The following is a 60,948-nucleotide window of genomic DNA, read 5'->3' on the forward strand; positions in this document are numbered from 1 at the left end:
ATTACTCGATTTTCATATTTTTACCCAAAACATAAGATTACATTATATCGAATTAAATCCGCAGTTCTGCCGCGATTTAAAGATTCAAATTTAAGAGGGCATAAAGTAAGAATAAGTGGCACATTAACCTGGTTTTAGTAGATCATTAACAAGAACTGTTATAAGTCGCTTTTCTATTGAGAGTAATGAGCGCTCAATATTATGATACATATAGGTACTTAAATACACTTAAGATAATTGTTTATCCTTTAAAGCCATACGGGTCGCCGAGCCACTTAACCTGTCTCGTAAAAACTAATGCAACTGTCGATAAAATACTAATGATGGTGATACCTGATATTGTTTAATATAAAAAGGTAGGTATGTGTGATGTGGCTCCGCGCAGCCTCGCGCGTCCTGCCGGCGCGGCGCGGGCGCAGCGATGTCGCCTTGCTGACTCGACCAAATAAGGGCAGGTCGTTGCCCCTTCTGGTGTTCTTTGTTTTCGTTGCAAGAAACAACACTCTTTCCCGCGTGCGTGTATGGAGCGATGAATAATGCGCGGCTTGTTGCTCTATCGATGTATGAAAGTAGACGTAAGTAATCGTATATACGCTCGAAGCACGCACTTTTTAAACTTATCTTCTAAACAAATTGCAGCTGTGGCTTTTAAGAAGTCAAATGAGTAAAGTAAAAAAGTAGTACATAAAATAATACCTACCTATCTTTTTATACATCCAGTCACTGTGCTCGCAATCGGTCTGGCCACTCTGGATATCAGTATCAGTCTATCAGTAGGTCTACTACCTACTTATATTTCTAAATTCTCTAAATGATAGGCAAATCTTGTTTATAAAATTAAATTTGTTATAAATCGAAAAACACTTAGGTAAGGATATCAAGTGTCGGGGTCGGCTGCCAGGTGTGCTGCGGGACAAAATCGTAGATCATCATCCGTATAGATCACCATCAAAACCAGTTATTATTTATTTTAAAATTGTAAATGACGCAAGTGTATGTCGCTGCTGTGCACAGGTGCGTGCGCGATACACGGTTGTCGCTGTTAGTTAACAACGAAGAACAGTCGACATCAAAGATATCTTTACACTTGTGCACCTTGTTCCTATGTAATAAGTCTAAAAATGTAAACATACCTATCTTTGACGTCCACTGTACCTAAGAGTACCTGGTTTTAGCATTATAAGTTGGGCAAAATGCAACAGAAATAAAGGCTTTGATCGCCGGTTGACGCCTTAGGTACCTAAGTACGCTGCTACGTACACCGTATAGCATCATGCATGTTCTATAGCAATATTGCCCACTTTAATGTGACATGTATATTGTATAGGTAACAGGGCTGTCAATCTAAAGATAATATACGTTATACCTTAGGAAAAATATTTATATAGGTACGATATTTCACTCTTTAATGAAAGTAATGATAGTGATTTATATATTATTATTCCAAAGTTTGGATACGAAAATGATTCTGAGGTACCTATACCTTCTGAAACACTGAGCACTGAGTTTTAAGTTTAAAGGGGTCATCGGACAAGGCGAACACGTAATGCGATGATATGTAAATATTCTATAAGTACATAACTTTAGTATTTTTAAATTTTCTAGCTCACACTATCCGTGGAAAGCGTGTGGAAAGCGTCTATTAAACGCTTATCTGCGGGACACTTTAATGTAGACTGTGCGTAGTTAGTATGTATGTATTTTATTTTCTTCTGAGCAATGTATCATCATCAAAGATGATCATTTACCTAAAAGAGAGGAACTAATCTCCAAACGATATTCGCAAGTCTTCAGAGATTTGCGGGGAAGCTAAACGGATTTGTTTTCCTATTGATACATTTTGTCTCGCGTATTGCTCCGCTACCTGTGCGTGGTAGAGCACGGTAACCACCGTGCTCTACCACACTGGTTAGATACAGATTACAGGTTTTAACAAACATATTTTTTAAATTATGAGATAACAGATTACGGACTTTAACAGTGGTGCCTCTTGGTGGATGCTCATTGCTTAGTTTTATAGTCGAGCTTTTAATTTCAGTTAAATAGCTTGTTAACTGTCACGCTTTGCTTAATTTTTCTTAATACATAAGTACGTACATTTTATTATTTTAAAGAGTTTTATATATTAGGATTTGTATGAGGTACAACTTATACGTTTCCTTTACACTAGGTATACCAAGGAAAGCTACCGGTATTGAACATAAGGCGGTATAGGTAGGTACTATTTACTTAGGTCATATTGAAAGTACTTACTATAATCTTAAAAAAACCGTAGTAAATAGATATGTAACATTTTATTTATTCATTCCTTTTCTTCTCTTTCTGACAATACGTATAAAGTTTCTCTACGATAGGGTCATCTGGAGAAACGGCCTATTTTTCCCGGCACTTTTTGTAAGAAATATTTGGGCCCTCATTATTTTGTATTGTCTTATGTTAAGCAGCCACTGCAGCCTATGGGCATTTGCAACTCCCGTGGAGTTACGTACACATGCGCGGTGCGTTGCCAAGTTGCCATTGCCAACCTTACAAGTAGGTATATCTACCAAGGAGATTCATCCTTGGGTGCACTGAAAACCTTACCATCAGGAACACGTTACTACATACCTAACTAGCTCAACGTAAGTAGCAGTGCTATTATTGCTGTGTGGAGGAGTAAGTTGGAGGTACTTACTTCCCGAGTTGAGTTCCTCCTTGCTCCAGATTTAGCGAGATGACATTTCGCTGTGCCCTATCTTTCTTTTAGATGTGATTCATATTTACATGTCTTGTTTTCACTAAATTTAAGTTGTACTTATATCATTGCCTTGCATACCATAGCAGTATAATTTTGGTATTTAAAGTAGTTGAGGTAAGGTTTTTTATTCCGCGCGCTTGCGTCGCAAGTTTCGCGGGGTGCTCTTGGTATCTCTTTTGTTCCCTTCTAATTGCCGTTTTTCCTGACTTTACATCCCCTCTCAAAAGTTACAAATCCATTTTTCATCACACTTGCTCGAAAAAGATCTTAATTCATGCAGGTGTACTCAAGGACAAAGTCCTATATTGTTCCCGCGGGAGTTATGAATTGTGTAAAAAAAAGCAATAACTGCCAAAGCAAAAAAGCTATAACTAGCTTTTTTTTTTTAATACGAACCAAGTAGTTACCTACCTATACCTAAATGAGTTTTACTTTTAAAACTGACTTTTATAATTTATTTTTATTGTTTGTGTTATAAAATATTTATTTTGAATACATAATTTAATAGTTGTTTAAAATATTATTACACAATTTTTAATCGTGGCTGAATGCCGGATATAGGTCTGTGCCTTCGATGCCTAACTTAATTGTCAATTAATGACAAATATGGCGGACGAAAGTTTGAAATGTCACCGTTTATTTTTCTTCGCAAGTGTGATGAAAAACATTGTATGTAACTCCGGGGTAAGAATAATGCAAACTCGAGTCTTTAATGCACTCCAGCCTGCATCTAAAGATCTCGTTTGCAAAATTTCACAATGTAGGTATTTTACTTGCTGCAACGCACACAGTTTGTACCTACCTACCTACTTTTATTAAATCTTACTTTTGTACCTACTCATTTCTATGTTATTTTCTTTGTTAGTGTAATAATAATTATTATTTTTTTCCTTTTCTTCTGTTATGATGATTGTGTGTAAATTTATATTGTGTGTCATTGCAGCTGTCAAATAAATGATTTATCTATCTATCTATCTATCTATCTTACTTTATTAGTGGAAAGGACTTTGGAACTTTGGACTTGATTGGAAGCTACAGCTAATTGCTTTGTGAAAAGGATGTCGTCACACGGAGCCCTCTTTGGAAGGTTAAGGACATTTTCCCAATTGGTTTCTCGTTTTTCAGGAGGTGTCGCTTATTTCACGTTCGTTCATAAGGTAATTTCAAGTTTATCCAGTGTAGAGACGCACGTCCGAACAAATGCAATTTTGAATTGTCAAAATAAAGATTCAAAACACAATAGAATGGAAAACCTCTTTATGTCTCTTATAGGTAGTTAGGTATGGTATGCCATCCCATCACTTACCACGTGGCAAGAAAAAAAGGATATGCATATGAAAGCTGACGGTGGGTACCCATTAATATCCTCCTGTCCTTTTCTATTTATTTTAGTTATTACGTAAGTTTTAGATTTTGAAGTAGATGTACGACGTACGACCGTACGTCTATGATCAAATTGATCAACGATCATCGTAGTGCCGGGACAGGTTGCCTTCCATTATTATACAAAAATAATTCCAAAGATGACTAATGAATGTGTTGATTATGCAAACGAACCCAGTGAGGACGTGCATCTGGTCGTCACCGGGGCCGGGTGCTCGGCGGCGGCTGCGGCCGTGAGTGCGCGGGCATGGACGGCCCGGCGACGCGCTCGGCGCCCTACCGTCTACCGGCCGCCTATCATTATTCCCCTCCAAACGATATTCCGACCTTTTTTCCGCTGCCGTTTCATACTTAAAACAACCCGGCTAAAACATACTAAAGTTATGCTGGAAAATAATTCACCAATGACAAGAAAATGACTGCAGTATTTCTCTCAATGTAGTCTCTGTACTTACGCGGTACCAGTTTGCGCAACTTGCGATCGGGATTCCATTTATATCTGTCCCTGTTTTCCTGTTACCAGTACTGGTCCCGAGAGCGTCGCACTGTCCTCGCCCCGCGCCTCTTCTTCCATCCTCCCTTGACTTGTGGTTCTTTTGCAGCTCTATACGTTATCTGTGTGGCTGTAAGATTATTAATTAATTCAGACAGGTTTTTGTTGTAAGCAGGGATGATTTCATATGGGAGCACAAGTTCCTGTTGAGAAACGGATCAACTAAATTATAATATAAACTTGTTTTGTACCGATAATTACTCCCTTAGATACTTAATAGTTAGAGAAGTATGCAATTCTAGTCATTTTGCGATTACATTATACAATTTTTTTAAAGTATAATTTTACTTAGTATTTATGTACCTAAGTAGATAACAATAACGTCTTACAACGGGAATGATAATTAAAATGCAATAGCTACTCGGTACCGTTAAAGAGCTTACGTAGACTATACCTACGTAAATGTATTATTACTGAAAATTGAAATGACTGAAGGCGTTGTAATCGGGAGTGGGTGGGAACGGCTGGACGTGCTGGGGACGCGCGGCGACGCAGCCTCCGCAGCGCGCGGGGTTCGCGGAAGCGCGGGCGGCGCTCGGCGACCGCTCGTCTGCCCGCGCTGCGCCTGCGACCGCGCGCACCTGCCCCGCGCAGCTATTTATAAACCAGACCGCACCTCGCTATAGAATAAGAACCGAAGCTGTGCATACCTCCGCCTCCGTGCACCTACTTTAATGCTTACCAGTCGCAAGAAATATAAGCTGCAGATGTACCTACTAAACGTGGCAGCGCGATAAACAGCGGTAGTATCAATTGTAGTTGCATCGTAACTATGCATTATTGGTTTGTTTGTTTACCACTGGGTAATTTACGCAATACTGCATTGTATTGGAATTTACCACTGTTTAGACAGGAATAATGTTAATGAGTTTAATGACGTAATTATTAATCCATTAACGTATATAGTACTTAATTATACATAGTTACATACATGTAATACATACCTGCTACGTTCACTTTACTTTCTACCTACTACAATCAAGGGCCAGACAAACAGTCTATGACCCGTTTTGGGATGTAGTACTCTTTTGTAAAAAGATTAAGTATACCTATCTCTATTATTAGTGCACCTAATATGTTAATTCTAATTTCATTGTGAGTAAGTAACCACCTAATGGAAGGCAAGCTATGTTTAGATAGATATTTTTTTAAACTAAACGAAGTAAAGTGTGTTATAAAAAGGAAAGTAAGTAGGTATTTTTTTAAACAGGAAGGAAACCTGGAAAGGCAAGACAGTTATCCGAACAGCGCCTAACTCACAGAAGTTGAATAAATATTATTTTAACGATCAGTGGAGTCGCTGTTTGCGCACTGCGTGTCTGACATGTTTACGTAACAGTGGTCGGACGGTAGGAGCAGTATGAAGCGGCACGGGCTCAGTCTAAGATGCCGTCTTCAGAAAACACTATTCAACACGAATATTTATCATGAATAAGTTAGTCGCGCTCATACACACCAGCGATCGTACGTCCTCAATAACATTTTTAGGGTTCCGTACCTCAAAAGGAAAAAACGAAACCCTTATAGAATCACTTTGAAGTCTGTCTATCCGTCTGTCCGTATGTCTGTCCAGACCCATTAGTATCTTGAGAAAATATTTAATCAAATTAAGAAAGATTGTACCTATGTATTGGGTACAAATGGAGAAATTAAAAAAAAAACAGATATTATCGTCGTCTAGTACCCAAAGCTTTATTGAGCTTACTGTGGGTTTAAGTCGATTTGTGTAAAATTGTCCTTTAATACCTACACCTACCTACCTATTACTTAAGAATATTATTATTGGCGATTAACTGATAAACCGGCCAAGTGCGAGTCGGACTCGCGCACGGAGGGTTCCGCACCATCAACAAATAGAGCAAAACAAGCAAAAAAACGGTCACCCATCCAAGTACTGACCCCGCCCGACGTTGCTTAACTTCGGTCAAAAATCACGTTTGTTGTATGGGAGCCCCACTTAAATCTTTATTTTATTCTGTTTTTAGTATTTGTTGTTATAGCGGCAACAGAAATACATCATCTGTGAAAATTTCAACTGTCTAGCTGTCACGGTTCGTGAGATACAGCCTGGTGACAGACGGACGGCGGAGTCTTAGTAATAGGGTCCCGTTTTTACCCTTTGGGTACGGAACCCTAATAACCTACTTAGAAAGCATTTCTAATTTATATTACTTAATCATTAGTTGTGTTGTGGGTTTATCAGTGTGTCAAAACTTCAAAAGTATCGAATGTTCGCAAGTTACGTTCCAAAAGAGTTTGATCAAGCCTATCAACTATCCATGTTTAAATTAAGATACCTAGGTATCTTATCAATGCACCTAAGGAGTTACAATGTGTTAGGGTTCTTTTTAACACGAATTTTTGTGTGGAGATACATGATAGTAATTATTATTGATAAAATCCTTGCTAAAAGGGCCACGTCCTTAGTTAAAGGTCATTTGAACCGATAATAGCATCGCGTAAAAACTGGGCAAGGTGAACAGAGGGCCTACCGCGAACCACGTTCGACGTGTTGCCTCCCTGTCACACTTACGTACGAATTTACAAGTGCGACAGAGAGGCAACACGTCGAACGTGGTTCGCGGTAGGCCCTCTGAACTGTTAGACAAAGGCGCATCGCACACTGGAGCACGCCAATTAGGCTGCTCGCGGATTGGAATGCCCCGCAGGCCGAGCCATGGTGCGGGTATAAAATGTTATAGACGCGGACTAGCTAGATGCGTGAGAGCGTTTAAGTCTAACTAAATGATAACAAACCGCCTTAAGCACACTGCACTCAAGATTTCAGTGATTGTCATGAAAGACTAGAAAATTACTATGTATATCTCATAATTGATTAAGTTCTCATATAATATAAGTATTAGGATTATTCTTGGATTTTAGATTACATATTAGATTAGGTTGTATGAAAGAGGAAGACATGCTGCGCCGACCCCAAGTAAATGGGACAAGGGCATTATTATTAAGGGCAGATTAGGTTGACATCCCCATAATTGTTAAATCGAAAATAACTCTGTCTGTTTTTCTATCTGTTTCACGCTTAAACGACTAAACCGATGTAGACTAAATTTGGTTAGAAGATAGTTTGAGTCCGGATTTGGGAAAGGATATAGGAAAATTAGTTTTCAGGAGATTACCCCTACTCGTAAATGAGGTGAAAAGGGGGGAGGAATTTACTATCAAGGTTAACCCCTCGTATGCTTAGACACGGATCCGCGCGTGGGAATTTTAATCTATTGTTGTAAATGTCAAGGTCACTTTTTCAATGATCAAATTTGACAGGCAGCACACGAGGGGTTAATTTACTTATTTTTTTACTCTACGAAGACGTAGGTAGTTAAACATATTATGTTAAATTTTCTTATTCATTGTTACTCGATTATAATCAGCACTCTATGCCTTTGTCGGGCTACGTTTAATTCGCACTTTCCACTGTCAAAATGTGCCGCTTCTATGCGTTACTAACTATGTATTTATTCTTATATCGGTAATTGCAGCGCGCGCGCCGCCTGAGGCTCCTCGGCCATTGCCGACGAAGCTTTTGCGCCTATGATTTATTTACATCCGGATTCTGTATAACTAAGCCAAAAGTTTATACTATAAACACCTTCTACGAATCTGCTAAAACTCGATTACTTTTGATATTTGCTGTACGTAAAAAAACACGCTTCCTACACGAAACGTATTTATAATGCACACATATAATCCTTTTACTCACCTTTAAGAGTGGATGTAAAAAGCTTGGGAAAAAAAACGGTAATTAGATGGTAACTAGTTATCTACCTAACAAAATAGATGGCGCGCCGTGCGCAACATATAGGGATATAGGGATACAGTGGAACCTCGCTACCTCGAACATCTATAAGACGTAATCTCGTTATTACGATTTTTTAGTGTTTTCCTTCAGATTCGCGCTATCAAGGTTCCACTGTATTAGGAATGTAGCGCAGAATAAAAAGGGTTTTAATTTAACGTCTTACCTCAATAACTCTGAAAAATTGAAGTCGCTCAGCTATATCGCTAGCGATTTTGATATTTGATGGCGACTGTAACTGTTTGTAGCGCCAACACTATTTCTAGGTCCAAGAGCAAGACATAGGAAATCACAAAACTAAACATATAATGATTTTACCTCCACGTCTTAAAAACATAAAAAAACAACGTGTATTTCGTCTATTTTTGTCATTCAACAATAGGTAGGTAGTTTAATTGGTGTAGCATGATGTAAAATAGTTTTATATTGCTAATTAAATAAATCGTTAAATATTGTAAAAAACTGGTTTCGGCGGTTTCGTGAGTTTTTTAAGCAAACGTTTAATGACCTTGCCTTCAATTAAAAATTAAATTAGGCCTTACAAGTTCATTATGAAATGACGTTCATTATGCTGATCGAAATTTGAACATCTCGATTTGATTCGATTTCGATTCAAACTTTGATGGTTTAATATTACCTAATACCTATCACAAAATCTGTAAAGAACTGCAACTGATAATATAAGTAAATACTAAAACATGGTGAATTCGTTTAGGTAAACTAATAAAATCGACATATAATAAAATATTATAGCTCAAGTTATTGTTAGATAATAAATAATAAAATTCCAGTACGAATAAAACCATATCTTTCCCATCACGGAACAATGGTGTTCCGGACCTTTGGGAGGCGTGCGTGGAACCGAAGCCAACACGTAGAGGCCCTTTTGACACTTTAATGAAATGTAAGGGGTACACGGAACGGATGCTGCCCTTGCCCGTGTCATAATGGAACGCACGCAGAGGCAGCACCCGCCAGGTTGCAAGGACTATTGAGAGTTGATGGTATCTAGAATGACCTAGGTTATTGGGTGAAAGCGATGGACTAAGTACTGAGCTATGGGATAAAAAACCGGACGCCTGCCTATTAATAAAACGGTATGCAATTTTAAAGATATTATTTATACTTCGTGACAAAATACAGACTATCTGCAACAAAATCCAAAGGTTATTTCCACGCAAGCATTTTCGCAAGATTTCAATTCAATTGTATAATTTGTTGATTCTAGTGGTATTTATGTATGCATGTATTCGTACATACATGCATTGTAATGGTTACGCTATCACGGAAACACCTTTTATACGAAGCACAATTTTATTACAGAGAAAATTACACGATATAGGTATTGGTAAGACAAGGATGTTTTGTAGACTGCTATAGCAACGTAACATTCAAATTGTTTTACAGTGACAAGGTTCTAAAACCGAATATAAAATTATGAATATAAAATAACACTGTATATAAAACCTCTTAGAGCCGAATACGTCACATGCATGCATAAATACCACTAACCAAACCGAGGCAGTTTGGATTATACACTATTATACAGATAACCAAATTTCACAGTTTTCTACTTGCAAATGAAGAGGCTCCGAGTGTATAATTATACTTCCCGCATACCGCATCGTACAGGTATACCAATGAATGACGTGGACAGATGAAACTGATGAAAGCTCTACTAATCATAATGTAGACACCACTGATAGATAGATATTAGGTGTGCCAATATACAGGGTGCTTCCTGTAACAGGAGCAATAAATTAAACTAAAGGCTGTACTCCTCAAACTAACCAACATTTGTTCAGCAACTTTAAAAAATTACGAATCCTTTAGACTTCCTCTTTTTCATACAAAATAAATATTGCTTTCAATGTACGTTGACATCAGTATGTTTGACGTTGCTTGTCACGCTTTAAACATAACAAAATTTGCAATACATTGCGTCTTAGAATAAACTTTAACGTGTAATAAAAATCAAAACATGAGTTATTTTCAAAAGTTGCTGAACAAATGTTGGTCAGTTTGAGGAGTACAGCCTACTGTTTAAATTATTGCTCCTGTTACAGGAAGCACCCTGTAGAATACTCTTTATTAGCACACCTCAGTAAAAATATACAAAACAAAAGAACAATTGATTAAACTGATACACACTGCACTGCACGATATATAGGTATAGGTACTTATATAGGATGCCTACGCAATTTGTAAACGATATTCTATTCATATCAACAACTAAATGCTTAAGAAAAAAAAGTGAAACACGACAAATACACCGACTTGACAGCATCTAAAATCAACCCCGTAGCTTCTAAAATTTGTCGAAAATACCCCTGAGTTTCCATTGTATATAAATGCCATTAGTACTCTAATGAGATGAGATAAGCATGTGAAATGGTTAAAATATTTTGATTGACCTAATATGTAATGGTAAACGATACATATAAAATTGTTGAATAAATTTTTTTAGCGTCATTGTTAGCATTTACATTTCAATTGAACTACGAGCTAGTCGGATCGCTTAATGAACGGTCAAAAGCTCTCAAGAATTCGTCGTCCTACATGTAAGGCCATAGAAGAGCTAGCATAGCGACAACAGCGCAGGTATTATTAGCCGTCCGCTACAACCGTGCGGTCGGCCTTCGGCGGCGCAGCACCGGCCACTTTCACTCCACCACGCACGTAAACACTGTTGACACAATGGATGTGGCACTACTACAACTCTTATGTAAATACGTCGTCAAGCATTGTTGTTCCGATGTACTAGTGCGCGTCGCTTCCGTACGAACCTGTTTATGTATGATTTGGCTGAAACAACAATCTTTCAAGCACGTGTGCTTAAGAAATCGGTGACCTACAACTTTGACATTTACCTATCAAAATTTTCTTAACAATATTACGGCGTTTGTATTTTTGCAGCAAGACCCTGTACCTTATCGTTAAGAATTAATTCAGTCCGCAACTGCTAAGTGCTTATCTGACACATGTGTGCTTGAGTTATTGTTATTGATATTCTACTGAAATCGATGAATATCGACGACAAGCATTTACATCATTGGTTTAACATGAGGTAGGTATAAAGGGTGTAACGAAAAAAAACTGTAATCTTCAAATGAAAAATTGATGCAATTGATAAGGATTTTTGGATTTTAGGATACTACTTTTAATTTAAATAATTATCAGTTTTATTATTATTCTATTTTCTGTAGGAGTGATAGGCAGCTTTTTCCTAACGCATTCAGTGACAGCTACTTACGGACCTGTTTTTCATATTTGCCTGCACCATCCCAACACATGCTGGATATGTCAAAGTTTTTTGGCTGTTTTATCCTTCTATTTTAATACACTCTTGATTTGAACCCATTAATAGTCGAGAGAACGGCACTGCAGAACGTATGGTGGTCATACTTTGCTCATCGTCTATTAAAAAATGTGACTTTTGTACGAAGGAAATTGTATGCTTTTTGACTTGGCCTAGAAAAAAATAACGCAAATTTTCGGTTACTTTAGCTATCCTAACTTTTGAACGAATCTAAATACTATGTATTTTGTTTATAGTTCGTTTCACTTTAGCCGAATATTTACCCCTATTTTTCACGATAAATATGACGGGCATGTGGGGGCGGACGCAAATTCTATTATTAACAATATTTCTGATGGGTCACTTGTTCCTAGAGGTCTGCCGCTTCGAGACCTCTGTTCAAGAGACAAATTACTAAATTAATAGTATGGTTATTATGAAATGCACGAATCTACGAGGTTATTTTAAGTGTATCGAAAGCAAGCATGGAGTATGTTGAAAATTTTCTTGCCATTTGGAACAGACCCAATTTCAGTGATCTCTCTTCTCTTCTATTCAGCGGTGTAACTTCGCATGGCGTAAAACCAGAATTATTTGCACTAAAATACTTAATCTAATAATAGGACTTTTAAATGCGATAAGAAAGCCGTCGTCATCATGCTTAGAAATAAAATTACAACCGTTTGAAATTTACAGTTATTTTTCGGCACAGACCTTAAATTGTTACAGATCTACCGAACGGATATTGGCTTACCTAGTTTGACAGGTTATTTGTTCTAGAATTAAGTTCTTATTGTATCCTTTACATTTGTAACAGAACAGATGATACCGAATGGGTATTAGTGTAGGTAATTTTATTGCTTTAAAATTTGTCTGCACTTGATTATCGATGCACTCTTAGTTAACCAACTAAATGCAAATAAAACATCAGATTTTAATAGGCACCTACCAAGCACCTACTGGTTTTTCCATTTTACTAATGATTTATTTACCGCGTTAACCGATATATAATGCGTCTTGTAAGCACTTGTTGTAATTTAGAAATCATTAAATAATAAGTTTTTACCATGCATTACAAAAAAATCTACATACTTGGAGTAAAGTCAAGTTTTAACGTCATACTGATACAAACTTAGCATAGATGGACTCTATAGAGTCCGGCGAGGACGAGTTCCGTGCAATTTCAAACTGAGACAGTTGGGTGGGTACTGGGTGCGCACCAAGCACGGGAGTGTGGGGACAAGCGTGCTGGCTACCCTACAATTACAAGCAAGGTGTAAAAAAATTCATTATTAGGTACTTTTTATAAGAATTACGTACCTATTTTTAATAGAATCGCGCTATTATAAGGTATCGCATAAGTAGTTTTTTTTGTATCATAAAATTAAATACATACATCAAATATAAATGAGTATTATATAGAAAATTTATACGGTAAAAAAATGAACCGTCTCAGCTGAGTTTGCACCTATTATAATACAACAAATTGAGGAGTGTTATTATTAACGTCATATTTTCATAGAAATTTGTCATGAATGATGACACTGCCACACTTTGTCATTGAAAATACCATGCAGAGTTATCGTGGTCCGAGTCTATGACGTATCTAGTTATTCTCTTCTATATACTCGATTATTGAAAAAAAATCGATCATCAGTTGGTTGTTTGTACATAGTTGTTATAAAATACCTGCGTAAACGAAAATTATTGACATGGACCAATTTTTACGGAATCTGTTCTTATTCACTCTCTTGATACTGAAGTGGAGCGATGACACGCGGGTCACCTACATTGCGATTACTTCAATTAACTACTTGTCAGTTCATTAGCAGCTTTACTTCCCAGCTCGCCTGTTTTTGGACGGACATCATAGGCTAAATCCTGACATGGGAAGCATATACAATATCTACAGGGCAACTATCTAGCGTATGAACCAGAGATACATGCATCCCCAAAATGAACCATAGCAAATTGGGCATTCTAATAAAATACACCAAATTAATTACCGTTACAGTGTTTTAAGAACGACGACTGGTCTGGCCTAGTGGACACTGCCTGTGAAGCCGCGGTCCTGGGTTTGAATCCCGGTAAGGGCATTTATTTGTGTGATGAGCACAGATATTTGTTTCTGAGTCTTGGGTGTTTTCTGTGTATTCATGTATTTGTATATTATATACAGGGTGCCATTTGAGTCGTGATCAGTAATATGTTTTTCTAACTCCATAAACAACGAGCAATTTAATGCCCCTACTCTTACTAAAATCAGACAAGATTTTTTATTTATTTTTTGTTTATTTTTTGTCATTTATTTTACTTTTATAAGTGGATTTAGGATATTACAACGGCTTATTAAGATATTTAAATTAGTAAATTGAATCGCCTCTTTGAATCTGAACTGTCATTGACATCAATTTTGTCATTGGTCCCAGTTAGAAATAAAATTTACTTAATTTTTCATTTGAAATATCTTACAAAGCTGTTTAAATACCACATTGCCACTTGTAAAAGTAAAATAAATGACAAAAAATAAAATAAAAAATCTTGTCTGATTTTAGTAAGAGTAGGGGCATTAAATTGCTCGTTGTTTATGGAGTTAGAAAAACATTACTGATCACGACTCAAATAGCACCCTTTATATGACACACGTAGGTTAGGCTAGGTTGGATTATAATCTACAACACAAGCGTTCTTGAGCTTACTTTGGGACTTAATCAATCTGACATTAGGACATTCTTACGTCCTATAATATTTATGGTAGGTATTGGTCACTTGTCACCATTGTTATAATAACCTTTACAGTACATATGGGGCTACTTTTCCGCACTAGTGCGTAAAGTAGCACTTTTCGTGCATATGTCGAAACTTTAAAGTGCCATATGTACTGTAAAACGTTGTTCGATACACGTGCGAATAGGTAATTCGCAACTCGTGTCGATTTAAAACACTCCCTTCGGTCGTGTTTTAATTTATCGCCACTCGTTTCGAATTTCCTCTTTTTCGCACTTGTATCGAAAATAACTATTTTCTTCGAAACGCCGCATATTTAGGTAAAAAACAACGACTTTGCTGATAACAGTGATACCATGAAGTTCATTTGTTCATGGATCTTGTTCAACATGGCAGAGGCTGCGTTGTATCGAAGACATTTAAGAACGCGACTCGTTCACGGATAGAACTCTCTCTTCGTCCACACGCGTGAAGCCATTACAAGTTCCATGCTAGGGTTATAATTGGCCACCTCAGGCATGCATAATTTCGTCATTATTGAAAGTATGACGACACCGTCGACTGACTGGTATGGGTAGAAATGACGAATACGAATAATTAAAGCGGATCGGCGTATAGGCCGCATGCCGAGTTAATTGACGAATAATTTAGACACTCATCTACCTGTAGTAGAAGGCCGACATATCATCGGTTGTCACACCACTAGCAACATGAGCGTACTCGAGGCGTGCGCGCATTTCGAAACCGGTGTTGCGCAATAAGGTCGGCGCCAAGGACGTGGGTTCGTTGCCAGAAATAAATTGTTGTTTAGGTATGCCTGTCTAGCGTACACTGGCGGCCGTTAACAACGTGTACGGTCCTCCGACCAACGCGGAAGAGCGCGCGAGTGCCGGCAGATATTCGCTTTGATTAATGAGTGGAATCGAGTATAAACTGAACTACATATATTTACTTAACAGCGATCTATTGTATTAATTTTATAGGACTGTCATTTATCAATTATTGCAAGTTATATACATACTCAGTACCTGTTTATAGGTCCACTTTATTCAGCGCTTTATCGTTATTTTTAGGGTTCCGTACCCAAATGGCAAAAAACGGAACCCTTATGGATTCGTCATGTCTGTCTGTCGGTCCGTATGTCACAGCCACTTTTTTCCGAAACTATAAGAACTATACTGTTGAAACTTGGTAAGTAGATGTATTCTGTGAACCGCATTAAGATTTTCACACAAAAATAGAGAAAAAAAACAATAAATTTTGGGAGTTCCCCATACTTAGAACTGAAACTCAAAAATTTTTTTCATCAAACCCATACGTGTGAGGTATCTTCTATAGGTCTTCAAAAATGATATTGGGGTTTCTAATATCATTTTTTTCTAAACTAAATAGTTTGCGCGAGAGACACTTTCAAAGTAGTAAAATAATATAAATGGCAATTAAAGTTTCGAAAAAAAAAGTACTGGAAATATTTGCTTGTGATATAATGATCAACTGGTAAAATATACGAGCATTGCAAAACGCTACATGAAAAATCGCTGCAAAAAAATACGAACAATGAAAGGACCCCGCAGCAAACATAGGGAATAAAAGCGGCCAAGTGCGAGTCGGACTCGCCCATGAAGGGTTCCGTATTTAGGCGATTTATGACGTATAAAAATAAAACTACTTACTAGATTTCGTTCAAACCAATTTTCGGTGGAAGTTTACATGGTAATGTACATCATATATTTTTTTTAGTTTTATCATTCTCTTATTTTAGAAGTTACAGGGGGGGGGACACACATTTTACCACTTTGGAAGTGTCTCTCGCGCAAACTATTCAGTTTAGAAAAAAATGATATTAGAAACCTCAATATCATTTTTGAAGACCTATCCATAGATACCCCACACGTATGGGTTTGATGAAAAAAAAATTTTTGAGTTTCAGTTCGAAGTATGGGGAACCCCAAAAATTTATTGTTTTTTTTCTATTTTTCTGTGAAAATCTTAATGCGGTTTACAGAATACATCTACTTACCAAGTTTCAACAGTATAGTTCTTATAGTTTCGGAGAAAAGTGGCTGTGACATACGGACGGACAGACAGACGGACAGACGGACAGACAGACAGACAGACATGACGAATCTATAAGGGTTCCGTTTTTTGCCATTTGGCTACGGAACCCTAAAAAGGGGTTTCAGTTAAATCTCACAAAATTTTAGTATGATGTTAATTTGGCTCTCCTGGTTATTATTTTGTATGGGCACAACTCTCTCAGAATTATACTTTCAGAAATAATCAATGTAATTGTTTTATACAAAATACCTATGTGTTTGTTAACCATTTTTACGTAATTCCTCCTCTTCTTTAATCAAAAATACACGGGCTTAAACAAGACTGACAGTTGGTGGCTGCACCTTATAACGTCAGTAACTGTCAGTGCGTGTCATAACAATATATCGATTTTAGAAAACATGTCGCGTAAATAGAAAATTATATACTTGATTATTTCTGAGAGAGTTGTGCCCATACAAAATAATAATCAGAAGAGCCAAATTAAGAGCCAACAGGAGCTAAGATTTAAATATTTTAGGTAAATATACCCGTCTCGCTAACGGAAGCGGCTCCTAAAACTAGTGCGATAAGGACAAGGCGTAAAATCCTGCGTAAAAATCTCAAAAATCGAGGTTTCGTACTCGACTGTTTCCTCCTCCAAAACTTAACCAAACGTAACCAAATTTGGAAATCTAAACGATTATGACATTATCTGTGTCGGACCGTTTTGCTTTTTTGACTAATTGGTGTCAGTTTTGAATAGCACGCCTCTCATTGCGGCATAGACAATTAGGCCATTTTTGAAGGGCTCTAGCGCCTTAAAAAACAAAAATATCAAAAAAAGCAAAACGGTCCGACACAGATATTGACAATATTAATCTGTGTTGAAAAAATCATTGCTCTAGCTTCAAAACTCACGGAGGAAACAGTCGAGTACGTTTGTATGGAGAAATGACCACTCCTGTTGGCTCTTAACATCATACTAAAATTTCATGAGATTTAACTGAAACCACTTTTTCCCTATGTTTGCTGCGGGGTCCTTTGCGATCGTGATAAAATGCGATTCGCTACTATGAAAGTGAAAGTGAAAATTGTCTAACAAATTATTTATTTATTGCTCACCTCTAGTATTTTTTCCATATAAATACTACTCGTACCCATACTCACCGCACACATCTGAAAATCATCCTATAATATAATGTATAAGTATTTTCAAAGGGTGGTATGTTACTCCAGTAGGCTTTGCACGAGAGCTTCGTGACAGTATCTCGCTCGTGACGTGAGCTCTACTCCACCTGAGTGAGTCTTTTTCTAAACTGTTTTTATGAATTATAAAGCACTGACTTCAAACATATCAGTTGCTAGCGCGTTCTTCTTCTTCTTTGTCGTCACACTCTTGTCAGAGTGGTCGTAGTCGTCATATCAGGGCCGGTGGCAAGCTCCACAAACCGTCGCCATTCTTCACGTACAATGCTAGCGCCTATGAAAGGGTATTTTAATTTATCCTTTATGAAGTCAGTTATTTTTAAATATGTAAAGGTTTTATTTTTCGATTTTTAGTAAGAAGATTTCGTTATTGGTGACGCAGCATTCTGCAGGATTCGTTCCTGCCAGGCCAAACAGTCACGTCACTATACATAGTTTCGCGCTTCCGGTACGTTTCAAGTTTCAAGGTCTGAGGGCCTAATAATCTGCCTTGTGAGTCATTTTTTTTCTAAGAGCAATCTTCTCTCTTTTTAGTGTTTCTTGCCCCTTTTTTAACCGACTTCCAAATCTCAAAGAAGGAGGTTATCAATTCGGTTGTATGTTTTTTTTTATTTTTTTATGTTTGTTACTCCATATCTCCGTCATTACTGGACCGATTTTGAAAATTCTTTTTTTGATTGTATGTATATGCATACAGATTGGTCCCGTTTTTGTCAAAACCCAGTTCTGATGATGGGATCCATGAGGAATCGAGGGAACTCCTCAAATCTTAAAGGCATACATATAGTGCTTTTTGTGTTTTTATCAACAAATCAAGCATATACATTCAGAAACGTGACATTTGATGAAGTGGAACTGCTGATGATGATCAGAACAGAACTCTTCAACGACGCATAGTTCACGTTTGGCGATTTGTCCTCTTCGTTATGTTTGTTAAGCAAGTTAAGTTTTTAAGCCACATTTTTGTCAAGCTCGAGTTCTGATGATGGGATCCATGAGGAATCGAGGGAACTCCTCAAATCTTAAAGGTGTGCGTATAGAGATTTTTGTATTTTCATCAGAAAATCAAGCATTTTTATTAAAAACTGTCGCATTTGATGAAGTGGAACTGCTGATGATATCAGAACAGAACTCTTCAACGACCCATAGTTCACGTTTGGCGATTTGTCCTCTTCGCTATGTTTGTTAAGCAAGTTTAGTTTTTAAGCCACATTTCTGTCAAGCTCGAGTTCTGATGATGAGATCCATAAGGAATCGAGGGAACTCCTCAAATCTTAAAGGCATACATATAGTGATTGTTGTGTTTTAATCAACAAATCAAGCATATACATTTAAAAAGTAACATTTGAGGAAGTGTAACTGCTGATGATAACCAGAACGAAACTCTTTAACGACGCATAGCTCGCGTTTGGCGATTTTTTCTTAGCGTTATGTTTGTTAAGCAAGTTAGGTTTTTAAGCCATATTTATGTCAAGCTCAAGTTCTGAACATGGGATCCATGAGAAATCGAGGGAACTCCTCAAATCTTAAAGGCACACGTATAGAATTTTCTGTATTTTCATCATAAAATAAAGCATTAACATTAAAAACTGTCGCATTTGATGAACTGGAACTGCTGATGATGATCAGAACAGAACTCTTCAACGACGCATAGTACATGTTTGGTGATTTCGAATTTTGACTTTGACTTGGACTGGGACCCGGACTCGGATCCAGATCCGGACTCGTACCCGGATCCGTTTCGGACCCGGACTCGGACCTGGACTCGGATTCGGACTCGGACCTGGACTAGACCCGGACTCGGACCCGGACTCGGACACAGACCCGGACCTTGACCCGGAAAACCACTATGATACCTAAACTAAATAAACCACTATGATTACCTACCATAAAATGTAGGTATAAAGTATGATGAGGCCAAACCCCTCCCGCTCAAACCCCCGTACACCGCACCGCATGCGCCGTTAAGTGGGTTAGGTTAGGTTTGAACTGCTATCCTCACAGAACCGAACAAAAGTGGGTTAGGTTAGGTTAGAACTGCGAGCCTTACAGAAACGAAATGCTTCCTTTTCTACATAGCGCACCATCTACAATAATCTTTCACCGGGCAGCATAGAAGTCGGGTTTTTTTTCTTAAAAATTATGTATAATGTTTTTCACATCCAGCAATCAAATGGTGGATTGCTTAGTTGGTCTTAACTCTCGTACCTTGAAATCCTCACAACGCTCCAATTTCTACTTTTCGAACGACTCGCTATCATGGTGATCATGGTTAAATTTTCGGATCTTTCGCTTATTTAGGTTAAACAACTAATGCCCCCTTGTAAAACAAAGGCTTATTATTAACCGGGCAACTAAAATATTAAACAGGAACTTTCATTGGGCATATAATAATATAATATAATTTGGCTGTGCATTAATATTTTAGCGGCAATAAATGTATATTAGCCTCAAATATAAGCATGATATTATTAAAAAAACTGGCAGCAAAATAAAGTCACCCAAAAAAATTATAGGGAACTTGAAGTGAAGCTAATATTGTAAGCGATCATAAAATTTGGTTGTCATCTAAGAGTTGTTCACACCTAAGTAATCATAATTGAGCATATCGTTTTAGCTAGGTAGTATTTTAACACGAAAGCAGTTAAACTTAATAAATATAGGTCACTTTTTCCACAAAACGCCACAAATTATATAATTTACCAATAGGTACGCAATGGTCAGTATACTTATAGTCGAAATTCCTAATCATGAAACACCTAATGGCCATTATACCATACCATCTTTCAATTTTGAATTACTCATTTCAATAGTTTACCACTGTATCCTGCCAGAGTCAACAGATGACGAGCGAAGCGAGGAGGCGCGTGTTAGGTTGACCGTGTAATGACTAAACAAAATATTTTATAACAACTATAATTTTGGTAATTAATAGATAGGCGTTTTCTTTTTAAAATGTGTTTCATAAATGATCTCCAATATAATAAATCAGTTGCCAAAGAAATACTTGGTACCTGCCTAAAAATAATCAAAAGCTATAACGGCATTAAAATACAACTCATATTGATATATTTTAAGGCTCCGTTTTTGTTGCCAAACTATTAATTTTAGTACCCATTTCTATTATTTTAAACTACCCAAATTCGATTAATTAGTTGACCGGTTAAATACGTGCCTAAAACAAATAACTATTGTCAAGCACCTGTTATTAGGGTTTTGTTGGTAATTCGTCGTTCAAATAAATATAAATAATAAGAATAAATTTATGGAGAATATACAGCAGCACACACACACGCACGCACACACACACACACACACACACGCACACACACACACACACACACACGCACCCTCCCACAATTTTTTCTTTCCTTTTTCTTTGAATTGCTTACTTTCTCTAACTATTACATTCATTACCTCTATTCTATTAGATTAGTCTTTAGTTCTTTACTAATTTCAATTCGGCCACCACGTGACAGGCATAGCCTAGTGTGGGGGCCACTGGACATTATGTATTATTAATAAGGTTTTTTCTTTCAAATAAATATTATTCTTATTCTATTCTTATTATCTTTCCTTGAAAATAGTTGTCATCAGAACTGGCCTTATGAACCAATTTTTTCATGTATGTATAAGTATATATTTATTAACCTTGCTACAATCTAAAATTAAAAACGTGTAGCTAGCCTTAAAATTTATAGTTTATGATGGTTCATTATTTTGTATGTAAGTATTTTGCACAGTGTAGTTTTTCCTGAGTCACCCGTTGACCACGAACGCATATAAAGGATTCGAAACGTCGGGATGTAGTATATTTAAATTCAATATAATCCGATTCAATAGTTTTATTTCCTAACTATCGCGGTAACCGAACACAAGTTTATGAAAAATTATAAAAAATTGAAATAACATTGTTTTTCTACTTCAAAACTTATAAATCACATGTATGAAAACAGATACTTAATTTTTTTATTTGTTTCATATGCCTACATATTAAAAACTTTTTAACCCTATGGTGTTAGATGTCGTTGGATTGATTGGTCTTTCAAAATGAATAGTAGTCACAAAGACATATTTTTTCACAAAGTCATTATTTTTCATACCTACTCTTTGAACTACACCTTTTAAAAATTTGGGGGGTATAGTTTAAAACTTTCAGAGCGACCGTTGATATTTAAAAAAAAGTGAATAGTTAGGGGTCATGCCCCCGCATTAAGAACAAGCAAGCTCGGCTGAATTTCACCACCCCATACAAACGGAGTTTCGTTCTCATTTTAAAACTACGTGTTGTATTGTAATCAAACTTTGCACATACAATTACATGAGGTATATCTATGCCTGTAATTAGTTTACATAGCTCCAGCTTATAAAACAAACGAAATAGAGCAAAAACTAGTTTTGTATGAAAAACTTGAATTCGCTGTAAAAAAAATTACTATGGTATCTGAAGCTACAAAAATATAATTACAGGCATAGCTTATTCAGCATACTTTATTGTATTGTAAGATTTGTAAGTACAAAGTTTCAGAGCAATTTAGCTTGTCGTTTTAAAACGAGAGCTTAACTACGTTTGTATGGAGAACCGAGCTTGCTGCGGACTCTTAAAAGCGACTCACAAAACACATCTCCAGTTAAAATTTCATGAATACGCCTTACAGTGACTTTATAGATTCTCGACGCAATTCAGCTACCTATTTCAGCTAATGTATGAAAGTTGCTACCTAACAATTAAGTATGCAAAACTAATATATAGTAAAATGAAACAAAAACCTGTTTAATTTGTGCATGCTTGGAATATTTGAGAAGAGGCGCGCGGTCGATGGCCGTGGCGGGCTGAGCCCGCGCTCATGCTTCACTCAATACAATGTCACAGTATAATTATTGAGCCGGACCCGCGTAATGGTGCTCTCATCCCACCTCTAATGGATACCACTCATGTTTAAAACGTAGGAGCATCCAACTTGAGAATGCAGTTATTATTCCAAACATTTAATAAAACAACTATCTAAATATGTAAATAAAAGTTGCTATAACAACAATAGCTTTCCATATTTATAATAAAAGTGTTTAGTTGTAAAATGTTTAACCATGTTAACCATTACAGTTTAACCATGTATAAACAATTAACTCCGAGTTAGTTGGCTAATCCTGGAACGCGCAAATGGCCCTTATTCCAGTTTACTTAACACATTCGCGATGGGGTGTTAAATCAGTGGTACACGATACCGTACTAAGTAAATCCATAACCCCGGATTACCTACTTTTTGAAACTATTGAATGCATGGAAGGGGAAGTAACGACCTTTCTCTTGAAGCAACCACGAAAGGAACAAAATTATTGTAAGCAATTATCCAGTATTGCTACAACCGTTCGCTAAACATCTTCATAAATTAAGATCCTCCGAGTTATTACCTATGTACTTACCTACAACCTTTTACCTGCAATTGGTTACGACTACCTTTAACAGCTGTGTTTTTTTTTCTCACTGGTAAAATATGAGAAAAATAATTTCCCTTAAGTATACATAAACGCTGCGGTATTAATAAATATATACCTCTTGTCATTTACTCGTAGGGTTAGTATAATTTTTAATACATAAACAATTTATTAGTTACTAGCGACCCGCCCCGGCTTCGCACGGGTTAACAAATTATACAAAAACCTTCCTCTTGAATCACTCTATCTATTTAAAAAAACCGCATCAAAATCCGTTGCGTAGTTTTAAAGTTCTAAGCATACAGACAGACAGACAGCGGGAAGCGACTTTGTTTTATACTATGTAGTGATGCTTTTACAACGCTTTTAACGTAGTTTATGCGTGTGGTTTTCCATCTTTATACACAACTCTTAGCCGACATTACTTAAATTTACTAAGCAAGTATCTACATGCAATCTATCAATTTTAATCGAAATGTTACATAAGTAGATAAGTTATTATCTACCCGTGAACCGCACGGTATAAAATTATCGATGCGCTTTGCTTGATTCGAAAGTTCCCTCCGATTCATTCGTAGCTTTTTGTGTCGAGCAAGGGAATGCGAGTCGTCAGACTTTGGTCTGGTCTGCAGGCCACAGCGCGGGGGGCCTGTTCCTCGGCCCTTTTGTTTTTATTCCCGTGCAAGAATGCAAAACAATTATAATTCCCTCAGGGATAAGTCGCCGCACTCCTTGGGAACCGAGCGCACGTAATCGCAAACGATTCTCGTATCTCATTGTATCTCATTCGGCTTGCGGTTTATAAAATGTTTCATTAATTGGACTGGCCTTACCGAGTTGAGTAGTTAGCTTAGGCTAGGTAGAATATTAGGGAAAAATATGCCACAGCGTTGACTGGTGTTAGTGCCGAAGTGGTGGTTGCTAGGCGTACCTATAGGGCGGCCGGGCGTGCAATGGCGGCGGCGGCGGCGGCTATTCACAGGCCGCACTCTGGCCAATCCATTTACGTTAATTACGCCGAGATGGGGATAAATCGGCGTCCAGCCGTCCACCGCCGAGTTACGAGCGAACCGACTATAAAATAAATTATACCCACTTCGTTCGCTTCCACTCAGTTTTTTGTTGCCTTCCACGGCGAATGAAAAAAAAAACAAAGGCAAAATCTTGAGAGGACGAAATACGAGGCAAAGACAATGCTTAAATTTATCTACTGATAATATAGACGTAGGGTGGCGGGCGCGGCAGACGCGCGGTTGCCGGGTGGCCGAATTATACGGCGGGCATTCCGGCCCGCGCGCGGCAAAAACATGATGTATAGCTGCCTCGTGACGAAATATTTCAAATTTGGAGACCTGCCACGCTCCAAATGGAATCCACTTTGAATATTATCTTTAAAATTCATTTAGGACGACTTTATAAGCTCCGGTTTCCCATAGATACATACCTATTTAAATTCTTTAGGTAAGTATAACTATCTTAGTAAATATGTTATATAGGTATGCTTAATACTCATGACCAACTTGATTTTATTGCGTGACAATTAGGTATATTGAGCGCTATGAAAGTCAAACTAGCCAAAATTCGACTATAGGGAATTAACTGCTGACAACTAAATTGAGGAACAGTCACAAAGAGCAAAGCGCTATAATAGTAAACTAACTATATGATTTGACCACATCACATTTTTTCGTTTTGGTGATGTTAAAGTCAGTGTGTCATAACTGAAAACAGTAGGTAGGTAGACTAGGTAACTGTTTATTTAATACCTATATGTAATTTAAGTCACGAGCCCTACTTCAGTGTTAACTGAAGGTTAGAAACTAGAAAGCCACTGCTTGATCTGTTGATCAAATATTCAATACTTACTATCTAAAAGCGGATTTCAGAGCCAAGGACTCCTGCCGCAATATTTTAATCGCGACTGCGGCGCTGAAAGATATAATGCAGACTAATTCGGAAGATAACACAAACATCACGTAGCCACGCCACGCCACGTCTTCTGCAAAATTACCTATTTAATATGAAATAGTACATTGCGCTATTTATATTCATACAATATTCTAGTTGCTCTATGTTGGATGTGTATGATTCTGAGGCATATTTTGTGAATACTTTTAATTATAAGTACATCTTAAAATAATGTTGGAATTTTTGTTTGCTCTGAGAAGGGTTATAATTTGTCCCATTTTTTTTGCGGACCGTAATGAATGTAAGGAAATATTTTATACTTACCTATATATTGGCAGAAATGTATGGGACAACCTGGAATTTTATCTTAAGCGACTCCATTGGCACGATTATTTATTAGGTCAAACTAAGCTAATCTAGCTTCTGAGATTATGATCGATGGTCAAGCTACGTCGCCTAAGACAAGAGTGCAGTGCAGACTTCACGGTCACTATTAACCCCCACTAAAAGTGTCATACCGTCAACTGACGGTTGATATCCCTAATACATATTTCCAATGTTTAGGGCTCATTTAGACGATGCGAGAAATCGCATGCGAGTTTTATTACATTGCGGGTTTTGATCGGTCGCTTGAATTGGACGTAACCAACAGTCCGCAATGTAACTAAAATGTGTACCTAATGTCGGATGCGAGTTCACGCGCCGTCTAAATCAGCCCTTAGACCGGCCTCTGTCTAGTAGACCGACGCTCTACCACGAACTGATGGGGTTTCAGAAATTTGCATTTGTATTTAGTACTGTCATTTTTGTCTGGTCACTACGTTATTCGTCAGATTTTGACCATTTCATTAAGATGAGTAAGCATAGAGAATGTATTAAAATAGCCAATAGATAATATACATACCATTTAATTAATTTGTATGAGAAACGTCAGAACCGTGTTTTAAAAAACTAAGTTATCTGGTTTCTTTGAGGTAATTTATTTGTTAACAAATGTACATAATTCTCTTGTCACCGTGTAGCACGGCTTAAACGTCTCAGAGGAGGTAAATTAATATATAGTTCCATGTATTTATATAATTACCTATACCTAACGCCGTTGTTAATTCTCGCTAATCATTTATGAATTAAAATGTACGGAAATATATTTCCTTTAGACTGGCCTGTTTAGAGCTAATTATTTATTATCCTTTTTAAACTGTAACAAATAAACATTGGGCTATTTATTGTAAGGTACGTGCAGTAAGGAAGGAAAAAACACATTAGGTACATATGTTGAATGTAATACATACTTCAACTTAATATTTGTACACTAGCTTTTCCCGCGATTTAACTCGCGTAAAAATGGAATGTGAAATTGTAAAGGACCTCCTTTACAATTTCACATTCCAATTTTACGCGAGTTAAATCGCGGGAAAAGCTAGTGTACAAATATTTAGTTGAAGTATGTATACTTGTTCAAGCAGATCTTGACAGTAAAATGTATGTAGGCGCGAAGGGATACCGTCCCATAGAAAATTTTAATTACGTGCCTTTTTTGCTGACAAGATTGGCTTGACCAGCTATATTACATTGGGTACATACATATGTCGCTTGCCACTGTCAAGTGAATGCAAACTTAGCAAGGATGGAATTTAGAACTTTGAGGTTTGTTAATACCGGGCCTATCTGAGCTGTAGACGACTGTATTAGCTACTAAACTTAACATTTTCCAGCTAAGTATTTATTTCAGCACGGAATACTCATAAAAGTCAATTCGAAATAGATATTGTTTTGAACAGCGGGCAAACATAAATACCTAAATCCAGAAAAATACAGATGTTTATTTACCAAGGAAAACCAAAATTTTACGAATGGGCACGTGTCCAGTAAGTTAAAAATCTTATATTCTGACATTTTTGACACCATTTATTTCTACCAAGCTGCAATTCTCTCATCGGGAAATAAATCGTTCCCAATACACAGTATACAACTATACACACTTCCGTCCTCTTTTGTCCCCCTTGGAGGGCGAATTTTTAAAAACGTTGATGGGGTGATTTCCGGGATAACAACTACCCTAGACTGCCCCGAACTAACCTTCCCGAGGTCTCGGGGCTAGAACTATAATGTCCATACTAAAATAGTATTAGTATGGATGTTCTGTGAGGTATCGTTGGATAGGTCTTCAGAAACCATTTTTCGATTAAGTGTACATTTTTGGAGATAATTCAGAAAGCCGAAAAAAATGTGTTTTCGTCCCTCTACCTTTTGAACCGTTGATCCAAAAAAAATGAATAAGTTTAAGTAAGCTTAAGAAAGACTAAACGATTTAGAGTACGATCGGCCTTTTTTCACTTTTTCTTAGTAAAGTGACGAAAGTGCTGCAGAGACACTCCCTGTTACTTGCTATGTTGTACCGACGATGTTATCAACTATGGTGACGGACGGGCAACTACGGAACCCTACACTGAGGATGGCCCGACATGCTTGCATTGCATGCATTCTTGGCCAGTAGAGAGAGTAGATATTACAAAAATGTTTACATTTATACTTATTTACGAGTATAATATACAGAATTATATAAATGCGAAAGTAACTCTGTCCATCACGCTGAAATCGCAGAACCGATTGAGATGAAATTTGATATGGAGATAGATTTAGGCCCGGTGAAGGACAAAGGGTAGTTTTTATCAATCGTCATCATCATTCTACGCAGACAAAGTCGTGGGCAAAAGCTAGCATTTTAATAATCCACTTGATCGCCTCTCCTCTTAATCACTGGAGAACAGATTTAAGAAGTGTAGACACAACTTGCATATCGCCAACAATGGCTTAACCGAAACCTACTAAACTCAATGAACCCATTTGTGATGACCTTGTCGTGACGTGACATCGCGTGACCTTAACTTTGTGCTCTCGATTCTTATTATGACGGCTGAATCCAAAACAGAAATTTCCGGCGGCAATTGGCTGAATCGTTAAAAATGAAAAAATATACATTGTAAGTTCTTATCTTAACTTTTTTCTGGCTTCATGGTACATATTAACTTTCTCATTTGCCCCCCAAAAATGTCCTCCATGTTTAGAATTCATTTGTTTACGTTACATGTCCATCTTTGGGTCATTAATTTACCTACATACATGTGTAACGAAATTTTAACTTAATTGGTCCAGTAGTTTCCGAGAAAATTGGCTGTGACGGACGGACAGACAAACGCACGAGTGAACCTATAAGGATAAGGGATCCGTTTTTCCTTTTGAGGTACGGAACCCTAAAAATAAGTAGATTTTTGTTTTCTTGTTTAGGTGCAGATAACGTAGAAACCTCTATACCTACCTATATAAGAAAAAACCGTCCAAAAAACTTAGAAATTCTTAATAAATCCAGAAGAAAGACATTACGTTACAAATATGTACTTACTTAAATACATAGAAAACATAACTCAGGAATAAATATTCAATAAAATAAATTAATTAAAAATTAAAAAACACGACTGCAGTTTAAAAGCGAACTGAAAAGCTAGAAATAATTTTTAGTTAAGTTAGGTACTCAACTTAATGAATGTAAAATAGAATATATAAGTGTTCAGTCAGGGTCGTAAACAGCAAACGGAAAAGTTTAGGCTCATTTAGGATCGTGACTGTACTTTGTATATTTTATTTCGATTGCAGTCGGGGACCTTGATATATTGAAATTTTCCCATTCACAGGTCCCCGACTGCATCGAAATAAAATATACAGGTACAGTCACGATCCTAAATGAGCCTAAACTTTTCCGTTTGCTGTTTACGACCCTGACTGAACACTTATATATTCTATTTTACATTCATTAAGTTGAGTACCTAACTTAACTAAAAATTATTTCTAGCTTTTCAGTTCGCTTTTAAACTGCAGTCGTGTTTTTTAATTTTTAATTAATTTATTTTATTTTATACATTTTAGTGACCATACAAACCAACCACATTTTTTATATGATTTAAGGCACTTAAGTTGCTTCAAAGAGCTTTCATCATATTGATATTTGATATGCTAGCATAAAACGTGCTTAAAAATCTAAATAGGTCGGACCCAAAAACCAGGCGTATTGAAAAGTGCTTTAATATCTCTGCAACTACATAATTATTTCCCATTAGTTGGCTTTCGGCCTTCGCAATTAAGATACATGAGGAAGCTGCAGAAAGCGTGCACCTTTCTTACGTTCCGGGCCTTCGGCCCTACACGAAGCTCGGCCTTCGGCCTTTGCAATTAAGAATCTTGGGGAAGCTAAAGAAAGCGTGCACCTTTCTTACGCTCTGGGCCTTCGGCCGTACGCGAAGGTCGGCCTTCGGCCTTCGCAATTAAGAAACTTGGAAAAGCTGCAGAAAGCGTGCACCTTTCTTACGTTCCGGGCCTTCGGCCCTACACGAAGCTCGGCCTTCGGCCTTTGCAATTAAGAATCTTGGGGAAGCTAAAGAAAGCGTGCACCTTTCTTACGCTCTGGGCCTTCGGCCGTACGCGAAGGTCGGCCTTCGGCCTTCGCAATTAAGAAACTTGGAAAAGCTGCAGAAAGCGTGCACCTTTCTTACGCTTCGGGCCTTCGGCCCTACGCGAAGCTCGGCCTTCGGCCTAAGTAATTAAGATACTTCGAGCTGCAAGAAACCGTGCACCTTTCTTACGCTCCGGGTCTTCGGCCCTACGCGAAGCTCGGCCTTCGGCCTTCGCAATTAAGATTCTTGGGGAAGCTGCAGAAAGCATGCATCTCTCTTACGCTCCGGGCCTTCGGCCCTACGCGAAGCTCCGCCTTCGGTATTTACAATTAAGAAACTTGGGGAAACTGCAAAAGCGTGCACCTTTCTTACGCTCCGGGCCTTCGGCCCTACGCGGAGCTCGGCCTTCGGCCTTCGCAATTAAGATACTTGGGGAATTTACAGGAAGCACGCACCTGCCTTAGGCTTCGGAGCGTCGACCCTATGCGGAGTTCAGCCTTCGGCTTTCGTTATTAAAATACTCGGGGAAATTGCAGGAAGAGCCTATCTGTCTTAAGCTACCAGTCTTTGCTTCTCGTAAAATATTGTTTCACAACAGTAGCACGTGTGCTCCGGGATTTGCAAAATTTGTCGTGCAAAATTAAAATCATCATCAAAGACATGCCTTCTACAGTCATGGTAATATTAGTGTCGCATACCTGAGAGACTTTCTTCACGAGAAGAATTAAGGTATCTCTTGTGCACGTGCTGACGCCGAGTACTCGCGACTTTGCGTCAACCTAGTGTCACGTGCAGTGGGAGACTCTATATAGCTCCCGGACAAGTGATGCGTGTTCACGCATCTGAGTAAGTCTTGCCTCGCGTGGAGCAGGAGACTCTATCTCCCTCATCATTGAAGCATACTCTCGCTTCTGTACCAAACGCTTATCACGAGATTTGGGAGACTCATGCTCACGCATTAATGAAGCGTGTAGGCTCATCTGAGTCAGCCTTGTAGAACGCGCAGACAAGGATTCCTCTTGTCGTCTTTGTGACATTTGTGAGCGATTTGTAGCTAAACATGCTTCTTTTTGGTTGTCTGTTTCACGCCTTACTACCTATTTTGGGCAGATTTTTTGGAAATACTCTGCTTTGGTTCGTTAGACAGTTGAGAATAATGTTTAGACATGCTTTCTCTCACGCTGTCTAGCCTATTTTTGCGAGAACGCGGCGATTCATTCATACGTGTATCGAAAGCTTTACGTGCCCTATGTTTTTTTCAAAAGAGCCATTTTCCATAGATAACTGTTACATTCTATTCAAAGTCTCAAGTTAAATCTTATAATAAACAACACAATATGTTTATTCAGAGTATGTATCTAGTCAATCGTTCAAACCGTTCCTTTCGTATTTGACACTTTCGCAATTGAAAATAACGTAAGCGCCACGTATGACGTTGTCGTATATAGCTGCAAAGAGAAATGTCATTAGCGCGATGTAGAACATTTCGTATTTTCTCTCCAACGATACAATTAAATATATAACTTATATATATCCGTATGATCGCCTTAAAAAATCCTTTCTTTTAATATCCCATTCAATAGATTTAGACAATTCATTTATCTCTGCGTTATACTTATATTTTGTAAAATCTTGTTCTACCAAATGAATAGTTTAAACCATATTTTGTGTACAGTTTTAGAATCGTCTTTCAAAATCCTTTATTTTAATACCCAACTCGATAGGTTTATAAGTTTTATTTTTGTTTCGGTTGCACAATTTGCAGTGCATAATCCGCCATATTGGTTTTGTGATGACGTCACATAGCCTATGTTACTCGGGATGACGTAAGGATTCCAATGATATCTCAAACACCTAAATCGGTTCAGGCACTTAGCTGTTACGGTGTAACAAAGAAACTTACATACCCACATACAAACATGAACCCTGAAAACAATACACTCTTTTTTTGGGGCAGTCGTGTAAAAACAGATACATGTTTTGCCCTGTTCATTTGGTCTCCTGCTTGGTAGGCAGGGTCACTAACTCACGATATACCGACTAAGCTAGGAGGCCGTATAATATGTACATAATATACCTATTCATTCATTTACATGTAAAAAAATAAACGATATCGTTTACCTTTTTAAATGTGGCCACACTTTGCTTTGACTTGTCAATGTCATGTCATACGTCAAAGGTGGAAAGTGAGGTTATGGAGATTGCAATGCCGCTTTAAATAATCGTCGTTATATTTGTTATTGAGAAAGGAGTGACTAAAGCAGGAATAAACTTTAAATGTCGTTTCTTTGTTTACAGGTCGGTATTTTTACATACACAAACCTTCCTCTTGAATTACTCTATTTATAAAAACAGCATCAAAATCCGTTGCGTAGTTTTAAAGACCTAAGCATACATACGGACAGACAAATAGCGGGAAGCGACTTTGTTTTATACTATGTAGTGATCATGTAATAAATGTTTTATGTTTTCATATTAGCCGAGTACAAATGTGGCCATATCCATTCATACATACCTAACACAAGTTGGGGTGAATGGATATGGCCACATTTGTACTCGGCTAATATGAAAACATACGTAAAACATTTATTACATGATCACTACATAGTATAAAACAAAGTCGCTTCTCGCTATCTGTCTGTCCGTATGTATGCTTAGGTCTTTAAAACTACGCAACGGATTTTGATGCTGTTTTTATAATTAGAGTAATTCAAGAGGAAGGTTTGTGTATAATTTGTTAACCCGTGCAAAGCCGCGGCGGGTCGCTAGTTAAATATGTATAAGTATTAAAGGATCAATGTACCTATCACTAGTAGGTACATAGTATAAAACAAAGTCGCTTCCCGTATGCTTAGATCTTTAAAACTACGCAACGGATTTTGATATTACTTACCTATGTAAGTATACCTATATATATATATATATATATATATATATATTGTCGTCTAGTACCCGCAACGCAAGCCTTTTTGAGCTTAATGTCGGCTAGGTCGATTTGTGTAAAGAGAAAGAAAGATGTTCTACTTCGACGTGAATGATTATTGATTAATTCATTACCTACCAAATATAGATGCAAAGGTACATAATTAAATGCAATGTTGTATAAAATTAATGTTTTATTACATCTTCATTTCAATAAAATAATAATTACACGTATATATACACAGATAGATATGTACAAATCGAGGCCACTACTACTATATGTACACTGGGTCCACGAGTATCACTAGGTCCGCACGGGGCCGGCGCCTTCGTCATCGGCAACCGCAACCCATCACCATCATGTCCTGATAATTTTTGAGCACCACATTGTTCTGTTCGTCCAAATATAGCATAGAGATGGACGAGAGCTGCGTCGGCACGCAGCACGCCTTCGGCACGGCGGCCGGGTTCACTGAGTTCACTAGAGTCTGCACGATGGCGTGGTTCGTGCCGTTCAAGTGGTCCGCCAGCGGGAATGGGCAATCACCCTGGCAATAGTACGCGTCGTAACCGTGCGGCGCGACGATCCAATTACTCCAGCCGACGTCGGCGAAGTCCACGAACAGCGGCCGCCGCTGGCAAATTTCGCGTGCCTCTTTGCGGCGGTGATGCGCTCTGTGGCCGCGTCTCGCAGCGCCGCGCTTGCTGCGCGTGAGTATAGTTTCACCGCGCTCGCGAGCGGCCCGGGCGCGCTCATCTTCGGTGTATAATAGCAACAGCGGCTGCAACCCGTGCCATTGCTCGACGCTTTCATCGGCTCGTCGCCGTACTCGCACGTGCGGCTGTCGCGCATCCGTGCCGTTATCATTCTGCTCGATAACACGCACTAACAGTCCATGATTCTCTGTCGGTTCGGTGAGCCAACGGCGCGCTGCGCCGACGGCATCGACCCGTACAACTTCGGCGCCAGGCCGCAGCGGCACAGAATCGAGAAGCCGCAGGATGGGTTCCGTGCGGCCGCGACGCCCAGGCCTGACTACGTCGTATAGTAGTAACCGTTGAGCGGTAGTCGCGCCGTCGGCGCGATGAAACGTGATGTCGGCACCGCGCGCCGCTTCGTCCGCGGGCACACCGGTCACGTTGAAGTACAGACGAAAGCGATGCTCGTGCGGAAACCGATCGTCGAGCCGCGTAGGCGTATGGTGGAAGGAACGGGCGGTATTGGCAGCGGTCGCGGGCAGCGCGCCGCGCTCGTCATAGAGCACCCGCAACGCTTTGGGTACTGGCGGCGCGGGCGCCGGCGGCGTGGGTTTGCGCGGCAGCCCCAGCAGCGCCAGCAGCTGTCGCTCGGCGGCGGCGCGTGTGGCTTCGTCCAGCGCGGCGCGTGGTGAGCTCGACTCGGCTGCGCACAGCGCGACCAGTGCGCACACCACAGCGCATGCGCACGCCCCACGCATAATTCTCCTCGACCCACCTGTAAAGAAAGAAACTCGTGCTGAGATACGTATGTATAAACTGTTGATGAAGATAGACAAGGTATCAGGGGTTTTTTTTTATTAAGAACCACATTCAACAGTCCAATAGATTTGTTATCATCTTGAGTAACCACAAAGGTGTAAACTCCGTATAACGTCACTCGATTCACTCCTTTTAACGTCGTCATTTGTTGGCTATAGTTGCTTTACTTTAATATTAATTTCGCTCTAGGTATATAACCAGTGATCGGAATTGGTAGTGCCATTTCACGGGACTTCGGTGCGTAAGCTTAGTATGGATATACCTTTTCACCCCGGGATTTCATATTACCTACCTCAATTAAAGACATGCCATGAAATATTTTTGTGAAAAAAACCGGCCTAGTGCGAGTCGGACACGCGTTCCAAGGGTTCCGTACATTAAGTCCGACTCACGCTGGACTGCACATTTCTAATAGGTTGTCCTGTCATCTATAGGTAAAGAACTATTTTGTGTATTTTTTTCAAAATTTTAGACCCAGTAGTATCGGAGATAAGGGGGGTTGTGGTCATTTTTTGCCTATTTTCTTGAATAACTACTAAACTATTAATTCTAAAATTATAAAAAAATACTATTACTTCTAAAAATAAGAGTCTTGGAATCCCGAGTCTTATCCATGTTAAGTACAATGTTTGAGGTCGTTCACCCCAAATGGCACTACCTATTCCGATCATTGTATATAACGATAACTCTCTAGAGCAGCGGTCGGCAACTTGCGGCCCGTGCACCTGTCACTTGCGGCCCGCGAGCATCCCTGGCTATTTTGTATGTATGGAGTTTTAACGAAAAATAATTGTATGTAACAAAAATATATTTTTATATGTTACAGTAAGTAACAAAATAATATTTATATAAATATAGTACGTTCATTTATTTTTAAGATTATTGTAATGTTAACCTAGGTATTGTATTTGTTGTTTGTATTGTATTTATTAATTTTGTTAGGTAGGTAGGTACATAATTATACTTTATTATTTTGTTATATATTCTCATAATACATATTAGTGCTCGCAGATATCGTTCAAAGGCCGCGCGCCCGCGGCTTTGGGTCTTTTTCGATTTATCAACGATAACAAAATTCTATTATTCAAAACTCCTGCTGGTGATTGTAGAAAAGGCTTATTCCGACAATTAATCGATGGGTTGGGGCAACGTTATCGTTAAGTAATATGCCTTGGCTAAACTTTATCACATCTAAATCACTACTCAGTATCCAGGGCACGTATAATATAAATATACCTATGATACTTGTAAAAAAATAACCATTGCTACTGATATGACTTACTTCTTAATGATTGCCGTCAATTAAATAATAATTTTCGGCAAATTATAAAGTAGTTGTCTGACACTCATTTTTTATATACGGGTTTGCAAATTATTTATAGCTTAAGGCAATTGTAAACATTAGAGTAATTATTGATTACCGAAACAATTAGTACCTAAATACCTGTTCAGAGTATTAGGTAGGTACGTGTATACCCTTTCGCAAATTTGATTCATCTCTTAATAACGTCATTAGGCTAATTGGTAACAGCAGTCTATTATTGTTTGCTTCCAATTAATACTATAGCTTCTGGGTGTTGTTAATTTCCAGAAGTCCCTAAACTGCATAAGTGCAACTACCAGTATAACCGAACCAGCATACTATTCAATAATAGTTGTTACTGGGTTGTGATAAGGTTGTTTAAAATTATCATTGTTAGAATATGTGATGCAGTTGCAACAAAGGACCAGTGTGGCTGACCGGTAGTGCGCTTATCTGTACATTTCTAACGAATACTTACCAATAGCACAGTGTTTAAGTAATTTATACTCGTACACTCGGTGAACTAATGTTGGTGTAAATCAGAACTAACTACAGTTACATCCAGAATTAATCAAAATGTTACAAATTTGAACAACCAATTAACCGCTAATCAATCAATCAATCAAACTTTTATTTATAAAATAGAAGTATTCTACATGTTTACTAACGAAAACAACTAACTTACGTCGCCAACAAATTTCGGTTTACTCTTTCTATTTGATTAGCTACATACCTAACCTTATTAACATTAGTAATACAATTGCAACTTTATTTAGTTTATGCACGCACCTAATTTTTTTATTAATAAGTAAAGTCTTTATTATTTAGTTAAGTGTAACATTTGTATATTTTTATTAAAGGAACGATTATACATTATAAAAATGGGTAGTAATAAGTTATTCAGCGTGAATAGATACCTACGTATAACCTTTAAAACATTGTATAAGGCTAGGCAAGGAGTTAAAATAGCAAATTCAATTTAAATTTAGAAGATTTAACATTCAAATACTGTACCTTAATACTAATGTATTCGTCAAAAACACTGAAATCCAGTACGCAGTTTATAAAACTTCACTAAACAATCAATCAGGTAGATTGTAGGCCGACAAGTACCTAACAATTGGCACTGTTCAAACTGTTCACAGCATTTCCACTGTCAATGATGCGGAGGTACCACTTGAATGTAACTCAATAACTTTTAAAATAAATATTTTAAATTAATTACGAAATATTAAACATAAAAATTTGTTTATCAATGAACCATACTATTAATAACTAGAAAGTGACTAGAAAAGACGAGTGTCTGTGGTTAGGTCCGTCCTAGTTCACGGCATCCCCAAAACTAGTCGCTCGGCAGCCTGACTTCTCAATATATACTTATGTAATGACAGTTGCATATATATATACCAACCCTATATTCAAATGGAGGGATACATGATTTCAGGTGTGTTTAGAAATAATGTCATTGCTCCTCTAATTTTTTAATTCCTTAGTGAAACATTACATATTAAAAAGCGGCCAAGTGCGAGTCGGACTCGCCCATGAAGGGTTCCGTATTTAGGCGATTTATGAGTTATGACGTATTAAAAAAAAACTACTTGCTAGATCTCGTTCAAACCAATTTTCGGTGGAAGTTTACATGGTAATGTACATCATATATTTTTTTTAGTTATATCATTCTCTTATTTTAGAAGTTAGGGGGGGGGGGGACACATTTTACCACTTTGGTAGTGTCTCTCGCGCAAACTATTCAGTTTAGAAAAAAATGATATTAGAAACCTCAATATCATTTTTGAAGACCTATCCATAGATACCCCACACGTATGGGTTTGATGAAAAAAAAAATTTTGAGTTTCAGTTCAAAGTATGGGGAACCCCAAAAATTTATTGTTTTTTTTCTATTTTTGTGTGAAAATCTTAATGCGGTTCACAGAATACATCTACTTACCAAGTTTCAACAGTATAGTTCTTATAGTTTCGGAGAAAAGTGGCTGTGACATACGGACGGACAGACAGACGGACAGACAGACAGACATGACGAATCTATAAGGGTTCCGTTTTTTGCCATTTGGCTACGGAACCCTAAAAAGTACCTATTTGTTAGGTAACTATAAAAAATCTTATCGTTGATTAAATGAATTGTGAAGTATACATACGTAGTATACTTGGTCAACCAGATCTTGTCAGTAGAAAAAGGCGGCAAATTTGAAAAATGTAGGCGCGTAAAGATATCGTCCTATAGAAAATTTGAATTTCGCGCCTTTTTTTACTGACAAGATTTGGTTGACCATCAATAGTTTAATAGATTTATACCTAGTAACAATTTATGTGACCACATTTGATGATTGATTAAATGATTATAAAATGTACTTCCAAAATATTTTTTTAAACTATCGTTTTTGACAACATGAAAAAATATCTAACAAAAAAATTAAAAACCGCGGTTTCTAATCGAGAACATTAGAAAATTGCAAGCCGAAAAGTTTCAAGTTACAAGTTTTTTAATTACTTAGTACCTAGGCATAGGAATATTGGTAAAATATAAAGTTATTCTTCTGGCCTAAAATACCTACCTGTAACCTACCTAACCTTATAAAAGTTATAAATCTTATAATAATTTTAAGTTATCTATAATACCAATACCTCTCGACATTTTTCTATAAACGAATTATTATGTACAGTCGGTACAAATTAACAAGGGGGCTATTTTTCAATTTTACTGTGCACTTTCCCAGTTCCAGAACATCCCAATTTTATTATTATATAAAAAAAAAATCAATTCACGGATCCTTAACAACAGTTTCTTAGCTGGTACATATAAAATTAAACATAGTTTTATGTAGTCTACGCTTGTTTACCTATATGTATATTACTTTTACTACAAGCAATCAATTTTTGAATATTTTGTCTTGTATAACATCTATATATTTTAGATAGCACAGGGTTTTATAAAAAAAAACAACGGGTTGCACTCCGGGAGTGCCGACAGAAGTGAAAACTCAATAGCTAGTCCAAAATGTCTGCAGCACTATGTATAATTGACCCATCCTCCTTTCTATTGAAAAACTTTAGTTCCGAAATTGCTGGTCAGTGAGCTTAAATTGCTGGTCAGTGAGCTTGTTTAAAATTCGAAATTCAAATTTGTAGCGTTAATTGTTTAAAATTCGAATAGAAATTGTAAAGTTACCTTGCAGACCTCGCATCTAAATATATTTTGTCATGATATTTTGAGTTTTATTCACCAGTACTAGAGTTCACTTTTATTAGCGATTATAGGTATTACCTATAAAGTTAGAATGTAACTGTGAGATCCTCGTATTTCAGCCCGTACAAGATTAGAGTCAGACCGAGAAAAGTCTGCAGCGGTTTTGATAGCCCACGCAGTGCAAGTGTCATTTTAAACGTCAAACTTCTATGAATTTATGACGTGTAAATAACACTTGCACTGCGTGAGCTATCAAAATCGCTGCAGACTTTTCTTGGTCTAACTCTAGAACCTTTTTCATGTAATGTCATTGAGTTTTTCTTTATTGATTTAAATGCCATCTAAATGAGTGGCCATCTTAACCTCGGTCACGTGATCGCCTTACGGTCACGTGATCGCCTTACGGTCACGTGATCGCCTTACGCTGTCTCGAGTTTATCATTTTTTCCCCACCTCAAAAAGTGCCCAGCGCCGCTAAAGAAGTTTTCAATTCAAAAATGTCTTAGAACTATGTATGTAATGACTGACATTAGATTGAGTAAGATATTAGGTAAATCTGGGCAAAATAAAATATAACTTGTAATCATAAATTATTAAGTAATTAAATTAAATATGGGCCGCATTGCTTCCAAAACAGATACAATTAAAGTAGGTACATTATATCTAAAGTGTAAACAGACTACTCTTTATTTTGATAATTACGTAGGTATTACTTAATTATTTTTTATGGGCATATTAGTCTGAAATAAACATTTCTAATAATACCTGTAATTTTTGTTTAATCTAACGCAATAATATACTGAGCATAAAACTTACCTATCAAGTAGTTTTTTATTACATGAATATAAAGATGATTCAGATTTATTAAGAATACCCGGGGTCCGTAATATTGTATTAAACCTACAAAATAACGCTTTGGAAATGGCTCAAGTAAAAGACATCAACGAGTGCGGCCGCGAGTTTGCGTCTCGCACGTTTCTTCTTTCCAATTTTTACGGCTCTCGTAAAACCAATACATGTTTAGTGTTCATAAAAGTCTTCAAACTACTTTACTGATATCGTTTTCGTGCTTATTATTTTAGCATTACGGCTTTTTCTATACGGTTGGAGACGGTATATATATATTTTTAATTTGACCATAATTTCGACATTGATTAATCTCCATAAGCGGTGATTTAGGGAAAGTGCTAGTAGCGAAAGTAATGAATTTAGTAAATTGACGAGTTAGCAGGTTGTAAGATGTAACGGAGACTTTTGTAAACATTAACGTATTTATATGATACCTACTTACACGCAAGGAAAATTTAGCGAACGGGTCGGCAGAATGAAGGTAGGTAGTCTACGCTAAAACGTTATCCAATAACAAGCAAGAACAGGTTGTTGCCGAATGCCTATTTATTTTGTTGCTATAATATTTTGATCGCTCGCGCAGGCGGCCGGGTCACGGAGTACGTATTTCGAAAATAATGCGGTCAGACCGCTCTCTCACTCACCCGAAAATTTTAACTCATCCAACGTCTCTTGGGATAAATCCGGAAAGTCACACACAGGGAGAGGCTTCACGAGCGTGGCACACGAGAGTAGGGCGGTTTATTGGCATGACTGATCGGTCGCGCGCGGTCGCGGGCGCGGAGGCGGCTGCGCGGCATGGCGTGTGCGCGGCGCGGGGCTCGCGGGCGTTGTGACGGCTCCAGACGCGCCGGCGTCAAGCCCCTCCGCGCGCCGGCCCCGCCCCGCACCCCGCCCGCCACTCCCACGCACCCTCTGATCCCTCCCGCTCCTGTCAACAACGCGACACCCCGACCCCCTGCCCCCTCACTATTTCAGACAGGAATCGTGATTTGGCGTAAAGGAGCAATTTCGTATCAGCCATATCACATATGCATGACATAAGGTACCCTTATCATTTGTGCTACATACAGTCAGATCGTAAATCATCGGGCGTACAGGTTGACTTTGAACTGCAGCATCGACTTATACTCGTATTTATGTTGATTCAATAAATGTGAATAAAACTTATCTACTGTAGGTATTTTTGTTTATTTAGTCCAATGCTACTGCATTGCAATATTTTACTAAATATTTATTAGTTTTATTACTTACTTCGTCCTCAACTAAAATTTATAAGGTTAACGCCACAAAAAAATGGACGAGGAACCATTTTTGGGTACCTACTAATATCAAAACTCCTCTAATATTGACAACATTTATTTCAGAGAGATGAGACTTAGAGATGTTTAAAAGTACCTATCTTAGGCCAATAAAATCCTTTCGACGCATAATGCCATAAACGCAAAACGCCATTCATACGCTAAACGCCAAAAACGCAATAGACCAAATTCTCTTAATGCCAAATACGTATAATACCAAATCTGTAGAAATACCAAATACGCCAAATGTCAAAACTATATAAAAGCTAAATACGCACAATGCCAAAAGCTAAATACGCATAATACCGAAACCTAAATACGCATAATGCCAAAAGCTAACCTATGACAAACACGTATATTGCCAGTATTTATATCCACACAATCTATTAAAAGTGAAATTGCTGTATCATCATAATGTTCTATATTTCACCTACCTGAGGCAAATAGATGAATTTATCCTAATTCTATTGTTTTCCCATGATGCAGAGATCGGCGTGATAAAAAGAATTTCTATCACGCCTTGGTAACAAATAACATATATTTTTTTTCATTTAACTATCGCAATATCCCGATACTATTTTAATAGCATAATTGTTAGGGATGCTCCCTGGCAACATGGCAATTTTTTTTAATATATGAGGATTTATTACAGTCGAGTTCATTAATATATAGTAGTAGTAGTAGTAGTAGTAGTACGATTTAGTGCCTGTTGCCTGAGCTTGCATAGCTTTCTGTTTGTGTAATTGTGATGCTGGTTTCGCGACATAGTACCGCAACGCCGCTAAACACAGTTTCATGCATATTTCGCGAGCTTTCTGGCCACTACTAGAAAAAAAGTATTGAGCAACAACTTACATTTTAGTGCAAAATTAGGAGTACCTACAAATTCTTCCTGTTAACATAATTAATTATGTTTTGCGTTTTTGGCATTATGGGGGATGTTTTTCTTCAATACTCGAAACGACAAAATGGCGTATTGCGTTTTTGGTATTATGCGTTTTTTGGCATAAAGCGTTTTTAGTATACAGCGTATTTGGCGTTATGCGTGTTTTTTTTTTTCAGTACGCGAAATGACAAAATGGCGTTTTGCGTTTTTGGCATTATGCGTCGAAAGGAATAAAATTAATAAAAAAAAAGCGTTTTGAGGAATTAATTCCCAGCAAGCTGGAAATCGTTTTAATACCTTCATTTGATCCTAAATGCGTGTAATCTGAGTTTGTGTATTCTCAGGAGGCGTGCAAATAATTGCAGTGGCATTACCAGCAACCAGCCATTTATTACTATTTTGACTCCGAATTCATATTAAGGTACCTTTCGGATCTGCAGATATCAATTTTCATTATGATTAGAGCAAATTTTCCGTCGGACGTACCGTTTTCGAGCTACAAGTAAAAAACTGAAAAAGAGCAAACATTTTTGCACGCTTCCTGGGATTGCGCAAACTCGGATTACGCGCATTTAGGACCAAATGGAGGTATTAGAACGATTTCCAGCTTGCTGGGAATTAATACTTCGCAAAAATCTAATTTACTTAAATGACAAGATATGCCGTTTCTGAGCTAAGTATGTTCTCCATAGTTAGGTAAGTAAGACACCAAAGTTTACATATGTTTACTATTTTGAAACCAATTGCAACAATACCTATGTACCTGCATATTTCATATTAAACGCATCATAATATAAGTAGGTAAAAACAGGACATTCACCACGATAAGCAGGGACGTACCTATATAAGGGGGGGATTAGGGGGTACGGTAAATTTGAGGAATTCCGTCTAACACTCGGCGGCCGTTGATGAATGTGTTCGCATAGAAGCAATGATATTATATAACCATAGATAGGTTATCCTAATACTTGAGGAGCACAAAAAATACTTCCATATTTATTTCTGTGCCTACGAAGAAATCTCTTATTTTTGATTTATTTTCTCATTCCATCCATCTTTGTCACACTCGTTGTTAAACATAAGGTCGTCTCTTTCTCTTTCGGTGTGCGGGAGCTCGTTAGCACGTGCACATTTCTCGCTTGTCCAGCAGCGACTAAAGGCAGCTTGTCCAATTTGTCACAAGTTACGCGCTTCAATATTGGAATGCCTATAACCTATCTTGAGTTATAAATCATTGCACAGAAGTAGATCCCACAGGAAGCTCTCGGCCGTGGGCGCGGGCCGGCTCGCAGACGAACACCGGACAACGCAAATGCGGGGTACGTGCAGTCATTCACCTTGATTTGTAGGCCAACAATGCCAACATAACAACACCAAGTTCCGAAAGTTAATTAAATATAACAATAACAACACCATCACTTAATGTGTAGTACTGTTACGTTGTTACGAGGACACACAATATGTACTGCCAAAAGGAGGTATCAGCCATCATCTAATGGGCGTTTTTTTTTGTTGTCCCCTACACTTTTTTTTTTCAAATTTGGGATTTTTTATGTTATTTCTACTCAGAATCTCGAGCTCTTTCTATCCTAATAGGAGAAAAAAAGTGTCCCAAAATTTCCATAAATTTTTCGATCTTTCCATTTCGCGACCGCCATACAAAGTCTATGAAAAATGGTGACGGAATGGAAATAAAAACCTTAGGACACAAAAAAGTGTAGGGAACAACAAAAAAAAGCGGCCAAGTGCGAGTCGGACTCGCCCATGAAGGGTTCCGTATTTAGGCGATATATGACGTATAAAAAAAACTACTTACTAGATCTCGTTCAAACCAATTTTAGGTGGAAGTTTACTTGGTAATGTACATTATATATTTTTTTTAGTTTTATCATTCTCTTATTTTAGAAGTTACAGGGGGGGGGGGGACACACATTTTACCACTTTGGAAGTGTCTCTCGCGCAAACTATTCAGTTTAGAAAAAAATGATATTAGAAACCTCAATATCATTTTTGAAGACCTATCCATACCTCACACGTATCGGTTTGATGAAAAAAAAATTTTTGAGTTTCAGTTCGAAGTATGGGGAACCCCAAAAATTTATTGTTTTTTTTTCTATTTTTGTGTGAAAATCTTAATGCGGTTCACAGAATACATCTACTTACCAAGTTTCAACAGTATAGTTCTTATAGTTTCGGAGAAAAGTGGCTGTGACATACGGACGGACAGACAGACGGACAGACGGACAGACGGACAGACGGACAGACAGACAGACAGACATGACGAATCTATAAGGGTTCCGTTTCTTGCCATTTGGCTACGGAACCCTAAAAACGCCCTAATAATTGTTAAAAAAATATCTACAATTCCCGTTCGAAAGTACCTGCCACAATCTAATTAAATATTTACATACATACATTTAGTGGTAACTAAATGAAAATGTATCCATTGTATCGGCAATAGGTACATCAGTATTGATTTAGCAATGAATGAGACTTTTGTATTAGACGGCGCCAGCATAGGCTAGGTTTCCCTGTTTCTAGTTTTGTTCTATGGGATTTGGTTTAAAGGGCATCATATACCAAAAAACCCGGCCAAGTGCGAGTGGGACTCGCGTCAAAAGTGTTCCGTACATTCCGTATTTTAAATTCATAAATAAATAAATTAATTAATTAATTAAGTCCGACTCACGCTTGACTGCACATTTCTAATAGGTTTTCCTGTCATCTATAGATAAAGAACTATTTTGTGTATTTTTTTTAATTTTAGACCCAGTAGTTTCGGAGATAAGGGGGGTCATTTTTTGCCTATTTTCTTGAATAACTGCTAAACTATTTATCCTAAAATTAAAAAAAAAAAATTGAGATTCTTACAATGAGCTCTTTTATTTGATATGTAACACGATATAGTTTGAAAAACTTTATTTTTTAATTTTCTCATTTACCCCCCCCCAAAATGGCCTCCATATTTAAAATTCATTTGTTTACGTTACACGTCCATCTTTGGGTCACAAACTTACACATGTGTGCCAAATTTCAACTTAATTGGTCCAGTAGTTTCGGAGAAAATAGGCTGTGACAGACGGGCGGACAGACAGACAGACGCACGAGTGATCCTATTAGGGTTCCGTTTTATCCTTTTGAGGTACAGAACCCTAAAAACAAGAATTTGGCATTATTCCCAGGACTAACAGGAGAAATCTGGTACAGTGGCGCCATCCGTAAATAACTTCGACCGGCCAACCCCGCTGATGCAAAATTTAATAGATTATCTAAGTATTGTTAGGTATATACTTACAAAAAAATTAAGATAAAAGTCAATAAAAAATTAAGATAGGTATGTGATATGTTTTTAGTTTAACTTTTAAGATCCCACCCTACTACTAATTTCTAAACCTTGGGGTGTTATCCGTTATTTCCGATTACTCATCACACCGATAAGATAACAAACAGCTATCGCAATAATTACGGACGGGAAGTTTCTTTTAATGCTTTGGTCGTTACTTTTTTCCACGTTTTTAAGATAAAAAGCACATATTCCTGTTTCCTCCGGTGTACACACCTGACACCAAAGTTATAACAATAAAGAGTTATTCAAAGTAAATATTGCTGAGATAAATGCTTATGGTTACGCAGCGCGCGCCTGCGTGATGACTTGCCGTGAACAATGAATTTCAAGTTGCGATCAGGTGCAAGGATTTTATTTTCATTTAAGATAAAACACGCACATCTGCACGGCAATGTTTAGTTTCAACGTCACCTGCTGACCTTAGTTCTAACAAAATTGGATTACTTACATTTAACAAACACGCATTTAACCGATTTGCAAGACCGATGTGATCCCCTAAATCCTCCGTCAACAAAATACATATGGGCGTTTTTTTTTTGTTGTCCCCTACAATTTTTTTCAAATTTGGGATTTTTTATGTTATTTCTACTCAGAATCACGAGCTCTTTCTATCCTAATAGGAGAAAAAAAAAAGACTGTATGGCGGTCGCGCAATGGAAAAATCGAAAAATGTATGGAAATTTTGGGACACTTTTTTTCTCCTATTAGGATAGAAAGAGCTCGTGATTCTGAGTAGAACTAACATAAAAAATCCCAAATTTGAAAAAAAAGTGTCTGACAACAAAAAAAAACGCCCATTGTACGGAGCTCTAAAAAAGTATGCAATAGTACATTACGATACAAGTGCGAAAAGTAGGAAATTCGCAACGAGTATCGATAAATTTAAACACGACCGTAAGTAACTCCCGTTACTTTTGCTTTAGCCATTTTCTGTAATCTCCCACTATCATAGAATTTCCCAAAATCCAAATAATATGTAGGTATCAACAAACAATGCAACTCACTATATTCGGCATTCAAAAAAAATTAAGTTATACACTTGTACAGCATGCCATAATAAGAAAAAGTGTCTCTCTAGTTTAGTTATGTGTTACAAAAACTTAATGGTATCAATCTGCGCAGTAAATACAAAACTAATTACTTTAAACACGCGTTCGTCAAGTTGAGATGAGTGAGATTGCTACCGTATGCAGATACGGGGCTACCGAAGCCGTTACGCGCAAATAACGAACCAATTCAGTATCGACACCTGCCAAACCATACGAATTAAACACTCCGTCCTTTACTTCGTTGTTCGGTTAGAGAAGGATAGTAATATCGCAGCTTGAGCTTTCGTTGTTGCGCAGTCTGAGTTGACTGGTGTTCTTGTTTTTCTTCATTTTTGGCGCGTGTCGCTCACGTGCCGTTATGCCAGCTCAAGCCAGCGAAAGTTAGAAGCCGCTCACCACTTTATTTATACCAGTTTTTTGAGGTTCTAGAATTTTTATCACTCAGTACTTGTATCCGGGTAGTTAATAATTATATGTAATAGGTACGACGAGCGATTGTAATATTTAAAAGTAAAGAAAGAAAGATAAAATCAGACAATCATGATACTTGCTTCTTAACTTACCTACCTACTTGTCTAAGTAACAAAAGTTTCGGGTTTGCCTACTCGTATTCTAGTAGGGATCATTGACTATCCGAGAGTATCTGTGACATGTAGGAAAACTAAGAAGCATTCGACAAAGATAAACTATCGTGGTTCAAAACTAAATGAGTACTTACACGTACGTTTTTGAATTGGATTAACTTTCCCAATTAAATATGTCTAAATACTGCAATTGGTGTAAATTTGTGTAATTTTAATAAGACATAACAGTATGGAAAATAATTATTCGCAAGCAATGAACCGCTATTTGTAACCTGTATTTTTTTACCAAAGTTTCGGGGCCTTTTGAAACTCTCTTTTAAGATGCTTTGAGGCCCTGGTTGAAGCTTAAGAACACTGATTTCCCTAAGTGATGTAAATTAACATTATTAAGACTTATCACTTGGTAACTATAATATATATGTACTTGAGTTTTTAAAAATAGGTACAGAAAAATAATCGCTTGACAAACCCAAATCTAAATAATAATAACTTAACCTGCATCCAATTGTTCGTGCCAGTATTTTAATAAAATATAGGTACACTGAAAAATCTTAGATTTCTTAGTTTGGATAAAAATCCATTTTCTCCATGTTGCCTATAATTAGGGATTTCACGATATGAATAGTTGGGCAGCGGTGGAGCCAAGCCGTCTGCCTCCCACGGGCGGCCGCGTCCTGCCCTGCCCGCTGACTCACCAATTCACGTCTCATACCCGTAATTAGACCATTAGCACGCACGCAGCGCTCAAATGCTCAATTAGATCAACGACCGTCGGGAAGATTACGTCCCGTGTTGGCTTCAATGATACTCGGGATAAAATGTCCGCAATTGACAGTTCCCCATGTTCACTTTGGATAAAAACATTGTTTTCAAACTATTTCCCAATTTCTATTTGCTACGATTCCATCAGGCACATGAAATTCTAATGTTTTTATTCTGATGGGCTAGAATAAATAGCGAACACATTTTATTTTCTTATAATTATTATGTTGATATCTCATTTCTCGGCCTGCATTTCAAGTCCTGTTTAAGTATATCCTCCTATATCCTCGGCTGTGAAACAAAATGAACTCCTTCGGCTGAGTTGTTGATTCTATGTTTTTTTCAATTTCCACTGAATTTAGGTGTATTGAATTATTAAAATATTTAAAGATCGAAGAATCGTCTATTGTATCCTCCTTAAGGTTTGCTTTGCAATAAATATAGGTATTCCATAGGTTCTAGACAGACTAGAACCCATGGAATTTGATTTCTATGATTCTATGATTTCTTATGAACATGTGGAATCGGATTTTCATTTATACAGCAGCTAATCTTGTTATCTTGCAGTCCGAATGCAATATATATGTACGTACTCCAGTGCCTCGTACTTACGTTGTATGCGGGTCACATTACAACAGGAAATTATCTCTGCGCTCGTTGTGATGTAAATAGAATGAGAACTAAATAATTTACAATTTACGCGCAGGGGTTTTTTTTACCACTATTGGTGTTGGTATCAGTAGGTATATAAGTAATACATATGTATGTAGTATGTATGTATACATCAGTGGCGGCGCGTCAAACATATCCATAGGCAAGCCGGGGCTAATTTGGCTTACATATTTCCTTTACAACTCTGCTCAAACGTCCAAAAACAGGCAAGCCGGTGGGAATCGGCTTTTATGGACGCGCCGCCACTGTATACATTAATATTTTCTCAGGTTTTTTTGTGGAATGAAATAATCTACATATTCCCAAAATGGTAACTTTTTATTGCTTGCGAAATCTTTTTGCTGAATCTTTTCCAATGTTTTAGAAACTTTCCGCAACCTGCACATCTGTATAGATATTAGCCATAGGTACAGTCAGCAGCAGCAAAAGTTGCTAAGCGGGCGAGGTATTCAAAATTACCTTGACACGCTCACAACACAACAATAACAACAACACATTCTACAGCGTGTGGCCTGTGACACGGGCGAAAAATTAAAACGTAGATTCTACTCCTCAAACTAGACAATGTTTGTTCAGCGACTTTTAAAAATAACTTGTGGTTTGGATTTTAAAACACTTTAAAATTTATTCGAAGACGCAATGTATTCAGGCAATTTCAATTAGACGGAATGTAAAGTACTTACATTGAAAATATTATTTAGTTTGGTTAAAAAAGGGACAATCTTAAAACTACATAATTTCAAAAAGCTGTTGAACAAAAGTTTTATTGTTTGAGGATGAGGAGTAGAATCTACGTTTTAATTATTCGCCCGTGTTACAGGCCACATGCTGTATATGTGTATTTGTGTATTCTGTTAACAATAAAGTCGCGTCAAGATCATTTTGAACACCTGACCCGCTTAGCAACTTCTGCTGCTGACTGTACCAAGTAAATTAAGTAGGTAAAGTACAGGTTTCAAGAGTTAAATACCGACCTATTAAGTAAGTAGATGACTTAATATACTTTTACTAATATTTTGATTTATTTTAGCATACTGTGTATATCTTATCTTATACCTTTAAACGAGCAATTCTTGTTTATTTATTTATTTATTTATGTATATATATTTCGGGGATCTCGGAAACGGCTCTAACGATTTTGATGAAATTTGCTATATGGGGGTTTTGGGGGGCGAAAAATCGATCTAGCTAGGTCTTATCTCTGGGAAAACGCGCATTTTTGAATTTTTGTATGTTTTCCGAGCAAAGCTCGATCGCCCAGATATTATTTCTTAATACGTGATTACCACCAATTCGCCGCCAGCTCCCAAAAATACTAATGTTAGGTAAATTATTAATTTTATTCTCGCTGGGGACAACCTCGTACTCGTATATATTTGCGTCGTTTAATGATGTCTCTCACATAAAATATTTGTAGACATTTTATGGAAGGTTATCACAGTAATTTATTTAGAAATATACATTATAATATTGTATAAACACATTTATTATTTTTTAAATCTGGGGGCACGGCAGTGCCCCCGCCAAGTCGAGCATTAAACCTACCCAAAAGAGATTTGAAGGAACTGTTATAGAAATCATACATTTATTAAGTACCTACGAAGGCGAACTTCTCTCCTAATTAAGGAATCTCTTTCAGCTGACTTCTTAGCAACTGAGATTAATCAAGTAGCCAAATAGAGTATGACGACTCATCATTAACCCTTAATTTGGCAGAGACTTTGATAACAGAAATTTATATATTTTGCTAATAAAATTGAATAATTGTACCTTCAGAAGCTTCCAAAAAATAAAAATAAAAATCTAGATTTTCCAGATCCCGAGAAAAACTATGTCCGCTACACCGGACTCTGCCAAATTCCTGGAATATAATAGACAAATGGAGATGTCCGCCGAGACGGACATTGCCAAAGAAATAAAAAAATAATTAGAAATTAAAAATAAACTTCAAAATTCAAATATATACATTATTTTGTGTGAAAATGTAGTTGACAATTTCAGGGGTTTTTTCCTGTAACGAAGCATAATCTGACATTGCACTTTATACAGTATACAACTGTTTTTTTGTTGCAATACATACAGCGACCCTCAGATTTGGTGCTCATGAAATGTCCAATATTATCATAACGCACTGAGTCAGCTGGACGAGCTGCAACTGGCCTTTTGACAGAACATTCCACATTTTTTTCACGATGATCTGACCTGTTAGACTTAGTCAAAGCTGTATATAAGTCTAGTCTGAAGGCTTTTAGTGGTTTTGATTTTAGATTTTTCGAGCAACAGTTTTTTTTATACAAAAGCCACCCATTGTTTATACATAGGTATGTCAAGAAGATATTCAAGTACCACCTTCGACTTTTAAATGGAATTCTGTATATTATAGAGATACTATTTGGGAGACCGAGCTTTGCTCGGAAAACATATAAAAACTCGAAAATGCGCGTTTTCCCAGAAATAAAACCTAGCTAGATCGATTTTTCGCCCCCAAATACCCCCATATAGCAAATTTCATCGAAATCGTTAGAACCGCTCCCGAAATCTCCGAAATATATATACATATAAATAAATAAATATGCAAGAATTGCTCGTTTAAAAGTATTAGATAGATAAGCATGACTTATGAACTTATGAAGGTGACACATTTGTTATCATTCCAACGCAGTATCGCCAATTTATTGGTATTGCAGACAACTTCGGAAAAACTACCTCGGGCTTTCTTTTTCAGCACCTTCTCGATAGTACTAAGTTTTTCATCAGCCCCTCGCAATCGATTACGACGAATAGTTCCCACAGAAAATATGCCGTATCATTCGCGCAAAATGTAGACCAACTCCGGCGATGCCTTTCAGTAATAATTTTCTTGATCAATTACTTCCCGCATAATAGGTGTTAATGGGACATTTACATCCTGCAATGTATGTACCTCATAACTATTTACAACATTGTTGTACATAAGTTCATGGTCATTTTCAGAACTATTTGAAATATTCAGTCGTTCTAGCGAGGATGACAACGATGCTGATGAGGAAAAATATGAGTCAGCGTCAAAATTATCAAGCACTTCATTTTCGCGAGTAGAAACTTCACTTGCTTCAGATTCGGCATGTTCTTTAGGTATGAGCGCCAAAATCTTAGCTGAGCGGCCTAACACCTTGTGCTGTTGGAAGGTAAACAAAAAGTCTTAGCAAAGAAGTGAGTTTGTTCACGAAAAAAACTATACATTCATAAAAGTTAAATTTATTATACTAGTAAAGTTAAACTCCGTGTCATTGGCAGAGTCCGCCACTGCGGACAAATATTACTAAACATCGTTTACAGCATATTTGGTGAAGTCCGGTGCAACGGACAACTGATTCGCGGCAGTTTAGAGAATGACAAAGTAATAAAATGAAATTTTATAATATTAGTTCCTTTCAATTATATAACAAAGATTATTATTTTGATTCATATTGACTCGTTTTTTTGGAAAATAACAGAGATAAACGCATATATACCTTGGTAAAAACAACTGACGTGCGAGGCGGTGCCATTTTACAGATTAACTAATATAATGACATTGAGGGTACTTCAACTATATTTTTCTACCCATCCGCAGAAATTCAAAAATCGATTGCCATGTGAAAATATAGTAAATAATTTCACGAAAAGCTGTCATATTTTTTCAAATGAGTTGACCGCCACACCGGACACAGTCAAATTAAGGGTTAACATAAAACCGGTCAAGAGAATGTCGTGATGTACCATGCTCAATGTAGGGTTCCGTAGTAACCCGACCGTTAAAATATACCTTTGCTGCAAAAAGTCATAACCGGCTCAACCAAGCAACCAACCATGTTCGCTATAGCTTTCCTTAAAAGTCTTTACCATGCTTTACTTTTTTCTTAATTTTTGGACCCGTTTATCAAAAACTGGTCCTTGAAGACCCATATTCGTGTCGAAAGACCTATCCAACGACACCCCGACCCCACACTTTTCATGTAGGGGAGCTACCCTAATATGTACATTTTTTCTAGTTTTTATCTTAGGACTTTGTGGGCGTAACTGATTCATATATGCATGCCAAATTTAAGCTTTCCAGCACTAATAACTATTACTACTATCACGGAGCAAAGCCGCGGTTGGACAGACGGACATGGCGAAACAATAAGGGTTGACTACGGAACCCTAAAAATATGTTAAGGTGAAGTTACAAGTAGGTAAATAAGTCAAATGAAATTTTCCTTTCTTACCTACTTGTTTCCACTCTGCATAGGTACCTATTGCAACCACATATGTACCTAATCAGTGTCAGCATGTCATATAAAATTCTACTATAAGAAATCAGACACGTGCCTACGCCTAATTTGTAACGTACTGATTATTTATGGTCAGGCTTATTTTACTTGCACTAATTACGAGTAACGTTATCATCTTTGCTTTCATTTTCACTGAATAAGGACTCAATTTCAGTTCCCTTTAATTAGGAGTGATGCGTTCGCTTTCTGACATAATAATAAAAACTTAGATAACTACATGATACGGTTGAAATTCGGCTGGCAGTTCGGAAATGCATGGAAAGGTTCCAATTGCATTGGCAGAAGTGCAGCTACCTATATGAATGTGCTGATTGTTATCAAGCGGCGTCAGATTGAAGGTCGTGGACTAATTCCGGAAGGTGTGGCTCAAGATCATGCGTGAATGCGGCTGCATTTAATGTTTATCGGCCTCCGCTCCGTAGCCTAGTCGGTATTGACCCTGCCCGCGAAGCTGGAGGAGGCCTTGAGTTCGAATCCCGGTTAGGGCATTTATTTATGTGATGAGCACCTCAATACCTCTTTTATCTTATCTTCCTTCTCACTACCAAAACCCAAATAAGTAACCATATTTTTTTACAGGGTTTTGGAACACAGTGCATGAACAGAACTAATACATATAATCTACTCTGCTTATTTAATCTGCCTTCATTTGACACTCCATGCGTGTATTCGCAATGCATAGTTTGGGTGACATATGCAGTATACGCAACGAGGTGCGAGTCATTTTGATGACGTTATTATTACTACGCTGAAAGTAGATGACCTGCGCCGCTATCTCCCGGCAATTTTGAGCTTCCAATACAATGCCCAACAACATTCTAAAAGTGGTTAGCATTTACCGGCTCTGATCTATGTTCAGCAAGCGCCGTTGCAGTCTACTCCCCCTTAGGCAGGCGGTTTAAAAAAAATGGTCATCATGAAATCACATCGTGGCATAATGTTTGTATTCCTCAAAGGAGGCCAGTTAATACCAAACTCAAAATAGAGCACCTTTAAAAAAATATTAACCTGTCCCAGTAAATTGAAGTAGTGTGCGTGAACTGTGTTTGTGCGTCTAATGGGTCTAATGGAGTAATTTCTACCCCCTCTTAATGCTAAATTATTAGGTAGTAATACTAGACCCCCGAAATCAACGTTTATCTTCTCTTTTTAGATGTTTTGTGTTAATGTTAAGTTCCTAATATACGACTTGAATAGAAAAAAGTAAATATTGTCAAAAAACATAGCGCCAAACATTTACTACTATGCATATATTTTTATGTACCTTAGCCAGCAGTGGCGGATTTGCAGTCTTTGCCGCCCTAGGCTCAGACCCTGTAGCCGCCCCTTCAGCATCAGCACCCATCATATTGACTACATTTAGGTCAGGCAACGAAAAGGTATAGAGGGAAATGCTTGGGACACATTTTTAACTTAGTAACTTTGTTTGGACTCGTTAGGAGGCGAAAATATCAAAAGTCCCCGGCCGTAGCTCTTGAGCGGGGGTAGGGGGGTTTGATTTGAAGGATCCATTTTTCGGTTTTTCGCTTATAATATCTTAGAAACTATGCGTCGTTGTGACATGATCATTATACAAAATGAAAGCTGATAAAATTTGCTACAAGTTTTATACAGTCGAATTTTTCGATAGGTATCTTGTTTAGTTTTTGAGATAGCCGCTCTTGAATGTCTATAATTTTGCATTAAATTTCCATCAATAATATTCACGGTGCTCACGAGGAAAGGAACCCGAATGATTTTAACAGTGTAGCAGATCTGCGAAATCGACTCCCCTATACAAGCCCCCCTCCAGACTATTGTGCGTGAATCGCGGCGCGACTTCGCCGAGCGAACATATCGCGACGTTGACGTATGACCCACACTCGCAAACTTCTCGGTGATTTCGCAGTTTAGTTCGGGCCAAGATGGCTGAAAAGCATCAGCTGATCGAGTTTAACTGTCATTTATCTAAGGCATCATACTTGCTGTAGCTATTTTTCCATTTTGTTTTGTTGTAAAACCGTAAAATATAGCTGCTATATATAATAGAATTAATATTTATCTTGCAACTGATGAGCCAAAATAGTGTGTATTGTGGAGTCTTGCAAGTTCGCGCTTCGCGCCTCCTTTGACGCTGGCCGAAAAACCGACAAAAAACGGGAAACAAGGCGCGAAGGCGTGAACAATCTGTGAAATCGACGCCATACTCGCGTTCGCGGCTTCGCGCCGCGATTCGCGCACAACTGTGGAGGGCCCTCAAGATATCGAAAAACTGTACTAAATAAAACTTGTACCAAATTTAAGTTTCCGAGATGTAACATAGTTTCCGAGATGTAAGCGAAAAACCGAAAAATAGGACCTTCGAACCTCCCTCTTCCCCCGGCTCAAGGGCTACGGCCGGGGTTTTTTGATATGTTCACCTCCTAACTAATTCAAACAAAGTTACGATGTCAAAAATTGTGTTCCAAGCATTTCCCTCTATACCTTTTTTTGAGAATTCGTTGCCTGGCCTAATTTTAAGTTATTTAGGTTTAAGATTCTTTATTCTCATTAAGAATTTGACAATTCACTTATATGAGAACTTAAAATTACACAAATACATTTATTTCTTGTTATCATCAGCGATCTTTTTGTCACAATTTGCCGCCCCTAAAATCTCGCCGCCCTAGGCTCGAGCCTACTGTGCCTTATGGGAAATCCGCCACTGTTAGCCAGTCCTGTTTGTGTCGCTATAGCAGAGTATAGTGATTGTATCAAATCAAAGAAGTAATCTGCGGCGTAGTTTATTTTTTCATATTGCCAATGGCTTTTGGCGAAACCAGTAATGCTACGTGTAGGTAATTTAGAAGATGAACAGCGTTTTTGTGTGTTGCGATTTAAATAGGCAATCGTTATTGTTATCATGTACAAACAGAACGAGTCTTCACTTAAACCAACTTTGTTTTAGAAACTTTTTTCATCATCCCTTCAGGGTCTTCTCTTTGTGGCATTAGAGTTAATAATCACTACACCTTATAAAGCAAAGTCCCTCGCCGCGCGAAAATTCGCGATAAACTCAAAAACTACTGAACGGATTGTCATGCGGTTTTACCTATCAATAGAGTAATTTGTTCAGATTTAGTGTAACCCGTGCGAAGCCGGGGCGGGTTGCTAGTTAGAGTCTGTTCGGAAAGGGAAGAGTCGTGGAATGTATTGGGCCCCATACACAGATGCCACTACACTACCAACTAAACTAGGAGGTCGTTTAATATTATACCAGTAAGTACCAGTAAATCCCTGGGACGAATGGGACGTACTTAAATGGGACCTGCTTCTGGTGCAAGTATTTTCTTTCCCTATAATGATCCTGAATTAAATCCATCTGCATTATAAAATGTTAAGTAAGCAGTGTTTTTTGGACAACTCCTTCAAACATGGCTGGAATTTTACACATACTAAAATGGTTCATACAGATAAGTAAGAGGTAATGATTCTAAGACAATCCCTTTAAGTATCTTGTAGTTTCAGATTTCCCCACATTGTCCTAGTTAAAAAAAACACAACCTGTATAAAATAGCAGATATTCTACTCAACGATGTGGTTAGTTAGCTTGCTATCGAACCGGTCCACGCACATGCTTCACCCGACATGTGTATAATGATAATACCTAGGTAGCGGATAGAACAACGAGCCAACAGTAGGTATCTGCCACCCTCTGATAGTTTTACAAATAGAGGTACATATGTATAAAAATGTGTCATCCCTCTAGTGTGTTCAATAAAGACTTTCAATGATAACTATTTTGAACATGATTGATTGAGCCGTTTTTGAATTTTCGAAACAACTTCTTTCACTGGGCATGGTACGATTTGCTATTTATTAGCCGGCTATTTTCGTTATGCGCACAATTTTTTGCAGTCAACTCTTTAGAATTATTTATTGGGTGCTTGAATCTTACTTTATTTATTAGTAGGTAGGTACTATGTTACTTTAAAAATAAAACAGCTATATTAATCTGTGAGAATCTGCGCAGTGGCTTATGCTTCTATTTGTCAATCACAAAGGCATGTGATAGTAGTAAAATTGTGGGGTTACTATTACCCATACAATTTCCCTCTTACGTAAGTATAAGTTCTGTGGTATAAGTTAGGAATTAGAAGGTAAACCTACAAAATATAAAGAAAAAGAGACAAAACAATCTAATATGTATAGGTACAATAGCATATCAAAAATCAGGTCAGACCCAAAAACGGACTGGTATCATAGTCATATATGACATATTTAAATGATGGAAGAAGAACATAAGTTTTGTAAAAGTCCGTGCTGGTTCGCTATGTTTTCTTATTCAGTGTTTGATCAGCGCAGCTATCTTTGCAAAAAAAGCGGCGACAAGAGAGAGGTATTACCGTTACAACATTTCGCGCAACATACGCGCAGAAAGTTGTGGTAGGTTATGTACCTACTCAATGTAGGTACCTATTTACCAAACTCAATTGGCCTTTGCGTCTATTGCAGACGATTTAAGGTGCAAATCGGAGAGACAATGACCCACTGACAATCCAACCTCTAGACTGAGCTTAGGCCAATTCCTTCATGAAACCGATGCTGCCAAAAATACGGGGGTGCGGGGGGATGAGGTGAGCGAATCCCGTGCCGTGATTGGTCCGTTCAAAGACACGGACCAATCACGGCACGGGATTGACTCGAAGATGGAGTAACGCTACCGTATGTGTGGCAGAGGGGGTAGCGCGACTATGCTATGTCTAGAGGTTGGATTGTCTGTGCAATGACCTCTCCAGACTTAACACCGCCTGGGACGGAATTAAGGAAACGCAGGGATGCCCAGCACCTGCATTACCCTCTCGGCTTCACTGTCTTAACCCACAGCAAAGGCGAGCCAATACGTGTGGAGGCAGGTCGGCTGCAGGAATCTGCCGCTTATTTCAGGTTGGACCCTACTCGCGCCTTACGGTAACTCCATACCGGGATTTAATTTTGGAGTATCCTTCTCCTAGATGGATTGCAAGCCAATGCTAAGAGGTCCATCTCCCCTGTGACGAAACAGCTTTTTGCTTCGTTTGTGGACTTAGTCGCCTCGTACGACACCCTTATCCCATGTGAGGGTTGGCGCTATTCTAAAGCCGGCCACCACACGACAAACCAAACTATTTACTAAATAAATGCACAACTACTATTGGACACGGCCACGAGGGCGGCCCCTACTGCCCAGCAGACCGTGAGCTACTGCATTTGACTAACGAAGGCCTCAGGTTTGTCATGCTCCGTTAACGGCCAATCGCAGGCATATATTACCTACCTAGCATATTTGTTTGCTATTCCGCTACTTGAACAGAAATGCAGCGCCTACATGAGCTTTCTGTAAAAACTTGTTGATATTTTTAGGGTTCCGTACCCAAAGGGTAAAAACGGGACCCTATGACTAAGACTCCGCTGTCCGTCCGTCCGTCCGTCCGTCCGTCTGTCACCAGGCTGTATCTCACGAACCGTGATAGCTAGACAGTTGAAATTTTCACAGATGATGTATTTCTGTTGCCGCTATAACAACAAATACTAAAAACAGAATAAAATAAAGATTTAAGTGGGGCTCCCATACAACAAACGTGATTTTTGAGCGAAGTTAAGCAACGTCGGGCGGGGTCAGTACTTGGATGGGTGACCGTTGTTTTTGCTTGTTTTGCTCTATTTTTTGTTGATGGTGCGGAACCCTCCGTGCGCGAGTCCGACTCGCACTTGGCCGGTTTTTTTTTAAATAATTAAGAGTTTATAATATCGCCCGTGTAGGTACATATATCACATATATGCAATGTATTCGTTACATTTGCCAAGAAAAAAATAAGTTAAACCAAGTATGACCTATGACAGGCTAAAAAATCAAAATTATCGTCCGCCATTTTATTTTTTGCTGATATAAATGCATCAATAGCAGACCCATTTGATACCTAATATTTATGTAGGTACAGCTATGATTTAAAATAACGTAGGAAAATATTTTATCCAACTAGTTATAATTGAAAGTAAATTTTAATAACAGCTACAATAGCTTAGAGTCCAATCATTTTTTATTTCCAAGATATATTTCCCAGCAAGGAAATCGTTTTAATACCTTCATTTGGTTGTACTTCGTTTAATACCTTTATGACACGCATTTAGATCCCAGAGCAATCCCAGATCCCAGGAGGTACTTATGATAAAAATTGATAGCTGAGGATCCAAAAGGTAATTAGTTCATAAGTTTGTAAAAAATGGCCGCCATGTTAAATTTATTAATCTTTGATGTAATCATGTTTTGTTGGTTCAAATCTTGCTAGTAGTGCCATTGTAATTGAAGTTGGGTTCCTTATACATCGAGTGGTTTGGCAATCCTTGGAAAAATGTATCTCCCAAGGCTCCCAAAATGCATTATACCTCCTGGGATTGCGCAAACTCTGATTACATCCTACAGACACTTAGCTTAGCACCAAACGAAGGTATTAAAACGATTTCCAGCTTGCTGTAATAAACTTCTCAAAACGCTTCTTTTGGATCTAATTTGACTGGCATATTCCTCCTAAGTATCCAAAAAAGTTGATGGAAATTTAAGGAAAGGTTTGACTAAAAGAAAATTAGTCTGGTTTGATATCTTTTTTTTATATCCTATTTGTAGATGATAAATGATAATATTCTTGTAGTGTAGTGCTGTTGTAAGATAATTAATTCTGTAATGAAAGTCTTACGAGCGTTATATTTAGATTCAACTGTCTCTTTGTCATCTACCTGAAAGAATTATTAAATGTCGTACCTATCAGAAAATTATACTTTTTTCTGTAAATTATAATATCTGGTAAATTATTTTTTAACAGTATATAGAGGATATTCCCAGTCACTTAGCATATATTTTGGACTAATCCATTCCGCCATGTTCAATTTAGAGCAATTCAAAGCGCCTGTCCGTCACCGTCAACGCAAGCTCCTGATAATGCACGTTCAGAATTAGAGACTAACGGCTATGGATGTATTTTTTGTGTTACTCGTCTGTTACCTACCTAGGTATATTTAAAGTCACCAAAATATTCTGTTTAATAATGTGCTAAAGTGGTATACTCCTAATGAGCGTTCCAGTTGAAAAATACGATTAACACCAATAATTAACAATTATATTGATATATCCAATTCAATTCGTTAGCTTCACGAATAGACTTATACATACTTACTCGTAGCTTAATTAGGAAACCGTCCGCCCCAGGCTGGCGTTGTTGGTTCAGCTGACTCGATATTTTATTTGTATGCGATCTTTGTTTAGAGTAATTTCATCTAATATTTTTATATTTGTGTTATGGATATAGGTACATAGGTATATAGTATGTAGTAGTAGGTAATCACTTTGTTGTACAAAAAGGTTAACATAAAAAGTACATCAATTGAGGTACAAAGGCGAACTTTTCCACATACTGTTATATATACGTACGTACTGTGAAAAATTAAATAAGTATTAACATCTATAGACATTTAAGAAAGCTTTTATTTGAAATGTGTAACAAAATAATTTCCTAGTTTTGTAAGCATATATTATATCTTAGGTAGATATACTAGTTAGGTCAGGCGGTCTAGCATGAGTTGCGTTCTCGCGCGCGAGTCCATACGTGAAGTCGCGCTTGATGTATGGAGTCGCGCGCGAGAACGCAACTCATGCTAGACCGTCAGGTCTCATAACAGGTTAGAGGTGGGGGCGAAGGAGAGGCTACGTAGTAGGTAAATGTAAAGACATACGTTGCTCATGGCACGTCGTGGTGAGTGCGCCGGGGCGGCGGCGTCGCCGGGCCCGACTCGGGCACACCGGGGGCGCGGGCTCTGAACGAAAGTTCGATGTGAGATCGAGCGCGCATATGTAAATATCGGCACATTTACAAGCGAAAGGGTTCACCAGAGCGGCGCACTAACGCAGCGCGGGAACCAGTCCGGCGAGATTCCTACGCTGTCTGCCGATAGAAAAATGCCGAGTCCATCACTTGACGCGGTGTGGTGCGCGACGCGGCCGCTGCTCGACTGCCACCGCCGCCCTCTCGCCGCAGCACCGCTGGTATATTTATCACTTAATTATTGAACTCGTCTGTGCAACAATTATGGAACAGCTCGCAACGCAACTCAGCTCCGGCAGGAGCTGAGAGGCGCTACCGCGTCTGCGCCGCACGTTGCGTCACGCGCCAGCGCGCCTGCCGGCCGCCGCCAGCGCAGGCCTTCAGATGTTAATCTATGTAAACCACTAACCAATCCGATGCTCACCTGTTATTCATTTTGAACATTAACCTCCAACTTGTATCTCATAAATATCTTCCTGCCTTTGTTTCCGTGGTATGTGCCGATGTTTATTCATAGTAAACTGTAAATAGAACATATAAACGCAGCTACCTACATGTTTACATGACAGATACCACTTGATAAGCTTTAACTTATGACCTTACAACAACTGTTATTTATAATGTAAACAGTTCATGCCTACATGATATATAGTTATTATACTCTTTGCCTACATGTTCGGATGGCACGGGTACCTACGTTATCTCGTGTATTCTGGAACAAGTTCACTTCGCTTCGGAGCTTTTATTACGTAAGTTGTAATCACAAACGAGTCTTAAATAAATCACTTTGCATTTAATCTGTCAGCTCCCACGGCTCATATATGAGCCAGAACGCTTATGGTGACGTCATATCGTGGGATTCGACAGGTTCTCCGAGCAAAATTTAAACTACTAT

General features: G+C 37.9%; 1 protein-coding gene across 2 annotated transcripts; it reads right to left on the reverse strand.

The window, feature by feature from the left end:
* Positions 1-32,645: 32,645 nt before the first annotated feature.
* LOC134649682 (protein decapentaplegic) lies at positions 32,646-60,251 on the reverse strand. 2 transcript variants are annotated; one of them, XM_063504522.1, is made up of 2 exons: positions 59,965-60,251; positions 32,646-33,943 (listed from the first exon to the last, which is right to left on the reverse strand). In XM_063504522.1, exon 2 carries the CDS (start codon positions 33,924-33,926, stop codon positions 32,802-32,804), a length of 1,125 nt encoding a protein of 374 aa, XP_063360592.1. In that variant the 5' UTR covers positions 33,927-33,943; positions 59,965-60,251; the 3' UTR covers positions 32,646-32,801. The 2 variants fall into 2 exon arrangements, with proteins under 2 accessions (XP_063360592.1, XP_063360584.1); XM_063504514.1 differs by lacking the exon at positions 59,965-60,251 and adding an exon at positions 39,989-40,213.
* Between the last annotated feature and the right edge of the window lie 697 nt (positions 60,252-60,948).

This window comes from Cydia amplana, chromosome 1 (assembly GCF_948474715.1).
Source record: "Cydia amplana chromosome 1, ilCydAmpl1.1, whole genome shotgun sequence".
Lineage (NCBI taxonomy): Eukaryota > Metazoa > Arthropoda > Insecta > Lepidoptera > Tortricidae > Cydia > Cydia amplana.

Coding starts and splice junctions, on each gene's coding strand:
- LOC134649682 (XM_063504522.1), bottom strand. CDS start 33,926: ATGCGTGGGGCGTGCGCATGCGCTGTGGTGTGCGCACTGGTCGCGCTG.